This window comes from Cryptomeria japonica, chromosome 11, assembly GCF_030272615.1.
Source record: "Cryptomeria japonica chromosome 11, Sugi_1.0, whole genome shotgun sequence".
Classification (NCBI taxonomy): Eukaryota; Viridiplantae; Streptophyta; class Pinopsida; order Cupressales; family Cupressaceae; genus Cryptomeria; species Cryptomeria japonica.
The window spans coordinates 700,304,735-700,376,823 of NC_081415.1; the positions used below are offsets into that span (position 1 = coordinate 700,304,735).

The 72,089-nt window shown below is 36.5% G+C and overlaps 1 protein-coding gene across 4 annotated transcripts; it reads left to right on the forward strand.

The window, feature by feature from the left end:
- Window positions 1-4,898: 4,898 nt before the first annotated feature.
- On the forward strand, window positions 4,899-54,498 carry LOC131067143 (putative casein kinase II subunit beta-4). Of its 4 annotated transcripts, none has more exons than XM_058002074.2 (7): window positions 4,899-5,175; window positions 18,934-18,986; window positions 19,099-19,431; window positions 43,456-43,677; window positions 53,379-53,488; window positions 53,647-53,812; window positions 54,063-54,498. In XM_058002074.2, exons 3-7 carry the CDS (start codon window positions 19,149-19,151, stop codon window positions 54,206-54,208), a joined length of 927 nt encoding a protein of 308 aa, XP_057858057.1. In that variant the 5' UTR covers window positions 4,899-5,175; window positions 18,934-18,986; window positions 19,099-19,148; the 3' UTR covers window positions 54,209-54,498. The 4 variants fall into 4 exon arrangements, with proteins under 4 accessions (XP_057858057.1, XP_057858059.1, XP_057858056.1 ...); XM_058002076.2 differs by having other exon boundaries at window positions 4,902-5,175; window positions 54,072-54,498; XM_058002075.2 differs by lacking the exon at window positions 4,899-5,175 and adding an exon at window positions 5,247-5,305.
- The last annotated feature ends 17,591 nt before the right edge of the window (window positions 54,499-72,089 follow it).

The following is a 72,089-nucleotide window of genomic DNA, read 5'->3' on the forward strand; positions in this document are numbered from 1 at the left end:
AGTCCTCGCAACTTTTTTCGAAATTTTCAGAGATGAAAGTTATGGTGATTTTAAAGCTAATCTGAAAAAAATGAGTGATTTTACGATCTGTAGATAGGCCAAATTAAAGTTGCAATCTCAAAATTGAACCCTACCAAGATTGTTGAAAAATGCAAAATTTGAATTTTGAAAAAGAGAGGGAAACTGAAATTTTGAATTTTATGATTTTAAAAGGAATACTAAAAGCAATGCAAGCTTTGAAATTTAAAAGTTGACTCAATTTCACACAAAATTCAATTCTGAAAGTGGAAATCAAGGTTGTTGCAATTAAACACTTAATTTCAAAAGTCACAAACTGCAAAAATTTGAATAAAGCACTGAAATTTCGAATGAATGCCAACACACTTTTCATATTTAGGACTGTAAGAAACACAATTTTAACACAAATTTCAATTTCAACAATTTTTGAATGATTATAAGCCTTAATCCAAGCAATCACTAGACCAACTTTGACTTTAATTTGGAAAGTGTTAGAATTAATGAAATCAGCCAAGATTCTGGATTTTAGCAGAAAAATACAGTAAGATCTAGCTCCCGAAATTTCAGAAAAAATGTCGGGGACGATGGCGCTCAGGGTGCACACGGTCCTCACAACTTTTTTCAAAATTTTCAGGGATGGGAGATATTGTGATTTTGTTGCGGAATCCAAAGTTACAGCTGATTTGGAGGTGTTTTGATCAGTGAAATCATCGGTCAAAGGTTGAATCAAGAAGGTTTTAAAAATTAGGGTTTTGACACTAAACCACTTAATTTTCAAAATTCAAGCACAAATATGAATTTTCAATTTGCAATAGAAGGGTAGATCTGAAACAAGCATTAACAATTAAACATGTCACAAGTTCAATTACTAAAAAGAAAATTTAGGGTTTTTTTATGCAATTAACCTCTAAAATTTGCAAAAGATCAAACATGGAAATGTAATTAAGGAAGCAAATTTTTTCAGATCTAACCATGAATAATCAGAATTAGGATGTTCACGTCGGGTTCACCAAAATGTAAAGTGGAAAATCGAACCCTAGATGTTCCCCCACTCCATGGAGAGAGAAAGGAGGTCATTAGGATTGACGGTTTTCACTTAGGAGAGACTTTACATTCAAAATAGGGGTTGAAACCCACAAGATCCAATCTCACACAATGCGAGACTGGATTCTAAATGAGTTTCAAGGGTTAAGACATCAAGGATACCCTCTTTCGTAAAGAATGTAGATAGAAAGATCGAACTAGGAATGTATGTAAAGTAAGAAAGATTCGCTTGTAGACGGAGATAGGGACACGAGATGAAGCTACGGACTTGAAATTAGCAGTAAAATGTCGAGACGATGCTGTCCTGCAAATTTGAGCGAAAGTTGACGGGACGATGGCACCCGGAGTGCACACGGTCCTCCGAAAAATCCACGAAACGAAGGGGGATCTGTTCGTCTCTGCACAAGGATTCCAGATCTTCAATTACAACCGTATACCTGCAACCTACACACAGCAAAGAGAGGATGATTGGGGGGTTAGGGATTAGGGGTTTGCCTTTAGGTCGAACCCCGGTTTTGGAATTAACCAAGAAATGAGAATACTGTAAATGTAAGTGTTTGTAATGTAATCAAGTACTGATACCTTGTTGTAAGAATGTTTGTATTCTTACATGCGAAGGTGTAATGATGTTGTATGTTCTAAGTGATCTCCTCTTCAATGGTTGAATCCTTGTCTTGAATGCAACACCTAGCCTTGAATGGAGACTTAGAATACTCAATTGCTTGAAGGAATGCTTGAATGCTTGAATGCTTGAATGTTTGAATATCGCTTCCGCGTCTTGCTCTTGCTTTCTTCTTTTCCTTTTTTCTTCTCCTTTTCTAGGAGAGGAAAAGTAGTTTATATACTTGTCAATTAGGGTTAGGAGATTGATTTTTTCGACCTTAGGCCGACCCAGGAACATTATTTTCCAAATTGCAAACTCGAAGACCCGATGCCCAACAAGAGACCGGGCCCAAAATAGGGCCAGGGACCAGGGCGCTGGGCGCCATGGTCCTGAGGGACCAGAGCGCTGGGCGCCATGGTCCTGAAGGACCAGGGCGCTGGGTGCCATGGTCCCACCTCCCGGGACAACAGGGTGCAGGGAGGATTAGGCCAAGGTGCAATTTTTGATGTCGCAAGCAGGTTTCGGGGTCTCCATTCAGGGTCAACATTGCGCCGCCATCGTGAAGACCCAAATGCAGTCGAAATTGCAAGTGTCGCAATTTTAGGATGCTATAGGTTTGGACCCTTGTTGATTTCAATACCTCCACTTGTCTCTAATTCTCCTGGTGTCCCAATAGGTGAATCAATATCCATTTGCACACCTAAACCTTCCACTTATGAACCACCTTGAGTATTATTATCCTACTCCCCATCAAGAACTACAACATCCATAAGCTCCTGACCATTAGGCATATTTTCAATAGCTCCATCGAACTGATCTAAGTCATTCAGAGAATCAAACCTATTGAAAACCTCATCCGATTGCCTCTCTTGCACAATTCTCTTTTGACTTCTTCCCCTATTATAAGTTTTAGTTGGAATGAAACCCTCCTTATCTCCCCTCATAGGAGCCTTCCCTTTATCCTTCATAGGAGATGAGATAACCAACCCACTTTTGGAAGCCTCAACTGACTTAAATTACAACACATCCATTATAAATGCCCATATTCATGGCAGATTCGACATCAAAATGGTAGAGTTTCATAATCCAACAGTTGGACTGAATCTCCACGGAATCAGTTAGGGTCTTACTCAAATCAATTTTTACACAAACATGGGCACAAGAAATAACCTTTTTCTCCATAGTTTGTCATGAAGGGCCCACTGGCTTTTCGAGTTGAGCTACAACCAAATTAAAAATCGTTTCGCCAAAATTCCAAAGGGAACCATGGAAGCCTCACCCATACTGGAACCCTCAATGGAAGATCCTCGATAGGATTAAAACTAATATGCCATGGCTTGATGATTAAACCAACCTGGTTATAAAAATAGGGGTCCCCTTCAAACACCCTGTTTCTGTTTGACATGCATGACAAAACCACCATAAAGTAGCTATTGGCAACCAACATCACCTCCATTTCCCCCTTCGGGTTCCATGCATGATGGGCCCATGACTCCAAGAAAGGTAGTGACACACGAATCCCCATAAACTTGCAGATCAGAGCATGATTAGAAAGATAATCAATATCTTTCTCAACAAAATATGACTTAATCACCAAAACAGGATTGTTATCACTCTTTGACAAACAACCATTCACCTTCAAAGGTCTAAAACCCTCGCTTTGGGAAGGAATTTATTCAATACCAAAAACCACTAGCTCTAAAAAAAGGGTTCTTGTGCATGACCAGTGAGGATCGACACCTGATCACATCATCCTTATAATGCATGTTCATCTTTTCCAAAATATCTCCCTGCATAGCCATCCAAGGCCAAAATAAGAATGAAAAGGGAGAACCATGAAAAAATAACAAACCCCAATGACGAACCTCAAGAAGGAGAAAGCACACACCCTCCACACCACGAAACCGCCAAACCCCCACAAAACTAAAGCCAAACTAGAAGCACGACACCTTGTAGCAAACACCCAACACCATATGTGATGTAGGAAAAGCAAAGACGGAAGAAACAAACACAACAAACAAAACAAACAAAGAAGGAAAGGCCACAGGCCCTCGTGGGCTCCTGCACACCACCTCCAAACGCCCCACACGAACCCCCTTCACAGACAAATATAGATGCAAAGAACATGGCTAGGGCACATGTGCCCTAGCCCATACCACCATCTCACCACAGAGCCATCCGATAAAAAAATCCTGTTAATTATCTAATTTTTAAAAACCATCAATGCCAACTTTAAACCAGTGTCTCTTACATGATTCTCAAGTTTGAAAAACAAAGGTGTAATTATGGGAGCAAATTAGTATACAAGCAATATAAGAATGTGCAAACTACCATTGACGAAAACTTGAGGTCACTAGTAACATCATTGTTAATTTGAGACATATCATAAATGACCAAAGCATGTGCATAATGATCAATAAATATTGTCAACGATAGAGGAATCATCAACACTTGTGTTACATACATCACATTTAGAAGTCAAGAAGAATGATTGTCTTATACACCACTGAAGGCATTACAATTGACAAAAGTATTTGTTCTTCCTTTCATTAATTCATGGATTGTTGCAAGTATACAAGGCACTGTGCCTTGTCATCACCAATATTTGAGGGGAAACCAAATATAGTTTTGAAATGACTTTTCCTCTTGTATGAGCTTAATAATTTACATGAAGAGTCTTTTCAATTGTTGTGAAGGTAAAATGCACGTGCCTTATTGAAGTCTCACCAAACTTTGAATTCAACACCTAAAAACCATATTTTGTTTCATAAGTTTTTGATTTAGGTCTTATAATTTATCACATATCTTCTTTTTGTCTAAGAACATTATACATAGACTCTCTTTTTGTTTGATCCACCTAAATTCTATGTTTCATTTGTTCTATTGAAATAGATTACTTTATAGTATATAACAATCTTTTTATATTTGCCGTTCAAGATAGTATTACACATTAAGACTTCCTACAACCCATCTACTACTTTCTTTATAAGAAACTCATTCTTGAAAGTCTCTCTCTATATATAATAATAAACCGATTAATAATTAGAAAAAAGATAAACTATCCTCTTCAAAAACACACACACATCTTACCTAATATTATTGTTAGCCTTAAAAGAAAAAGAAATACAAAAATAATAATAACCTTATCTTTTGGATTGATGATCACGTTTTAACTATAGATGATTTTCATTTAGGACTATTGAAATAGAAATATCAGTGAATCGCACTCATAGTGATCTTGACCGAGCCCAAAGAGACCAAAACCGATCCATCATGATAAATATGTGAAACCCTCTGTGACCATACAAGAAGCATATATGAAGCAAATATTTACATCACCCTGCTGGCTATAATGACAAAATTATCATAATTATATGCTTGACAATTTGTAAAAGCGGTCTTTATCTTTCGATAATTTAAAAGCGGCGTTGGGATGACGGAGGGAAATCAGTAAAACCTCCTCTTTCAACCCCGCCCGCTCTCATATTTCGCAGAGAGAAGTGACAAAGGTACGATTAAATTTTCTTGATTAAAATTACTTTCCAAGCGCTCCACATTTTTAATATCTTTTATTTGTTCTAGATAGATTTCTATTTCATTTTATTCTTCCTGAGCGTTTTGGATCGAAAAATGGCTGCGGTGAGGGTTTTTTTAGTTTCTAGAGTTTTTCTGTTTTCTGTTTTTTTTTGGGTTTTTTGATTCTTTATTTCGAAGGACCGAAACCCTAAAATTTCAGTAGTAATGGAGGCAAAAACCGTGTTATGAAATGTTTCCAGGCGTTGATCTTTGGTGTATGTGGGGCATATAGGCGCATTCTAAAATTTGGAGGCATTAGGGTCGAAAGTAGTTGTTTTGATTGTTGTGTGCTGATTCTTAGAGTTGTATATGCTTCAAGACATGGGAAAGTTTGGAACCTCAGGTTTGAGGCTGTTTTGTAGTATTGTTTGTTTGAGAGTAGAGATGGTAGCTTCGACCTAATCAAAGCATTTGGGGATTTATAAGCTTGTGTTATAGTTGTTCATAAAGGGATGGTCTTGGTCCAGTGGGCCAGGGTCTAGTTGTAAGTGGGAAGCGATTACCATCATGATGAACCGGGTTCGTGCTTTGCTGAATTTGTTTCTCGATAGTTATGCTCCTTGGTTGTTGAGCAGGCCACCATTGGTAGAGGTTGGATGCAAGTATCCTTTTGAAAGGTTCTTTTTCAGCGTTCCCAATGTATTCAATGCTAAAAAACGGGGGTATTGGTGGCTCCTCCAGGTGCGTAACTGCAAAGCCCTGGAAAAATGGATCTGGACTTACTGGAGTAAATGATCTCACCATGGTCTGTATCTGCTGGTAAACAATATTATAACATCTTTGGAAGAATATCTTAATTCATATCCCTTCTTGTCAGTTGTGTTTTTACTAATTGGGCAACTTAGTCATGCTTTGAGTAAGTTATACTTAACAAAGCTTAATTGGTTATTAGTCCAACAGGCCATGTTCCTGGATAGACAGGACTCAGGACGGATTACCATGACGATAATTCAGGTTCACCCCACTGGTCTTCCTTCTCAGCTACTTGTGTGGCTGGGTGATTAAGGGGGCAATCAATGAGATGATTTCATTTGATTTTTGATAGAATATAAACCCTTTGAACTTTAGTTTCTTAGTTGGAGGACTTTCCAAGTTTGTTGGTGTGCTATGGTGGCTTTTGTTCTTAGTTTTTTCTAGTTAACTAAAATTGCATAAAATTGCATGTGGAAGGGATCTGTAGTTCATTGGCAATGAATAATGCTGCCAGAGGCTTTCCAAGTTTGTTGGTGTGCTATGGTGGCTTTAGTTCTTAGTTTTTTCAAGTTGACTAAAATTGCAGAAAATTGCATCTGGAAGGGATCTCTGATTCATTGGCAATAAGTAGTGCTACTAGAGACTTTTTCTGTGGCTGAACTTAAACAAGGTTAGTTATGTTTCTAGCAAGCTGGCTAAAGTATCAGACCAGCATTTTCTTGTATTATCTAAATTATCTCTCAATCAACATTAAGAACTATTTGTAAAGCACCAAACTTAAGGATGTTTGGCTAAAGATGATGCTGTATCATTAGATCCCCTTTCAAACCTATATTACCAGAAATGAGAAACCTGAAATGTAACAGCAACAAGAAATAAAATTTGAACTATCCATCTATCTATCTATCTATATTTTATTTTAAGTATGTAACATAATTTTTTTGTCGATTATTACTTTTAATTTTATTTACTAGTAATATATATATTTGATTGGTGAAACTTGCTTCAGGGAGCCATACCCTTTGTATATTAATATCAAAATTCAATAAACATCTTTTGGGCAACTTGATGTGATAGCAATATCACAAAAGTTTAAGCCAAATACATTGGACTTTTAATAACGCACTAATAATATAACAAATATCAATTATTTATCCTAACCTAATTGTGGACCTGAGCAATAGTCCTACCTTTGCATTGCCGCCTTTGAATTTGAACTTTTAGACACCACAACAAAGGACAAGTTGACCTTTGATGAAGTGGAAATACCTACAACTACCTTTCAAGAACTCAAAGTCATTGTGGCAAGCATTATCAACTTCTCCCATTGCCTTGATATTGAAAGTTACCCATGGGCCAAAGAAATGTGGATTAATTAGAGGCGAGTTCTCATTCTTTGAGTGTAAACCCAACTTGAGCACAACATTATTTACAAAAATTTTCAATCTACAACACCACTAAGATTTGATGATCAAATCAACAATTGCATAGATAACCTCTTTGGACTCCCTTACATCTAATAGAACAACCAAAAACATGGAGGAAATGTCTGTGTTTACTTGGTAGTGGTGGGGAAGTAGAAAGAAATGTATCCACCAACACCAACACCATTTGACCTAAACACCTTCAGACTGAAATTGACACTTCACTCTTGAAAGGAATATGGTGCTTTTTTCGGTTGGAGGCAAATTGTAGTATCCATCTTGTATGAAATGAGACGAAGCTGATTCAATTGGTTTATGACTTTAATTCTTCCATCCGACGATTACGGGTGTGGAATCATTAATGCTTCATCCAACTTGCACGAGCTAGACTGTAATGTTTCTAACAAAAATCAAGTCAAGTGACTCATTTTATCAAGACATGACAAATCATTTATGTCAGGCAAGAGAAAGGGTAGAAGATTGGAGGCATATCTTGCCACGCGGCAAGAGAGTTGGTGAAATGATAGTCCCTTGCCATTTTAACTGTGACGTTTGCCAATTTGTTAGGTACTTGATTTGCTTTTCAAAACACATGGCCAAGCTTGAATTTGTCGAACGTGTCCAATGCCTCCTCACGCTAAAATACGAAGTTGTTGAGTTTTACTTTTCAATTAGTATTTTGGCCTTTTCAAAGGGCATTAGTCGTGATTAGAGAGCCCCCTTCAATTATTTTTACAAATGGGAAGCCCCAACAATATAGCTAGAAATTATGCTTCATTGTTTGTTCCTTTGGTTTATTTGCCACCACGCCAACCAAGACCTATTTATGCTTTCTTATCATGCAACCAACCCTAAATGATCCTTGATTTTTTTTTGATGCATAGTCGAAGTGGAGCTTATGCTATCCCTCATCTGGAGGGACACACCTTGTGTTTGCCCTTGAGTTGGAAGGAAGATGAACCTTAACTACTCTTTGAATAGGGGTAATTGGAAAAAGTATTTAAATTTAGAAAAAAAAATAAAAACTAAACAACACATTAAACGAACTTTTGAAAATTCCCCTGCATTATAAAGAAATAACAGTAATATTTTATAAAAGTGAAAATATAAAAGAAACTTTTGTAAAAATAAAGAGATCGACTTTTAGAAGTAAACAACGATATATCTTTTTTGAATGGTGCAATGTTGGAGGGGAGGGAAAGTTTCACCAAACACCCAGAAGTGGCTTTCAAAAATGGAAACAATATTTAGTCCAATTTAATGGGAAACAACGTGTTCTGTTTTTGGTAATAGAGATTCAAACAAAGGAGAATTGTGATACGTGACATCCTTAAGAAATGGGTTTCAAGTCGATAATTTTTGATGTCTGTAATTTTTCATTGAGATTGTGTTGACAGTCAAAGTAATATGATAATATTCCTAGCCGGTATAGATGAAGTGTGTAATGTCCCCAAATTGGGATTAACTTGTTTGTGCCCAAAATTCAACAATTCCAACAATATAGTTTTTTCTTAACAATATCATACTAAAGTAAATTCATTTAATCATTGATAAACTTAAGAAACAATGGACAAATACATGGATAAGTGAACGAGTATATTATATGGAATGTTAAACATTATGACTAGCTCACTATCCCATAATCAATCATTAGTTTAGTTTGGTACGAAAACTTGAAAGGGCGCCAATAAATTGCCCAGCTCAACTAAGTGAGAGTGCGTAGCATCCAACTATGACAACTCGCACCTCGGTCCACTAGTGGCAGGAATGTCCCACTATGACAATTTCCATCCCTTGGGGTGGTTTGCTTAGTTCGAGGGAGCCTGTAAACTACATCTCCCTAGCTTATTTCCTCCAACTTTACATCTGATTAATTATGTGATATATGATCTATTCATTTGTAGAAACACAACTTAAATATTAATCTAATTTAGAAACAATGTCTATGAATGTATATAGAAAGAATAATGCATAAACACTTAGATCTCATACCAATTTACTTGTAAAATGCATAGTGGCTGTATGCCTAAATGTTATTCGCTTATATCAGATCTCTACTTGATCGATCTCTTGATGACTCCTTGAAATGGCCGATGTGCTGTATATATACTCCTTGGTTTGGATGGAAAGTTATGTCTTTCCCAACGGATACCCTTCTTGCAAAGGTGGTGACTCCTCATTCAATGTTTTCTGCCTTAACTAATTAGTCTGCTGATTATCACACTTGATCATGGGTTAATAACCCATATTAATGTCAGTGTTAAACTATTGTTTGTATTATTATTTTAATATATGGATCGTTGCCCTATTAAGATTAAGATTTCCACTTTATAAATAATAAGATTGCTGCTTAATAAATAATGAGATTGCTTCTTTTTTGGCTGTTGGTCCTTGTCTGATGGGTCTTATAGAAAATTGTGAAGTCTTAGAAGTAAGTCAATTTTCTATGTGTAGGTTTCCTTAATGCACTTAGAGATGGTGCAAATATTGGTGTTATGAAGGGGGCATGACAATCCACCCTTCCTGAGATTGCTTGTCGTCAAGCAATTTTAATTTAGATGACTGAAGATCTCAACTCCTTCCCAAGTAGCATCATCCATAGTTAGATCCTTCCATTTAACTAGGTATTCCTCAATAGTTTTATGTTTATAAATATCTTTTCTTTGATATTAAGGATGGTCTTTGGTTCCAAGATCAACTTGCCTTCATCATCTAGTGGAGGCAACTCTGAACATGGGGCAATATGTTGTCCCAATACCTTTTTGAGGGGAGACACATGGAACACATAGTGAATCCTACTATTCATGGGCAGCTCCAACTCTTAGGTAACTTCTCCTATCTTTCTCAAAATTCTGTATGGTCCATAAAATCTGGGTTTAAGTTTCTTAGCTTTGCTTACTTTGATTGATGATTGTTTATATGGTTGCAATCTTAAAAAGACCAAGTCACCGATTTCAAAGTTTTGTTCGGTTCTTTTTCTATCCGCCTACAACTTTTGTTGGTTTTGTGCTTGACGTAGGTTGTCCTTAGTGTATTCATGATAGTCAGGCGTATGACTCTCTGTTATGTTACTTTGTGTCTGTATAATGCTCGAAAGGGACTCATCCCTATAGACATATGGTGGGTGGTGTTGTAGCAATACTCTCCCAAATGTAGCCATTTAATCCATGCATTTTGTTGCTCGGTGACATGGTTCCTTAAATATTCCTCTAACTATTTATTGACTATCTTTGTTTGTCCATCAGTTGGCAGGTGATAACTTGTGTTGAGGGTTAGTTCTATCTTGACTAGTTTAAATAGTTCTTGCCAAAATAGGCTAAGAAAATGGTTGTCTTGATTGCTTACAATATTTCAAGGTAGACCATGTAGTTTGAAGACTTCTTTAAAGAAAATATCGACCACTTTTTGGGCTCTAAAATTTGTTGATATGGCCATGAAATGTGCATATTTGGTTAGATGATCTACCACCACATAGATACAGTCTTTGCTTTGTACCTGAGGTAGTCCTGTTATGAAGTCCATAGAAATGCTTTCCCACTTCTAATTTGGTGTGGGCAGGGGTTGAAGAATACTTGTCGGGAATGTATGTTCTTCTTTATTCCTTTGACACACCATGCATTCCCTAGTATGTTTTGTACATCTCCTTTGAGACCTTTCCATGAGAATCTTTCCCTGATTTGTTTGTAAGTTTTGTAGTATCCTTGATCTCCTGACAAGGGGTTGTCATGGCAGGTTTTCATAGTTTCCTTTTTTATTTTAAACCTTTGGGTGATATATATTCTACTTTTGTAAAGGATGAGTTCATCAACTATTTGGTATCTTTCATCTTGTATCTTTCCTTCTAATATCTCATTTGAGAGTGCATCCTTAGCATATTTTGTAATTATGGATATTTTCCACTCTGTGGATATTGTTGTCATGGAGCCAAGATGGGGTCTTCGTGAAAGGGTGTCAGCTACAACAATGCTTTTCCCCTTCATGTACTTGATCTCAAAATCATATGCTTGGATCTTGCTTACCCATTTTTGTTGTCTATCATTCAAGTCCTTTTGGTTTAGGAAGAATCTTATACTATTATGATTGGTTTTCATGACAAATCTCCCACAGATTAGGTATTGCCTGAATTTTGCTAGGGCATGCATGATTGCTAACATTTCCTTGTTGTAAATGGAATAGGTTCTCTCTATTTATTTGAGCTTTCTACTTTCAAAGGCTATAGGGTGCTTGTTTTGCATTAACACTGCTCCTATGCCTTCTCCCAAAGCATCACAGTTCAATTCAAAAGGAGAAGAGGATCTAGTATTGCCAATACTGGATTGGAACTCATTACTTCCTTAAGCCTCTCATGGGCTGCTTGTGCTTCTTCATTCTAAAAAATGCCCCTTTCTTGTTTAAGTCGGTCAGTGGGGCAATCAATTTTTAAACTCCTTTGACAAATCTCCAGTAGTAGTTGCAAAGTCCCAAAAAACCTTTAAGGTGTGTAAAAGTTCTTGGTTTAGGCCAACTCCTTATGGCTTCAATCTTTTACTCATCAACATTGACTCCTTGAGCACTAATTTTGTGCCCTAGGTACAAAATTTCTTCCAATTCAAATTCGCACTTGGATAGTTTTGCAAATAGTGAATGCTGCTCGAGTATTCCTAGCACTTCGTCTATGTGTCTTAAGTGCTCCTCCCAAGATAAACTATAAATTAGAATATCATCAAAGAAAACCAAGAGGAATTTCCTTAGTTGTCCCTTGAAGATGTGCTTCATACATGACTGAAAAGTGGCAAGGGTGTCAGTCCAAAAGGTAGGACAAGAAATTCAAAATGACCAAAATGGCATCTAAAGGCTGTTTTGGGTGCATCTTCCTCCCGTAGTCTAATTTGATGGTACCTTGATTGTAGGTCAATTTTTGAGAAGTATATCTGGGGTATCGGTTTTTATGGTCTTTTTATTGAGTGCCTTATAATCAATGCACATTCTCATGGTGCCATCTTTGTTTTTCACAAGTACTACAAAAGAGGCAAAAGGACTAGAGTTAGGTTGGATATGCCCCATATCCTACAACTCTTTTATGGCTTTTTCAATTTCTACTTTATATCTTCGAGGGTGGTGGTAAGGAGTGGTAACAACAGGTTTTGCCCCTTCCTCTAACTCAATGGAATGCTCAAAACGTCTCTTTGGTGGAAGTTCTAGAGGAATGTTACTAAAGGCCTTCTTATGTTTGTTCAATAGTGGTTGAATGTCAACATTAATTGATTTTCCCTTGGTGGAGGATTTGTCTAGGATCAAACGTTGGGTGGCCCATTCTACTTGTCCATGCCTAAAAGTTCTCTCCATTCTTTTGAAGGATACCATTCTTGGTGAGCCATCAGATAGTCCTTTCAAGAGGACTTCTTGTCCCTCGTGTTGAAAGCAAATTTCCAACTTTGGGAAGTCTATGTAGAAATGTCCCAAGGAATGTAACCAATGGGTACCCAAAATTACATTGGTATCCACCATATTTACAATGTAAGATTTGTCTTTGACTGGCTGTTTTCCCAAAGTGATGTTTAGTTGGGGAATTTTCTTCATACGTGGAGTAGTAGATCTAGTAGCCAAGGCTACTTTAGAGTCTTTAAAGTCTCTTGTTTCTAATTTTATTTTTGTAACCAAGTTTTCATCAATAAAATTGTGGGTTGCTCCACTATCTACAAGGGCTGTTACTTTTTGCTCCTTAATGACACCTTGAATTCTAAAAGGATGATGCTTGGATGTCTTTGAGATGGAAGCCAAGGTTCCATATTCCTCTTCCTCTTTATCGCACCTCATTCTATTGCTTGGGTTTTCTTCCCCTTCCTCTCCTATTTCTTCATTGGATATTGCCTCAATATTATGGGTTTGGCTCCTTTACCCACATATGTGACTTGGTTCCCATTTTTCTTTACATTTGAAACACAAATTTTTCTTTTTAAGATCCTTTAGATTACAAATATGTCCACGCCCTCATTCCTCTTTGCATATGTAGCACGATTTCTTCTCCCTACCCCTGTCTTGCTTACAAATATGCCCAGGCCCCCATTTTTCCTTGCAATGGAAGCATAAATTATTTCTTCTTAGTTTATCATGGTCATCTTTAGAAATAAAGGTTCTTTTATGTCCTTCCTTGTTATAGAAAGTTTAATCTTTTGTGTATTTAGAGTATCCCTTTTCCCTTGTTTGGGTAGTATCAAGCTGTGTGGCTTTAAGGATTGCCTCTTGGAGTGTGGTAGGGTCAAAGGCACTTACTAGGCCATAGGTGGTATCTGATAATTCCTCTAAATAGGTAGGTGAGCCTTTTCTTGGATATTCCAAGAACCGTAACAGCTAGTCTTTGGAACTCTCTCACATAATCTTTAGTGCTTCCTTCTTGTCTTATTCTTGTTAATTCTTTGAAATATCTTTCAGGATGTTTTTGGTCAAACCTCTCAATGAGTTTTTTGGTGAAAATATCATAGGTTTTTATGCTTTGATGGTTTTGGGTGACTAAGGCATGGTGCCACCAATCATGGGCGACCCCTTCTAGATGCAATATGGTAAATTTAATGGTGTCTTCTTCTAACACGGGGTTAAGAGATAAGTAGGTATCTATTTTTTGGATCCATGAATGGGCCATGACCTTACCTAATCCATCAAAGTTAGGGATGGTCAGTTTGCCTATTTTGTATTGTAAATTTTGTTTAGTTTGATTTCTCTTCCTTCTATGGGTACTTCTTGTCCCGACCTCGCAATATACTGTGAATGGAATGTTCCTCTTGACTTCAGGGTCAAGCCTTTCATATTTCTTCAGCAAGTTCATTCAAATTAGGATTGGGTGTGTTAATCTCCTCCTCTTCCCTCGACGACCTTTCTCTATAGGTAAGAAGGAAGGCTGAGTTATTCTTGGGGTGGATCCTAATGCAGTTCTATTGTCATTTTCAGATTGGTTATGGGTGAGATTTGACATTTCTCCCATTTCCTTGCTTGGGTCTAAGAGTACTCATGGTCGTGTTTATATCTTGTAGGGTTTGAAGAAGGGTTTGAGAAGGGCTTGAGTTGTTTGTTCATTTTGCTCCATAAAAGCCCTTAATTCACGTTCCATTTGTTTACTCCTTGTGTTGTCTTGGTTAGGGTGGTTGCTTGTTGCAATTTTCTTCTTCTTCCTCACGAGCCCTTAAAGCCCTTTGACTAAGTTGCATCAACTACTTTCCGTCCCTCAGGCTGGTAGAAATGATGCTTTGATACCAATTGTAATGTCCTCAAATTGGGATTAACTTGTTTGTGCTAAAAAACAACAATTCCAACAATATAGTTTATTCTTAACAATACCATACTAAACTAAATTCATTTAATTATTGATAAACTTAAGAAACAATGAACAAATACATGGATTAGTGAACAAGTATATTATATGGAATGTTAAACATTTTTAGTAACTCACTACCCCGTATTCAATCATAGTTTAGTTCGGTAGGAAAACTTGAAAGGGTGCCTGTAAACTGCCTAGCCCAATTAAGCCCGAGAGAGTGTAATATCCAACTATGACAACTTGTCCCTTGGCAATTTCTATGTTTGATTGCTTCCATACATTCCACAAGGTGTTCATAACCATAGCACTCAAGGCCTTTCACACCTTCACAAGTCATTTTAAGACGTGTGTGAGATGCAAATCATGTTTTGACAACCTAACATGGCATAAAAAATACACGTCATACCAACTATAAAAAATAAAAAGTAAAACTAAAATAAAATTTAAGTTACCTTCAACAACTCTAGCTTGGAGAAGGTCTTGAATGTGGCTTGTGACATGTGATGATTAGTCACAAACATTTGAATCTCCTCGCCCTCCATGCAAACTTGTTGGATCCAATCAATTTGTGTGCCAAACTTTTGCATGATTAAGTTGAGTGAGTGGACTGCATATGGTGTTCAAAAAATGTGACTATACGTAGCCTCCATTGTAGACTCAACTGCCCTACTATTTTTAGCATTGTCTGTTATGACTTGGACAACATTTTGAGGCCCTACCATGTAAGTGGATTCTATGAGGATATTGCAATGAAACTTGCATCTTTCACTTGCCCTTCACAATCCACTGCTTTAAAAAACATTGCCTCTTTAGGGGACACTGCTATAGAATTGATCAATGGCCTATTTTTGCAATCTTTCCATCCATTAGAAATGATAAACACTTGTTTTTGGCCATGTATCTTTGATGACTCTCAATTGTGGCTCTATGGAAGTTCTCTCCCTTGCCAATAAGGTGGTAAGCACCTTTTCATACCCAAGACAAACATAATCAGGTGTATTGCAAAGGGTACGCACCATCTCCTAAAAAGAAGGTGATCTAACAATGTTGAAAGGAAGCCCATTCCATAAATGCAAATGAGCAATGCTTTGATCTGCAACCTTGCTACTTTCATTTTTGAAGGCGCTATCCAATGTGCCTCTTTTTTGTGTAACTGCAGCATCTTCTGGTTCAGATTGTGGTAGCATTGCCATGAAAGGATGTGGGCTAGGCAATCTTGTGGAGCCACTAAGAGGCCTCTTCAAGGTTGCCTTGTCAAGAGGATGATCAGTCTTTGGTTTGTTGCTTCTCTTGTCGGCTTCCTCTTGTTCTCTAATATATTGCAAGATTATAGCTTTTGCATCCCTTTGTTATCTGGCCTCTTACAAGCTTTTTATTTGATGTCGAGGGATGGCGTAAAAGTGACCTTTCACTCGATAGTATGAGCTGGTATACTTTGTGCCACAATGGTTACACCTCCAAAGAAAACTCCCCCAACAAGACATTTGTTTGATCAATATTGTATAATGCCAAAGTGGCGAATCGTCATCAATTTTAAAAGGGCTTGCTTCAGTTTGGGCTTGGGCAACTCAACTAGAGCCAGAGCTTCCACGTGCAGCCATTATGTATGAATAATGAACCTAAAATGGAAAACTCAAAACATTATTGAAAAAAATTCGGCATTATAACCCCCTATTATGCACACAAAGTGTAGAAACGTATTTAAAAATTAAAAAAAAACTTTAAAAATATTGAAAAATTCTTGAAAACTTGAAAAAAATGAGGATTCACTCACCTTTGATGGCTAAATCTGCCTTCTCCAACGATTCCTAAGCCTTTGATGCGTGTCTCACATCTCTGTTGCCTTCACCTTCAAAGAAAAATGCAATTGTTGCAAGTTTGGGCAGAATGAGCTGTTGCTGTGTTGTCATTGATGTCTACATGCTTTGGTTGTCATTAGTGATTGGTTGGTATAATTGTTGATTGAGTTTCCTGTGCAGTTGTGCTATGAGATTTGTTCCGCATTTCTTCTATATTGTACATCTATTCTTGCAGTTTGGATATGTTGTTAAGCAATGTTTAGAGATGCAAGATTCGGGATTTGGTGCTCCGGATTGCAATGCTAAGGAAGTTGCGTTCACTAGTGTGTGACGATGGTTGACAGTGTTTCCATGTGAAATGCATGCTCTCAATTCTCTGCTTTATGGTTTCTGGTGTTGCGGTTTTGGAGATAAGTTGATAATGTCCTTAGCTTCATTCTATTCAGTTGGCACAAGTTCTTGGATTTCAGAGTCATGGTTTCAAAGTTTGATGGTGTTTACTCCAGGTTTGGCTGACCTTGGGTGTTTACACTTAACATTGTTGCTCCAATGATTTTGGATCGTTGTATAACGTGTGTGATGTTTATTTTGGTCTCAGTTAAGATGTGTTGTGGTTCACTTTACATTCTTTTCCACCGCAAGAATGTTTAGTGCCGACCTAGTTTGAATTGTGTTCGGTTAAGATGCTTAGCCGAGCTTGGGAGATTTTGCATTTGAGGAAGATATAAATAAAAAGGATAATTTGTTGATGAGTGTGGAAATGAGAGTGTGTAGTGGAAAGGAAGTGAGTTGTGGCATATGTGTATGCGATGAAGGTGTATGAAAGAGGATCTATCTCCTTGATTGTTTGAGTTGGCGATAAGTGTTGTTTGAGTTGGTGAAAAGTGTTGAGCAGCGTGGACTTTCATGTGTTAGCTACCGGAAGCAGTGAGCTGAAGGTATCTATAGATCTTACCGTTGCAAAGGTGTATCAGTGGTGGATTCTTCCTCTTTTATTTTTCTTCATCTGGGTAGTGAGCCCCCCGATAGTGAGCCTTTCTTTCTTCCTTCCGGGTAGTGAGCCCTTTGGCAATGAGCCTTTCTTTATAAAAATCACCTTAACCGGTGTCACCCTAACAGGTGTTCATATATTGAGAATAGCATTCTCCGTGGTTTTTCCCTTAATAGGGTTTTCAATGTCAAATTTGGTGTTTCATTGTGTATGATGTGTTTTGCTTTTCAAACATTCAATAGCCACCACCTTCAAAACAAGCCTGGAAGAAAAAAATAGTAAAAAATGCAAGTATGGAGCAATGAAATCGTGAATGAGCAAATAGAAGGTGAAAATGGGGTCAAATGGGTGAAATTAGGGTTTTGTTGACCTTTTGGGCATTAAAAAAATGTTTTTTAAAAAAAAACGTGGTGGGGCTGTTTTTTGGCACCCACGCAGCTGGGTACATCCAGGTTCGGCCCGGGTTCTTTGTGGGTTCAGCTAAGCCAGACCCACAGAGACCCTGAGTGCCGAGGATGCACTTGTGACAAACCCAGCTATGAACCCGAGCCGCACTCGGCTCAGAATCTGGCCTCCAAGCAAAGAACTCGGTATTGTAGTGTGTGTGTGTGTGTGTGTGTGTGTGTGTGAGTATGCCTCCTTGAAATGGCCGATGTGCTGTATATATACCCCTCTGTTTGGATGGAAAAATGTCTTTCCCAATGGATACCCTTCTTGCAAAGGTGGTGACTCCTCATACAATGTCTTCTGCCTTAACTAATTAATCTGCTGACTATTGCACCTGATCGTTGGTTATAACCCGTGTACTAATGTCAGTATTAATTTATTGTCTGTATTATTATTTTAATATATGGATTGCTGCTTTATTAAGATTAAGGTCTCCACTTTATAAATAATAGGACTGCTTCTTAATAAATAATGAGATTGCTTCTTCTTTTGCTGTTGGTCTTGGTCTGATTGGTCTTACAGAAAATTGTGAAGTCTAGAAGTAAGACAATTTTCTATGCCTAGGTTTCCTTAATGCACTTAGAGATGGTGCGAATATTGGAGTTATGGAGGGGGCATGACAAAGTGTCTTTAAGCCTTTCTTCCTACTGTGCTTATTCTGAATTATAAGTTTTTATTGTTTAAATTAAAATTATAACTGGCGACTTTGTTTGGATTCTATCACAAGTAAGTGCCCATTTAGCATCTTTTGGGTGATGGCTTTGTATTTTTCTAATTCAGAGTAATCTCCATGGTATCTTCACTTTGTGTCTCCTCAATCTAGAGCCTTGCTTCTTTCATATCTAGCTTTTAGTGAATCTTTAGGATATGTAGATAATAAATTGTTTCAGTTTTAATGTCTCGGTGGTTGAGCTTGCATTTATTACATTTCTTCATTTCTGATGTATAAGGCATGATGTAGAACTTTATTTTCACTTCTATAATATCCATTTCAGGAGAAGACTTCTGTTGAGAAAATCTTGCTTTATCTTGTCTTTGATTTACAGGTCTATCATTGTTTCAGCTATTTTGTTGGAGTGTAGAACCACAACACTTTCAGGTCAGTCTCACCAGCTATCACATTTAGAACATTAAAGAGTGTCAACTGGAATGATGTGGTTTTACTCTTAAAGCCATATGCTTCTGATATTTGTGGGAGCGTTTGCAAGCAGCTGGTGAGTTCAGAGGGACTGCAGCTTCTCTGCAAACAAATTAAGAGGACATGTACAGGGATCGGAGTAAAGGAACGGAAGGGAGATCTGGGGTATCAAAATCTGAACTGGGAAGTCTACGGGATTCCACAGATAGGAAGAGGATCAATGATGCTCTGGATAAGCACCTTGAAAAATCATCTCTGTTAACTAACAAAGGAAGTAGTGGTAAGGATAAAGACTTGTCATCATTCCCATCAACATCTGCAGGTAGGAACCCAAGCACAGGGAACTCATGGGATGCAAGGGAGCCACGCAACAATGCGTTTGACAAGACAAAATACCCTGATGAAGGTCAGTGAATATCCCATACTTACAGAACCATGGTGATTTATATGAATACTAATTTAATATTAGCTGACATGGTTATCAATTTGATAATAGAAAATGTATTTTACTTGAAATTGATATTATTAATTTACAGTATCACTTTTAATACTGCAAGGTTACTTCTATTTTTTTTTCTTTCCAAATTTCAATTCTGTTGGCAGTCCTGGTTTATGAACTACAATCAAAATGAATCTTTAAAAAAAAGTCTCAATCAGTGATAAGGTCATATAGATCTGTAATAAACTAGGGAAGAGTTACAAGTTTGATCACAGTTTGGTTGGTAGATTTTACAAAGTTTTCAAATACTAACACTTTGTGCAGAGCTGATAAATAATTAGGATGTTGTATTACACATTTAGTGGTTGAGGTGATCATCAATATATTTGTGGTTACCAGAGTCAAGATGGTTAGCCATTCATCCAGCAGTTATCAGGCATTAGGCACCGAATTGCATGCTGAAGATTGTGAATGCCTCTTGTGGACGTGATCATGTGTCAACATCTACAGTGTCATGTTCCTGATTTTTAAAGTGCCAATTAATTAAATTGATTTTTATTTAGTGGTTAAAATTAAATAAAATATCCTATGATGACTTAATATTAATTAATTTAATTAAATAAACAATAAAATATTATAATTTCACTTTATTAAATAAAGATTTGCCGACATTGTTGATTTTAGTGATCAGAATTAATTAAACTCAGAAAGTAAATGAAATGAACATACAGATAGCACAAAGGACACCAAAAATACCTTGGGAAAACCTCCCTCTTGGAGAAAAACCCAGCATCAAAGATCCAGATAACCTTTCTATTCATGAGCAAATTACAAGCATCATTTAGATCAGATTACTTATCTGATTTAGTCATCCAACCAGGGCAAAATTCATCCAAGACAAATTGCTGTAGTACAGGTCCAAATTCGATGATTGTGTTATCTGAGTTTCAGTCTTGCAAGGAATAGAGATCGCTGTCTCAGATGACTGGAAGTCGCTCAGCACAATGGTTATAAGTTCTCCAAGCTTTCGCTGTGCTAGAAGACCACTTCGCTCAGCTAGAAGACCAGATGACAAATTCGCTGTAGGAAGTCGCTGAAATGCTTGAAGAAGAATTCGCTTGAGAATGGATTTATGCTTGTGATTGGTATGAATCTTCAAGTCGGCTACTTATTTTAAATTACATTTTTTTTACAATTTAGCTTTTAGTGCTCAATTTAGGGCCTACCTTTATTTTACAAGTTACAATATTGTCCAATTTGGGCCCAGCCCAATAACACATGTAATCGCTCAAGTTATTACAATATATATTTAAATTTTAATTGCCACTAGGCAACATTAAAATTTAATCAAGTATAATCCGAACTGGCTATTTATTTTCAACGCTCCCTCTTAGCTAGGGAGGATTATCATATTGTAATAACACATCATGGATCTTTTTCATTGTATCGCAGAGGGTGGAGGAGGTCTTTCACCTTGACCTTCTCCTGAGAAGGATTCAATGTCACCTTGCATTGCCTGCAGAGGGTGGAAGATGCAACTTAGTGCATCACTGGGACTGATACTCCCTCTCAGCCAAAGCTGTGTTCTCAACAACTCCAAGTCTCTCTTTGAAGTATTCAAACTTCACATGAGCTAGAGGCTTGGTGAGAATATCTGCAATCTGCTCATCAGTGCTGACATATTTCAGCTGAGTGGCACCTCTCTGTACCATATCACGAATATAGTGATAATGAGTTTCCACATGTTTTGACCTGTCATGAAACACGAGATTAGCAGACATCTTAATATAACTTTGATTGTCACAATGAATGACAGTGGGTTCCCAAGGTTATCCGAACAACCCAACAAGAAGCTTGCAAAGCCACACTGCTTCTCTTGACGCCACACTTAACGCAATGTACTTAGCTTCTTCAGCATTTAATGCAACCGAGGATTGTTTCCTGCTGGCCCAGGAGATAACAACATAACCCAAACTGAAACAAATTCCTGAAGTGCTCTTCCTATCGGTTACACTTCCTGCCCAATCAGAATCAGAGTAGCCTTCTAAGGTGATGACAGTGTTGATTGGATACCTCATGGGTGCGAATTCTATTTTGTGACGGGATTATAGTGGCTTCTACCCTTGGAGAAATCCACTCATTCCTATAGCATGGTTAGGTGGAACATGATTGCATATTGAATGATAGACTGATGCCCGACCCACATTCCTATAGTTGGTTTGTGGCCTAGTCTGGAAGTGTGTTTAGTGGCTGATCTCTGTGTATTAATGTCAGCGATTTTCAAAGCTGTACATTAATAATTCTTCATTGAATGTAATCCGAGCTTCAAGTTAATTAGCTTTAATCTTATTTCCACTCATAGAGGTCAGATCCTATTTTGTTTAATGCATTTCTCTGTGGATAGGTCTAGAGTCCAGGGGAGATAAACAGAGTGAGATAGAGAGCGTGAGAGAATGCTTATAGGAGCCTGCTGATCACTGAAATTTGACTAGTTCTGAAAATTTATTAGATCTTCGAAAACCTAGAATTTGCAATTTAACTCTTGGAGATCTCAAACCACTCTCAAACATCTTGCCAATATATACATGAAGTTTAGCTTAAAGTATTAGGAAGAACACATATTGAAATGTGACTTAAAATTAAAAGTTATATTTCATGTATATATTCTTGATGGGAGATTGAGTCCAACTTGAAGACAAAGATGGAGAGTTAGAAACATTTTTACTTCACCACCAATGAAAATTGTGTTTTTTTAACTACAAGCACAAAAAACTAAATTATATGAATTTAACTATCAAAGGCAAATAAATTTAACGTAACGTAGGTTTCAGAATGGTAATGTGACTATAGGTGTCAATGTTAAGTTGGAGGATATCGTAAGATAATTTAGCAAGGGGAGAAATTTCATCCGCAGTTAAAGTTGTGAGCAAATGGGATACAAGGGGAGTCCAACAATGTTTAGAACCCGAAGACTCAAAAATAACATGTGTAGGAAATATAATTTGGAAATAAATTTGATGCTGCTAAATAGTAAATAATGAAATCACATTTAGTGTTGCATGTAGCATGCACAAGGATGAACCTCTGCCAAGAAAGCGGCAAAGAGAATTTGGAACCAAATTTGAAGCTGCTAAATAATGAAATCACATTTAGTCTAGCCACAAGAAGGGTTGCATGTAGCATGCATGAGGATGAACCTCTCCCAAGAAGAATAATTATAGACTTAGTGTTCTGAAGGTGGAAAAGCATATTATGCTTGTTAATGTGGGTGTATCCACACAATCTCAACTGAATTAATTGATAAGAACAACATCCTATCAAATGATGAAACTATGGAGTTCCTACCAAGACACAAATTAAGAGATGATGGATCTTTTGTGATGCTGATAATTGTAACATATATTGATAGTGTGCCCTTGCATGGTTTCCATGATATGTTCCATATATGGAATACTTTGGCATTATAATAATTATGTACTCTGTGATAGATTGGAAGGTGTTTATCCCTTAATGAGGTATGGTTGGAGCCTAATGTTGATGCTAGCACAAGTTGGAATAGATACAAAAGTTATGATATAATTCAGCCTCTTATTCATGTTGTATGAATGAATGCTTTGAAGAATAACAATGATGTTGGTTAAACTAAAAGCATCAGGTAAATAGCGCTACGGAACAAGAAAAGGATATATCTAAGAGGATAAGGCACAATTAACTTAAGAGGCATGCTAGTGGGCTAGATGCCAACATAACAACAATATGAACATGTCTATATGCCATATCTTATAAGGAAGACTTTAGCATTATGTCAATCATGTAATCTGCTATAGAGAGGAAATTGTTTATCCTTTAATGTGTTGTGGTTGAAGCCTAATGCTGATGCTATCACAACCTGGATTGGAAACAAAATTCATGAATATAAATTAAGCCTCTCATTCATGTTGCTTGGGATGAAATAGATAGATATATGAACTATGAAGAATAACGTTGATGCTAGGGAGAACTACAAACATCAGGCAAATTTTGCTATAAAGGAAGAAGCAAAGGATATCTAAGAGGATAAGGTACAATTAAGCTAAAAGACATCCCATTGGGTTAGAGGCTACTATAACAGGGATAAAGGGCAACATAATGATAACACTAATATTTTGAAGCCAGAAAAAGACATCACATCAAGTTACCAGAATTGAAAACTGGATGAAATGGATACTGTTGTGACGTTCTCACACATCGCCCCATTGCAAACGGGGACCCCCACTTTTTGCTTTCTAGGATTAGTTGTTTTAGCTTAGCTGTTAGTAGTTGTAGGGTCTTTTGCTATTAGCCTTTCGTTTGAAGAGGTGTACTTTCTTAGGTGGCTAGGCAATGGTAGACTCATTTCTCCCTCCTTAGATTGGAAAGAGGTCGAGTGATGTGAATTTGAGTGTAGTAGGTAAGGAAGGTCAGTTTCAAGTTGAAAAGGCAAAATTTGACTAAGTACATGAAGTTTTCCTTTGCTCATTCACATGAATTCACACGTCCTCCTTTGCTCCCTTCTAGGAGCGAGTATGTCTTCCTTTGCTCATCCTTTGGAGCGAAATTCTCTCTCTAAGGCCTTTCCTAAGGCTAATTTGATATATCCACACACTAGGAAGGCAAAATCATGAGGTTTGAACTAATGAAGCAAAGTCAGGCGAAAGGATTGAACAAAGAGTCGTCCCTAAGGTCATGTACCTTTCTCATAGATTAGAGCAAATTTTTTAACAAGGACATGTACCTTGCTCCCAAATTGGAGCGAATTTCTCCTAGGACCCCGCTCTTTGCCTCCCATTTAGAGTGAATTTCTTCCTTGAGCCTTCTTAAAGGTCAAAATTTGACATGTGGTTTATAGACTTAAGATATGATTCAATGAAGTGTAAGAAAGTTGAGGGATTGAGTAAAACATTTTGCTATGAAACCCCGTACCATGCTAAGGACATGAAACCCCGTACCTTGATAAGGACATGTACCCCCGTACCTTGCTAAGGACATGTACCTTACTCATTAATTGGAGTGAATTTTCATCAAAGGACATGTACCTCACTCACAAATTAGAGCGAACTCCTTAAAGCCATGTACCTTGCATCATATTTGGAGTGAAGTTTGTCAAAATCATGTACCTTGTCCAAAGTTGAGAGCGAAATTTGTTAAAATCATGTACCTTGCTCTGGGACTGAAGCGAATTTATCTTGGATCCGTCCCTTGCATCATATTTGGAGCGAATCTTATCTAGGGTCATGTACCTTACGTTATATTTGGGCGAATTTTCCACCAAACCTATCCCTTGCTCTTAAATTGGAGCGAATCTCTTTAGAATTGTGTACCTTGCTCCATGTTTGGAGCAAATTTTGCTCATGACTGTACCTTGCACCTAAATCAGAGTGAATTTCACCTAAGTTATGTCCTTTGCCCTCCATTTGGAGCGAATTCCACTATTAAGGACAGCTTAGACATCAAAACAATCATTTGGACATCACTTCAAAACATTTTCTTCTCCAAAAGTGAATTCAATCAGTACAAGGGTGAGTTCAGCCACTAAAGAATCAGATCCAGTAATCAAGAAGGGTGAATTGTATCAGAACAACAAATTCACAATGGAAGGAGTGAATTCATCAAAAGGACAACAAATTTGCTCAAGCAAAGGATTGACCTCCCCTTAACCTGCACCTATCAGATCTGCAAATCGCATAAAATCAGAGATTAGGTCAAATTAAGAGGTTGTATAAGCTGTATATCATATGTGTTTGATGCTCATTTATTTGTTTTGCAGCAGGAAAGGAAAGAAATCAGAGAGACCAGGTTGGAGGAGGATCGAAGCAAGTATCTCAAGGAGAGAATTTCAACATTAAGGTCAAGATACAAGAAAAACACCTTCAAAGAACTTCATCAACAAACATCAAAGAAGAAAAGATCTCAAGGTGTTCGAAGGCTCTCACCACATCATGGTAGCATGAGGATATCACAGACTGTAAAGAAAGATCATTCAACTACCTCAAGGTCGTGGTACATAAAGAAAGATAACCCAAATGATGGAAGAATGTTTGACAATCTTGAATCCCTTTCTGGAATCCAAGAATCAAGGTCAGAATATTGAAGAGCTACATTCAGCTAGGTACACCCTTCATCAAGTATATCAAGAACAAGGAAGGATCAATGAAAGTCATCGCAAGGCTTGCATGAAACATGATTGAGGGAGCAGATAGTTTCAGAAGAGTTAATCGAACTCTGCTTCTCGTCATCATTAAACTGAGCAAATTGGATAATGTTGAGTATCAAGAGATATTGCTCAACACTCTTTCAAGATGAAGAATTTGATCAAGTTTACAAGTGCAGGATTGAGGTGGCATCCCAGTCGCTACTCCAACAATCAGAGAGGTCCACATCAGTGCGTCTTGATTCAATGAACCAAGCTCACCCATGGATGCACAAACTCCAATGTACCTACCCTCGATATCTATTGGTCCGCATTCACTGAAAGTAATTTTCTCATTGGCTAAGGAGAGTTTGTTGTAACAAACCCTAATTAGGGTTTCATTATAAAATCTTGGCCATTGATGGAAATTCAATCCTAGCTGTTCATTGTAAATGAGCTCTTTATATAAAGCTCATAATCTTCATTTGTAAAGGTTAATGGAAGAGGATAGACGATAGGAAGTTAATAGAAGAATAGATAGATTAGAAGTTAGAAGTTAGATTAGAATAGGAGGAGGAGGAGTTGCTGTCAAGACTTGTAAATGAGATACTCTTTTTATTGAAGTTATGGTGAGATGTGTTATTTCAACAAGTCACATGGTGTCTACTTCTTATTTGTTTCCATGTTGATTAGATTGAATGGAAGAATTTGTTGAATGCATTTGTGTGGAATCCGTTTAGTCAATACCACTAGCCTCTTGCTGATTGTAAGTGTGCCTTGCGTGGTTAATTGGAATGATATGAGCCTAACTTCAAATTGTTATGCGTCCGTTGTCTATGCATCAACTTGGATGATAATCAATGTTTGATGGTAATAATTTGAATATCTTCGAATTATCCTTAGAAGATTGCACTGAGCTTGTGTCAAATTGTTTAGGTTGATGGTGAGACCTTGCGCAGTAGGATTCCATCTAGTCATTCACTCATCTTCTTACATTCGAGGCTTTAGGAGTAGCGTAGATTTCTCAAACCCCATCTCTTTTGCTCTTTTTTATCTTCCAACTGAGTAGATAGGACCTAAGTTCCAGCAAATCAAGCATTTAGGCATTCAAACGTAAGTCCCCTTGTGATTCCAACATAATCACATCAACCATCTGTGCTTATCCACACGTCATGACTTGACATACAAGAACCTTGGAGTTGTCTCAAGTGATCCTTAAGCGAATCTTCAGCATTTGGGTAACCTTGTTCAAGAGAGGATAAGATACTTTTGGGTATTTTATTCTGTGTTCGCATGTGCATAAAAAGCACATCAACAGATACCAGTAAAAAATGCTTGTAGCTTTGATAATTAAATAGGCACCAAACACATTGCAGTAACTGTTTTGGTGACATGAGTTCAGAGTCTTAGATCTGTGCTGTGTAATTATTAGCTTGGAATTGATTAAGGGGCCAATGAAGTTCTGCGTCAAAAGTTTTTCTGCTCTACCTTGGATGCTTTGCATTCTCTGATTTTGTTGTCTTCTAACAAGCTTTTGAAGCATTTGACTTCTACTCTGAATGACTAATCTGGACAAGTGTTCATTTGTTTGCAGTGACTGAAATGAATCCCCGTAACTTAGAAACGAGTTTAATAACCTTACATTTTCATTTACTCCCAGAATATTCTTATGGAGTGATGAGCCTGGCTATATGCCATATATATGCTCCATATCATTGAAACCAATTAATATTATTGTTGATGTTGATTTCATATTGAGAGCACCGAAGATCAATTTTAGTGGTCTATTTACTTCCTAGTGTCATTTTTCTTTTCATTATCTTGCATTTATTCCTCAAAAGGTGATACTGTTTATTATAGATTTGAACTGCTGTTACAGCACTTTTATCCAGGAACTTAAAGGAGAGAAATATAGTTAGAAGGCAGGCAATTATGATGGGTTTTTTCCTCTCTTAGATCGAAGTCTGGGGGTTTAACCATTTGTCTGTTTTACTATTCTACATTCCTGTATTTAGAAGCACAAAATTTATAGGAAATCACCAAGTGGTTTTATACAACAATGGACCCAAAACTGTGGGCTGAAAACTACCCATGAAACCAAATGCTGCGTTACATGTAAAAACAAAATCAAGGAGCGAGACCTTCTTAAGCTTAAGGGACAAACAAGAAAAGTTGCTCCTCTTGAGAGAAAAGACAAAACCAACACTTCAAATTGGATGATCTTAAGCATGCTTTTCTCTTAACCCATCTTGGAAAATGTGGCTCCATGTCCCAGTTGGAAAAGGTGAAGCATTCTGCAAAGCATACAACAAATTTCTAACAAATATCCCCTTCGTTGTTTACCTTGCATAAGTGGTCAATCAAACATAGATCAGTTGCTAAGGGCAACTATTCTTGCAAAATGTTCCCACTGAGAAGAGTGAAGTGTTATGCAAAGCATACAACACATTCATAAAAAATCTCTCCCGAGTTGTATACCTTGCATAAATGGCTGCTCAAACTTAGACCAGCAGCTAAGGGTAGCTATTCTTGCACCAAGAAAATTTCTTACTACTCACTGGCTTCATTAACAAGTTATCAATATTTTCCATGGTATCAACTTTTTGTATGATACCTTCATTTATTCACCATTTATGTAACAAAGTGATAATTGCATATCAATGTGCTTTGTGAGAGCATGATGAGTGGAAATCTTTGAGAAACAGATTGCACTGTGGCTGTCATAACAAATCCTTAGTCTTTTTTTAGAGGCCAACATTTTAACACACAACCTTTGAAATCATATTTGCTTCCTTGTGTGATTGAATGGTTGCCATGTTGTAATGTCCCCTTTTGGGATATACCTGATTTTTGCGCAAAAATAACAATTCCAGTAATATAATTTTTTTATATAGAATATTCTTTCACTAAATCACACAATAGCAATTGAATTTAGAAAAATAATCAATTAACATCAAACAAAATGATAATGAAGATTCCTATAGTAAACATGCACATTATAGCTTATTCCTAATAACAAACCATATTAGAAACTTGAGGGGAAGCACAATAGGGCGCTGGGAGACTATCCTCCACAACTAAGCCCAAGAGAGCCGAACAACCAACCAAGTCAATCCGACCCCTTGCCCCACAAGTAATCCAACTCAATGGGTAGTCTTCTTAATTGAGGGGATCCGTACTTCTGCATCTTTCTATTATGATTCCTTGCCAATTCTTAATATGATTGCCTTATGAAAATCAAATTACTAATCATAAGATTCTTAATTAATTGGTAATTTAATTAAATTAATAAATCTGTCCTTTACTAAATTCACAAACTAACAAACATTGGATTCAATATATAGAATACCAATTACTGCAGAAATATAATATTTTGCTATATCTTACTGTTTTATAGTTTCAGATTATTACTGCTTAATAATCCCAATTTCTCACTGTCTTTTAGTCCAGATCATATCTCAATTCCTTTTCTAAATTCAATTTAGATCTTATTTGTCTCATTTTCTGATTATAGATCAGATGCTTATTTCCGTTCATTTGATATTTTCACTTGATCCTTCATGGATGCCTTCTACAAATGTAACTTTCTTCCTTTTATACCCTCCATAATGTTAAGGGTCATACCTTTTTTTGTCTTGAAAGGATACACCTATTTGCAATTGCTGCCCTTTTAAAGAGTCACGGCCCTTCCTCTTAGCTGCTGAATTTAACCTTAGTTGTATTTTAATTAAATATCTTTCATTGTAGGAAATTGCTGGTAACTGATTACTGGGTCGGCCCTTTTCATGAGGAACTGCTAATATCCTTGGTCGGCCTTTATTATGGGGCAATATTCTTAGTTGGCCCTTTGCTAGAAATTAATCTATTTTATCCTGGTCGGCCCTTTATTAATTACCTTGTCTGGGCTTATTTATAAGGTCTTCTATTTGTATTTGTAAGGGCAGTGATAATTCATAAATCCTTGACTTCTTTTAGATTGGTGGGGGCATGACACATGTACTCAGCTTTTGTTGTTGACAAGGCAACAATTGCTTGTCTCCTGTTTATCCAACTAACTGGTCCATACAAGGTAAACATATAACTGCTTGTGAATTTTCCATTGTAGGTTTTCCTCCGTAGAAAATTGCATAATTTAAGGTGCATGCAAATGTTTGAAATCCCTCTTAACTGCAGTCCAGTACTCCTTTCCTGTGTTAACATGTATCTTCTCAAAAACTGCATTGCATGGGCAATGTTTTCTCTAGCATACACCATGAGATACATTAAGCTTCCAACAACACTATTAGAAAATTAACATTTTTGCATTCTAAACTTCTGGAATCTGCAATACAGAACCAATGTATTTCCTCTAATACAACCAAAACTACTGATCCCTTATAATTTCCATTTGTAAAGTGAAATTCGCAGCACCAAGATTCTTAATATCCAATTGAGATAAATGTTAGGATTTAATGGCTTTAACCATTTCCTTATTTTCATCAATAAGGAACATGTAATCAACATATAATAGTGTGATAACAAACTCATCACCAATTTCTCTGAACTACAGACAGTGATCAGCTTTGTCTTGTACAGAACAAAATTGCACACCCTTGGTGACTATTTCAGATCATAAATAGATTTTTTTTTAAGCTTGCAAACCAAGTTGTCCTTTCTCTTAATTACAAAATTTGAGCTATGCTATGAAAATTTCTTTGTTAAAATCTTCATGTAAGAAAGTTCTCATTACATCAACCTTGATCTACTTCAACATGAAAATAAGTAGCCAAAATCAAAACAAATCTTATAGAATTTAGCTTAGCATCTATGGTCTTCTTTTAGGACTTATTGCCCTTTAATTAAGTGCTTCCCTAATATGTCTAGGATCATCATCAGTAGGATATAAAGCAAAAGTAGCACAAATTAGGTGAGTTATACCTTTTTCGTTGATTTCTTTTTCGAGTCAATCACCTCATGACCAAGGTATGCACCTCTTTTCAATTCACCTTCTCTTGGTTCATCTTTAGATGCAGTTTTTTCATCTTTCGTTTCAAGTTGTACCTTTTTTGGTTATTCATTTCTTGGTTGTTTTTGTTTTGGACTTGTTTGATGATCAGATTATTATTGTAGGTAGTCCTCTTTGTTTTTGCGGTTTAAAGCTTTGTTCCTTGAAGGGGTGGAGTCCCCATCGCCAAGCCCAAATTATGGCCTTTGAAACCACACACATGTTCATGTTGCATGCCATTTTCACAATTCTATCACTTAAGGGCAAAATTATGTACATAGGCACATTTTTGTTTATAAAAATATATTTTTTTTCTATTTTTTTTTGGGCAGCCCTTGGGTCCCCATGGGTTTGGCCCAAGTTTGCACAGGGTTGCACAGGAGGGACCTTGGGTGAAACCGGGGGCCAAACTGGAGCGGATCTCAAACCTGTAGTAGAGACACATGGGTATGGCAGGTAAAAGTGAAGGACTTGGCAACACAGATTACTATAGTTGATGATGATACATTTTCTTTGTCTTATCTGGGTTATGTAAGCATCACAACAAAAGACTCTAAGATGTCAAAGAGAGGGTATCTTACCAGTTCACACCTCTTTTGTGGTTTTATAAACTAGGACTGATGCAGATGATTAGTTGATCAAGTAGAAAGAAATGCTCATCATATTTGCCTTGAATTTCTGCTTTAGTCTTGCACCATTCAGCATACTACTAATGATCTTGGTCCTCATTTAATTTGCACTCTCGTTTGTTATGGAGTACATGGATTTGTTGTTTGTCTTGCAATTCCACGTTGCTTAGAAAACTTCCCAAACTCACATGAGCAAAATTCTTCTAGTGTTGTTTGTCCTTTAACACATTTATTTCTTCTTTGCTTGGTTTTCAGCAAGATCCTTAAATTCTTTGAATTTGCTGAAAACCTTAGATTTTTTTTTGAGGAAGTACACCTATGTTTTCTTGGAAAAATCATCTTTAAAAGAAACCTAGTATGGATTTTTTCTTAGTGATGGAAATAGGTCCAAAGATATCACTATGTATTTATGTGAAATTCCCTTTACATTTTGTAGCAATAATGGGAAACTTAACCCGATTTTATTTATCATAAACATGATATCCTAGAAATCAAAATCTAAGGAGCGATCAGAAATTCCTTGAATCATACTCTTTGTTCTCAAAGCTCGAAGGTCTTTCTCTCCAATATGTCCTATTCTCTCATGCCATGACACTGTCTTCTCCGTAGGCAACTTATGCTTTCTAGCTTTGGGAACCATGGAACTATTGCATCTAGTGTTTATATTGCTCGCATCGAACTTCAATAGAGCCCTAGAATGAACTTCTTTGCTAACACCAGTGCTTCTCTAATCACCTTGCAATACACACCTGCATCATTCATCTTTATAGATATCAGATTTCTTGCTGATCTTGAAATATGCAAAACTCTAGGGGTGATTTAACCCTCCCATCTTTAAACATAACTTTGATATTCAAAATACCACTCTTTGTTCAAAATCATATAAAAAGAAGCATCTAAATCAATTTGCCATGTATCATGGCAGGAATGTGTACTTAAATGCCAAGTAAACATTTTTTACTTCTTCAATAAGGGATTTAGTAATCGTGGAAGAGGCATTGTCAGTCTTCTTAAACCTACATGGCTTTTTAAAATCTCTATATCTACTATAATGCCAACATTTTTTCTGAAACATTCTAGGAGATTTAGATTTACCTTTAGATTTTGATTGTTAATCTCCTAAAATGTTCTTACCTTTATCTTGGGAATAACCTATTACAAACATGGCATCCTTTGTATAACACCTTTAAATGATTTCTACCTTATTTCTTCTGATAACAAGGTTGCAAATACCTCCACAAGTTTTGACTTAGTTGAGGTACTACTGATGTCCATAACAAGATTATCCCATGAATCATACAAAGACCATAACAAAATAATACATTTGTCTTCGCCAATAATTGTAACATCAACAAAGACTAATTTGCTTTCCATAGTATTGAATGCATTTGTATGCTTATTCATAGAATTGCCATCTCTCATTTTAAGGAAATACAACTTCTTCTGAAGAAAATTGTTAACTAGAGACATTGTTTCATATAAAGACCCTATCTTAACCCATAGTTCCATCTTAACACAAAGATTCACTGATCTCCATGCACAAGAAGATCATCTATGAATCTCTATCGAATATTCAAACTACATATTTGAGGGCTTTTGTCTTAACATAAAGATCCACTAATCTCTATTGAATATTCATGATTACTTGTACATACTTGTAAGCACCATCTGTAGAGTTCCCACTGAAGAAAATGGTTATCATTGGGCCAAAATACCTTCCCTTTTATAGATCTGGCTAAAACCAAGCTTTGATACCAAGCGAAAGAAAATAGTTACTATTCTTGAATGTGGTGGAGTGGGGTTCACTAGTCTAAACATGCAAACTAGGAATCAAACCTATTCACATCAACACACATCTTAAAGAATAATCAATAGGCCCAACTTGAAACCCTTGGGAGAGTCAGGTACTATGGATTGATTGTTATTCTTTTGTGATTTGGTATGATTCGATAAAATAAAATGAGAGAATGCAAGAACTAGGTATAAAGATGTAAATTTGACAATAATCGACATGAACAGTAAGCTACATAACATATATGCAAATTCCAAAGACATATTTGGAAATGGGACTCAAAGAAGAATCTATGTTTACAAGTTGAGTCCAAAAGTGTTGGACACTATAGCTATGCACCATTATCCTGAAGGCAATGAAACATAGGGATGCGTTCTCCCCAAAATCTCGTGTTTTTGGTACAAGGATGTCTCCGGAATGCGGGGACAAGGTGGGGATGTCTCGATGCCGTCCCTCCATCGCTGTTGGGACTCTGGATACGTCTCGGAGATGTCGGGGATGCCGAGATGTTGTGGGGACGCCCATGTGTCCCTCTAACATCCTAGGGACTCCTAGAAGTCTCTTGTCGCTGCCTCTTGACCCCACTGGGGCTTTGACCCTTTGATAATGTTGATGATGCAAGGCTCTTTGGATAGGACCCAAAAGTTTTGATGCATTAACATGACATGACAAGGCAAGATCAATCATGAAAACCCACATGCTTGATTTTGTTGTAACTTGCTGCTCCATGATACCAGATTTGAAGAAATTCGCTCATAATACTTGCTCTTGGAGTTGATTAGAATGTAGGTGGATGGATGAAAATGATTTAGGAAAGATGCTCTTATATAGGGTTCCCAAGGTATTTCATAAATTAGGCTAACCTCCAATGGTCATATTCAAATATGAGGATTTGATAACAACTGGTGGGAACTGCCAAACCAACAAGTTTAAATTTGGGCCCATTCTAGGGGGGACTATGGCACCTAGTGCCCTAGTCTACCTAAAAAGGGGTGAAACAAAGGTAGGTATGCATTTTAACATTCAGAGCAGCACACAGAGATAAATATTTGTATTCACTCAACATTTGAGAGAATACATTTATAGGACTGGGTCTTTCCTGAATTTTCTCAAAAAGCAACTCATAACAAACACAACAATATGAGCACTAAACATAGATTTCCAACATTCCCCCCTTAGTGCGAACATGGTAAAAACTCAAACTTTGAACTGCAGTAAGCCCAACTCTTCTGGCTCATGATCTTGATTCAAAACAAAAGGTGCCTCCGATTACCCTTTCATTTTCACACAGGTTTACCACAAACTTGGACATGAACAGGAACCCACTCATCTGTTCACCTCACATGGTTTTCTGGATTACCACTAACCTTTTCAAGATCCATGAACTACATCACACCAGTGGTTTTGTTCATTACAATATTTTACACTAGCGGGTTACATAAGGAAATAACCCACACATAGCAATTGTTGATGATCGTGCCACTTGATCTCCAACAACAGAGGAAGTTTTCACTGCAGCTGGATGGAATATTGATGTTAAATTCCCCCCATTATATGAAATTTCCAATTATTAGAAACGTAAAAAAATTGAAGCACATGTTATTAATTTTGTAACGTCGGTCGTACTATTTCATGCTTCCGATATATATATATTAATTTGATTACATATACTAATATGTTAACGTAAACTAATGATAAATAAAACCAAAGTTAACTTATCGCGTTTGACCAACGGTTACACCGTTCATGGTATCGGGTGGTAAAGTGATTCTCAAACAAGTCGCACTCCTTTCGATCGGGTAAGTAAACATGACTAGTTTATATACTGTGGTGAGAGGTATGTAGGGAAGAGATGTGTCTTCCTACGTGGGAAGACATCTCTTCACTACGTAACCCCTTATCCACTTATATAGCATGCTTAGATTGAGGAGGATGTACACACCGAAATTGACAAGTGTGGTGCATCTTTAAAACACGCTATAGCAGATAAAATACAACTTTCAGATCATATCTCCATCTCTTCTATTTTGATCACAGAATTTTGAAAGAACTTAACATGGTATCAGAGCGAAGTTAAGGAAGATCATATTAAAATTCTGTAACGATCTCATAAACTTTCACCAAGCTCTTACTAAGATCACATTCCCATAATCCTAATGGCAACTGGAGTTAGGTTTGAAGATAGATTAGATGGAGCATCAAATTTTGTATCTTGGAAATTTAGGATCATGCTTGTTTTGAAAGAAAATAAAATTGACTCCCATGTCAAAAGTGAAATTCCTGAACCCTCTGATGATACAGAGAAAATTCAGTGGAGCAAGGATAGTGAGAAGGCCCTTAAGATAATTGTGGATTCTGTAAGAGACCACATTGTACCAGTTATTTCTAAATATGAGACGACCTTTCAGATGTCGCCCCAAGGAAGAACTCGGGCCTCACACAATTTTCTCATAGGTCATGCGTATTCAACAACATAGCTCACGACCCAATATTTTCTCTTTGCTTTGATACCATTTTAACATTCAGAGCAGCACACAAGGATAAATATTTGTATTCACTCAAAGCATTTGAGACAATACATTTATAGGATTGGGCCTTTCTTGAATTTTCTCGATACAGTTCTCCCAACGAGTTGTTAAAACCAGTGTTCCACGAGGACGCGTCCCCCCCTTTTTGGGCACGCCCCCCCGTCAGAAAAGTCTCGGGGACGGGGGGACGGGGACACGACGCGACGCGACGTCCCCCGCCCTCCCGCCACGGCCACCCAAACGCCGTCGGGACGTGGAGACGCCTCGTGGAGACGTTTGGGCGTCTCCCCGTCTCTCTCAAGATGCCCAGCCATCTCTCGAGATGCCCAGGCATCTCTCGAGGGACAGGGAGACGCCCAGGCATCTCTCGCGCTCCCACGTCTAAACAAACCAAAAAGGCAATTTTTAAAAAAACATGTGCCTTTTGGGGGGGTTAAGAGGTAACCCTAATTGGACGTGGGCCCCACCCTACCCCCCAAAACAACACAAAAGCATGTTTCTTTTAGATTTAACTCTCATTTTGGAAAACTGATTTTTTATCCAGCAAGCTGAAGAGGAGGAAAAACTTGAAGAAGACTGATTGAAGGGGTGAGAAAAGTTGATTGCAAGCGTGATAGGAGCTAGAAGAAGCAAGAAGAAGAGGAAGAAGAAGATTCTTCTACATTTTGGAGAGATTTTTCAAGCACAAGGTAGGGTTTTTCAACTTTTTCTTGTTCTTTTTTTGTTTTATTTTCTGATTTTCATTGTTCTATGTCATTTTTGGATTTTTTTTCCCTATTCATCTCAAGACTCAAAATGAGATTTGATGTTGAATCTTGAGGGCATCATTTTGTCCTCAAGATTCAACATCAAATTTCATTTTGAGATGAATAGGAAAAAAATTTAAAAATATATTGTTAAACTAGGCTGATTTTATTTTTATTTTTATTTTGTGAAATGCAGTGTCAATTTCACAATGAGCTCCCAAGGCATGAGTGAAGATGACATGGAAATCCATTCTCATAGTGAGAATGATTCAGAATATGAACCTGAAAATAAGGGGGGTGACCATGGGGCTGATCCTGGAGCCCAATCTAGTTCTATGGCAAGTGCACCAGCTAGTACAGGTTGCCCTTCAGAGTTGTTGGCACCATATGCTAGGGGTTATTTTGATCCTAAGTCTCCTCTAAAACAGTTTGCTTCACGAGTATCAGTATAAGGCACATCACATTCAAGTGGGGGAACAAGGAAGTGGAAGTGCAATATTTGTGACACAGAATGGTTCGGTAGCATTAGTAGGGTGAATGCACACTTTCTGTTTTGGAGAAGAAAAGGCGTGAAACATTGTAAGTTTTTGGAGGAAGTAAAAAATATACAGTACATAATTGAGTTTAACAGGCTTTGGGGGGGTCCAGATGACACAAATATTTCAATGCCTACTACTTTGTCTGCTAGGGCAGCACTTCAGGGCAACCAAAATGTGCCACGTACTTCTCATGCTTCGCAAACGGGAGGAATGATGTTTGGATCTCCATCCACTTCCACTTCTATTGCCGCCAGAGGTGGGAAACGTAGGTTGTAGACACTATAGAGCAACCCCATTGCCGATATGTTTAATGTGCAACTGAGAGATGAGATAGATGAATCCATTGGCAAGTTCTTCTTTGCCAATGGCATTCCATTTCATGTTACACGGTCTCCTTATTATAGGAAGATGATGGCTATGGTGGCCAAGGGAGGACCATCTTATGTGCCCCCAGGGGAGACGAAAATGAGGACCTCGATTTTGCATAAATGCTATTCCAAGATCAATATTTTGATGGAGAAGATGAAGGCATGTTGGGTGGCATTGGGGTGCAGCATAGTTATGGATGGGTGGACGGACATTAGCCATCGTCCACTCATCAACGTCATGGTCACATGTGCAGAGGGCCCATACTTCCTTAGAGCAGTTGATTGTACAGGGCATTGTAAAGATGCTGATTTCCAGTTTCAGGTCCTCAGGGAGGCTATTGAGGAGGTTGGACCACAAAATGTGGTCCAAGTAGTGACAGATGCAACCCATGTGTGTAGAGCAGTAGGGAGACTCATTGAGGCAGCCTATAGACACATTTGGTGGACCCCATGTTGTGTGCATGCCATGAACAATGCACTCAAGGACATGGGGAAGATAGACTGGATTGGAGGAGTGGTCACCGATGCGAGATGTGTAGATGTTTATCTGCAACCACCACACTTCACATGCACTCTTCAGGACATTCGCGAAGAATGAGTTCTTGAAACCAGTTGAGACTAGATATGCATCCTATTTCATTCTCTTGGAGAGAATGATTGAGTTGCAAGAGGCATTGCAACTCATGGTTATGACTAATGAGTGGAATAGGTGGGCTGGGGCCAAGACAGAGCAGGGGAGAAGGGTGAAGGAGATAGTGAAGAGTGATGTGTTTTGGACTGATGCGAAATACATTGTCTCTATCATTTCTCTAGTATTCCAAGTGATCAGATATGGGGATGGGGATGCACCTAACCTTGGAGAGGTGTATGAGTGCATTGACTCTATGCTTGACTAGATGAGGGCTGCTGTGCGAGTGAAGGACCCCTCTTTAGCATTCTACAATGAGCAAATCTAGCCTATCATTCAACGTAGATGGGACAAGTTGAACACTCCTTTGCATATGGCTGCCTTTGTCTTGAATCCTTAGTGGTACAAGGCTAGACTGGGTAGACGGACACCGATTCAGGATAATGAGGTGAAGGCGGGTTTCTTTAGGTGCATAGAGAAGATGTTTGATTCCAGAGATGCCGGCACAATGCGCACTAAGTGGGGAAGATTTGCCACTCTTAGAGGTTATTCAGATGCGGCAAAGATGGATATAGACAACATGGCACAGGAGGACCCACTTTTATGGTGGAATTGTCATGGCCTGAAATCTTTGACCACCACTCTAGCCATCCGTCTGCTATCCCAGGTTTCCAGTTCTTCAACTGTTGAGAGGAACTGGTCTACATATAGCTTCATCCACCCTCTTAAGAGGAACAAACTTACCTCTAAGAGAGCCGAGAAGGTTGTGGCTATACACAGTGCTTTGCGTCTCATGGACCGCAAGACACTTGTGTACAAGGAGAGTCCAGCGACACGATGGGATGTAGAGCCAGAGGAGCCTTCACAGGTTGATGAGGATGATCCTACCACTTCAGAAGCAGGGCTAGTTGGTGTGAGCTTGAGGGACCTTGATCTTCAGGAGTCCAGCAGTTCCAGTGAGGAGGAGTTCGTAGATGATTAGAGGCCTCCATTAGCTACATTTTGAGTTTTGTCATTTTGTATTTGACTCTAGTCTCTTTTGTAATGCTATTGCTACACGTATTTGTATTTGGCTACTCATTGTAATGATGAATCATGTAATCATCTTTATTATTATAGACTTTGCAATGGCATCAGATATTCGTATTTTCGTTTTCCTTTTTCAATATTCGTATGATAGAAATGAGAAATCTCCAATTTGACAATTTCATTTGTCAAATTTTATTTACTTTTAGCAATTAGTATTACTAATCTAAGTAATCTTGGTATTTCCTATAGTTTCATTTGAAATCTAATTCTTATACTATTATACATCTTTTCAAAACTAGTTTTTCAAGTACTATATGTATATGTATAAGTATATGAGCACCACCACCTCGCCACCCCCCCCTGCCGCCGTCCCCCCGCCGTCCCCAAATTTAGACCCTTGGTCCCCCCGTCCCGGAGACGCATCCCGGCGTCCCGACGTTCCCCTGTCCCCAACGCCCGTGGAACACTGGTTAAACTCATAACAAACACAACAATATGAGCACTAAACATAGATTTCCAATAGTGGAGTGCACCGAGTTAAGGTACAAAATCTGGTCACCAAATTAGCATATGATAACTATTTGGCAGTAAAAAGGCTAGAAATAGGTTTCAAAAAAGCTGTGAGGGGATACACTAAGGCAAGGGCCCAAAAAGGAGTGTAAAATTGTAAGGGGTTACAATTTATGACTCTACAAATCTATGCTAACAAAATCTGAAAGGCAATAGAAAGTGAACAATAGCATACTCAAATATGATAAATTGATTTATCTTGGAAGACCCTTTGGGAAATAACTTAACAAAACACCACCACTCATTATACTAATAAATAATGTTCACAATATAGTAAGCTTTCTCGTCTTAATCTTTAGGAACCAACATGTGCTCTCTAACTAATCTGTTGTGTGTTTTACAATTCCGTGCACTTGTATTTATAAGCACAATATCTAGGAAATGGCTTTTAAAAACCTTGGGCTAAAAAGAAAAGTAAAGACAACATCAAGGAGGTACACTCCCTTAAGCTAAAAGACAAAACAAGAAATTACACCTTTTATTTAAAGGACAAACAAGAAGTTTCATCCTCAGGAGAAAAGACAAACCGAAAGGAGTGTAAAATTGTAAGGGGTTACAATTTATGAGACTACAAATCTATGCTAACAAAATCTGAAAGGCAATAGAAAGTGAACAATAGCATACTCAAATATGATAAATTGATTTATCTTGGAAGACCCTTTGGGAAATAACTCAACAAAACACCACCACTCATTATACTAACAAATAATGTTCACAATATAGTAAGCTTTCTCTTGTCTTAATCTTTAGGAACCAACATGTGCTCTCTAACTAATCTGTTGTGTGTTTTACAATTCCGTGCGCTTGTATTTATAAGCACAATATCTAGGAAATGGCTTTTAAAAACCTTGGGCTAAAAAGAAAAGTAAAGACAACATCAAGGAGGTACACTCCCTTAAGCTAAAAGACAAAACAAGAAATTACACCTTTTATTTAAAGGACAAACAAGAAGTTTCATCCTTAGGAGAAAAGACAAACCGACCCTTACAATCGTAGGATCCTCATAAAGAAGAAAACCATGTCTTTCTTGCTTCCCACCTTGGAAATTGTGCCTCCATGCCCCAACTAGAAGAGGTGAATTGTTATGCAAAGGATAGAACAAATTCCTAACACAACTAATATTAAAAAAACATTAATATGGGAGATAAACCCAAAACCATAAATTCTAATTGTTTTAGTCAGATACAAATAAAATTATAGAAGTGCCCCTCAATTGGAAATGGTGATTGGAAATCTTGGGCTGGAGGCTTGGGCTATAGACTAGCATTGTTATACACTATTAACTAGTGTTTTTGGGGATGAGGAGACACGGAAATGTACATTTTTGGGGACGATTTTGTGTTCCATATTTTGGGGATGGTGGGTGATAACTAATAAACAATTATATGAAAATTAATATTTGAACTATAAAAAAAACTAGTAGTACTTTATCATTTATGTACACAAAATGAGTAAAAGAAGATAAAATTTATACAAAGTTTGACAGCTTGACAATCAGTTGGCTCATTAAACCATAGAAGCAATAGTCTACAAAAAATCGTGATTATACTCGATTAATCCTGAATCCTAGAGCTAGTCGATTTATTCCCCGAAAAAATCCTGGTTCATGAAAAAGTCGTTGACCAATCGTTGACCTAATTTTCAATGATTTTTTGCATTTAAATCACTTTAAAATCATGTTAACACCCCCAAAAATGGCAAAAAAAGTGAAAAAAATCATTGTAAAAACTTGCAAAACCCTAGAAAAACTCCTGAAATTACTGAATTGCTTAGAAATAGAGTTGATCCGAGATGAAATCAGAGTGAATGTGGAATCAATGTTTAAACCATAGAAGCAATAGTCTACAAAAGATCGTGATTATACTCGATTAATCCTGAATCCTAGAGCTAGTCGATTTAAAATCCCGATTCATGAAAAAGTCTGACCAATCTTTCACCCAATTTTCAATGATTTTTTGCATTTAAATCACTTTAAAATCATGTTAAAACCCTCAAAAATGGCAAAAAAAAGTGAAAAAAATCATTGTAAAAACTTGCAAAACCCTAGAAAAACTCGTGAAATTACTGATTTGCTTAGAAATAGAGTTGATCCAAGACGAAATCAGAGTGAATGTGGAATCAACGTTTAAAAAGTTGGTTATTCTGTCCATTTTCAGGGGGTTCATCATTCCCCACACTTCACATGTTCAAACCCACGAGCTCAACGACCCAACAAAGGTAGAAAGCCCGCGAGTTCAATGGCCCAGCAGGGGTTTGAACCTTGGTGGCTGCCTCACCAATGGAGTTTTTCTACCACAACAGTAAATGGCTGAAGACATATTTAATATATATAGATATAGACATATGATTTATAATTTATAATTGATATAGTTAATTTTTGCTCAAACAAAGACATACAATTCATTATGTGGGTTATATATCTAAAGCGCTCCACGAAATAAATCTGAATGACAACAAACAAGCTTATATAGTTGTAATAAAAGAGCCTCCAACGCACAATCATTAAAATTTGTCTCTACCTAAAATAGTAGTTGCAAGCTAGGTATTGCCAAAACCAGTGGCTTACCTCAATCACAATGAAATTCTTGGATCACTTCAAAATTGCTTCCACTTTTACTATTTGTCTGTTAACTTTTGATCTCAGTTACTTCATAGACTTAGTTAATATTTGATCTCAGACTTAGACAACTATTTGATGTATTCGGTGACTGCCCTCTTAAAAAGTTAACTGAATATTTGCCTATGTAATCAGTAATATGTATATAAACAGCAAAAAATTATTTTCTACAATTCATGGGTTAAACTCTATTTTATTTGCTCTTTATATCTCTATGCTATGGAAATGCCCTTAAGTTATTAAAAAAAATAGTTTTTCTCTTTTTCTACAATTTTTTATGCTTTTTTTTAAATCCGTTTTTTCCCTGATTTTTTCAAAAAATCTTTTGCTTTTGGTTTGCTGATTTTTTCTACTATGAAATTTAAACAATGACAAGCATTTGTAGCATAATATTTGTTATCTTACATTATTTATCAAGTTCAAGATATTAAGTACAAAGTAACACACAAAATATGATGACCAATGTTAGTCATTGTCTGATGCAAATGTTGTGGTACACTCATTGCTGAAATTGCAATAGTCATCTAGCTTCTGCTGTTGGACCTTGACCAACTTGGTATGTGCAACATGATTCTCATCAATTTGTGTTGGTTGCTCAGGCTCTACATCTCACTGTCCTTTTTGATTTCTATTGTGTTCAATTGTTTTGCAATCCAAGAGACACAAGACATTGTGTACAGACACATGATTCTTTGCTTTCCTAGGGGCAAGCCTTTTCTTTTTTATGGAGGTGATGTTGTATGTATATCAGTTCTTCAAAGCAACAATGAAACTACAAACATTTAATGGGATGCAAATGGCCGGTGTGTCTATCAATGGTGGAACTGGAGACACTTACAATTGCATCCAAATTATTGAGTTCTCTTTGATAAAGCTTCCTTATTTATTTTTACTTAACTCATGTAACCCCCGAGTTAGGCAAATCTGGTCCACTTGTGTTGGATAAATGTGGCTTCCTGCATATTTTTAATGGGCTTCATATCATCTACGGGCAGATGTCTTCCAAGGTTTTGTACATATCATTTTGGGTACATTGCTTAGGCGGGTCATGTGCAAACGAATTTGCAGCTTCTCTCACTTTGTTCAATGATAGGCTGAATATGCTCATTGTAAAATTGCAGTTATCTTCTGAAAACATCTGATATCTAAAATGAATATATACACATTATCTTCTATCAATGTGGTTTTTCTTGACATTATATATTTAAGTCTTCTCATCTCGAGCTAATTTAAGTGAAGATCCTAACTTATATATTGTATAATTGTAATCAGACAATAACTTTGGCATTACTGGTTTGTATTTAATATTTCAGTTTAAATTATTGCATTTCTTTTGTGTTTTTGATTTGTGATTTAATATGGACATGTTTCCCTATTCTAATTGCTCCTTGTTTTGGGGTGGCAATGTTCCAGAGGAGGATTCAGAGACCGACACAGAGGAGTCAGATGTCAGTGGTTCTGATGGTGAAGACACGTCCTGGATCTCATGGTTCTGCAATTTAAGAGGCAATGAGTTCATTTGTGAAGTTGATGATGAGTACATTCAGGATAACTTCAACCTTAGTGGACTTAGTAGTCAAGTCCCTTACTATGAACATGCCCTCGACTTGATTTTGGATGTAGAATCTGCAAATGGTTAGTATATTTATGATATTTGTTTTAGAGGACTTCCTTTTGCATTACAAACATCAGAGTTTATTGTTTAACACTTATTTAATTTTTATATTAGCATTTTAGCATCTGCCAGTAATTTTGTTATATGTTATGTATTCATGAAAAAAACTGCTCCCTATTTTATTGGTTGGTTTTTTTGCTTTAGGCTTCTTTTGGTGTTTTTCTATGTTTCATGGAGTTTTGGAACAAGGGAATGCGTGGATGAGATTTGGGGATGGGGTTCTATAAACCAAAGTTTGGGAATTGTAATGTCCCTCTTTTAAAACATTTCTTACTTTTGCCTAAGTCAATATATCTAATTCTAAAAGGATAATTAGATTTATGTTTAAAAATATAACTTAACTAAAAAGATGTTATTCCAATTTATTGTTTCTTAGTCCCTCCCTTATCTCATTGAATGTACTCTCTTTTATATCTTATTATTGAGGGAGTCACAACCTTTCACGTACAACTACTACCCTTTGAAGGAGTCAACCTTTCTTATTCAATCGCTGCCCTTTGATAACTTATAGTTTAATTTAAATTTAATTCTTCTTTATTGCCTATCGCTAGAATGAAACCAGCGTCAATTTTTCCTTAAGTATTTATCTCTATAGACTTACATGATATTGGCGCCACTACAAGCAATTTCCTTTTTGTTAATTTAGGTGGATTATCATTGTCTAATGCTGGGGAAGCAATCTCTGACACTAGCAGCTTTTGTCTTTTTGTGAAGTGCGATTCATATTGTAATTCCCAATCGTAAAGCTGCTGCTTTCAAACATTAGAGAATGGGATTTATTGCTGCTGAGTCATCTAAACCATCCAAAAGGTAGTGCAAGGATTGAAACGTTGCCTCCTTGAATGCATTGATTATGATGCAGATGGGAATTGCTGGGTGTAGGAGTGTTGAATGGTATTTTGTCTGAAAACAGGTCATTACAGGAATAGTGAGGCTTTGGCAGCTAGCAGTGTTATTATAATGCATGCACACACACACACACACATGTAATCTCAATATATGTATTTTGGTGGACTAATTGCAGGTTCTACCGGGGCCTGCTCCCTTAGAGAGAACTATTACAAAAGACTTATTAATGGACACAAAATACTACTAATGCTATAACAATCAAACTGGAAAGCTTCAACAAAACATTACAGTAGTGAAAAAACTACCCAGCGCAAAACATGCTTTCTGACCTCTTTTTCTTTTGTGTTCTAAGAATCATCTGAGAAGAGGCTTTCTTATGCAAAATTGATGCTCTATGGGAGACTTTTGTCCAATCCCCTTTCTCTGGGAATATGCTGCTAGGTTCTATATCCCCAGGGGAACTCCTACTCTAGATAATCCAAAAAAGACAGCCATTGAGGTAGACACTAGGAGAGCAGGACACTGTAAAATTCTCACATGATAGCAATAGTTCACAACTTTGACAGAAATTAAAACCTTCTTTTGATCTGCCAAAGGCTTAAAAGCTCCAGTTCCTTAGATGCAGGTTTAAGGGGAGAAGAGTTCACATGCAAAGCTGGGCTTTGAGCAGATGATGGGTAGCCACCCAGAGGCAGCTTTTCTAAGGAATCTGTACCTTTGGTCAAAGGAGACTCTTGCATGGGGCTTTCAACATTCAAATGAAAATTGAAATGATTAAGCATTCTGTTACTGGGATGCCAATCTAGGGGTTTTCTTTGCTTCTCCAGGACACCAACATAACAAATGTACAGGACAAAAGCAAATTTTTTACATTTGAAAGCCAACTTTGTATAATCAAGCTGCTGCTTCCAAAGGTCGCTATCTACTTTAGACCAAATTTCAGCGAGAAGGCCCTTTGACACATCCAACTTTACCAAAATTTGTGCAAAGGTAGGATGAGGAAGATACAATTTTTTGGAAGAGATGGCAATAAATTTACCTTGAGAGTTACCAAAAATCTCCAAACAAGAAGGAAACGAAAAAAGACAGTGGAAAAATCCTTACCCAGACTGGTAAAACTGCCAAGCTTTCTGTGAGAGTATTAAAACCTGGGAACCGTGGCTTTAAATAGAGAAGCTCTACCCCAGATCTTCAACCCCTCTGCAAGAATAAACTCTGTCAGCCTTGATATCACATGCAATGATAATAAAGCTCTAACCGCAGAGAGAAATAACTACAGCTTTAGAGATTTTTTGGTCATTCACTCATGTACTTCCAGAAGACTGGGTCAAAGATTATAAGATCTGCACATCAAGTCAAACTCAGCATGGTGATTGATTTCCTCTGCTACATCGATCTACAATTCCAACAATGGAATTTTCTCTGAAACTTCAACTGGCTGTCTTATAGCTCTTAACCCATTGATGGCATTTAAATGAAAAGGTCTCTTAGAGTTGTGAGAACCCTTCAGTCTCACACAATCAATCTTCTTCCAGAGGCTGCTGCAGCCTTCAAATCTCCTTCTACAACAGATGCACATTATTTTTTAGAAGAGGAAATAGTAATACAAATATCAGAAGACATAACAACTAGAGTTCTGTGACTCGCCATGACTCGCCAAAACTCGTCGAGTCATGGGCCGAGTAACCCTTGGTGAGTCCTGGGTGGCTCGGACCCGGACTCGCCGAGTTTTGGCCAAGTCATGGCGAGTCACATGACTCGGTGACTTGGCTCGGACCCGGCGAGTCCTGAGTCCATGACTCAACCGGCGGAAAATGCTGAAAAAGTAAAATAAAAACACGTTAAATAATGGTTTTGCTTTTTTTTCATTTATATTTGATTCTAAGTTGTAAAAGGCATCTCATTTCATTCTATTGAAAAAATAGGAGGAGAGTTGTGAGGAAAAAGAAGAGAGCATGGTAGGGCAACCAGCAAGGAGGAGTAAAATTACATTGGGGCAGTGTAATACTTGCATTGGTGCATCAAAAGCTTGTTAGAGAGGATTGGAATATGTTTGAGCGGTATTGGAGTATGTTTGAGCACATACACTCCAAGAGGCGCATAGACTGTCTATGGAGAGGTTGAATGATCTAGTCTTTGTTCATTACAACCTCCGTCTTAGACAAAAATAGGTTATGGACCATGACAGCACCCCGATCACGCTAGAGGAGGTCAATCCAAAATCGGAGTGGATCAGTGAGGCTACAGATGCTATCTTTAGTGATGAGGACTTAGATTGGATCGACCAGGTAGATAGAGAGGCTGAGGTTGTAGCCATGGCAGAGGGGGACGTTAGAGCGCGAGCAGAGTTAGAGCCAGAGCTAGAGCCAGACATAGCTGATGTTGGTGAGGGTAGAATGGAGTCACGGGCAGAGAGTATGGCTGCTGACGCATCCAGGACCTACCTTAGATGCCTTCGTAGGAAGGACCCAGGCTCCTTTGAGCCATAGACTTGTAGTTGTTTTACTTTTGATATATGTGTGGAACTGGAACATTTGAATTTTGATGTCATGGATTTCATATTCCATGAGTTTTGTAATATTTTTACATTTGACACTATTTATATATCTATGGTTATTGGTTGCTATTTCTTTCAGCTACAATTTGCGTTTATACTAATGTGATCGATGTATACTTGTGTATGTGATCAAATTAGCTTCTATTTGATGATGTTATTGTGTATTTAAGGTTTGTTTAATAAAGGGTGCATGAAACAAGTTTTAAATCCTTAAAAATCACTAAATTTCTTGGGTTTTTCACTTTGCTGAGTCCTGCCGAGTCCTAGCCGATCTGAGTCCCGAGTCCCGAGTCCCGAGTCGAGTCACCCTTGCCGAGTCCGTGCCGAGTCCGAGTCCCGTTTCTATGATAACAACTGCCTTTCTCGAAATTCCGACAGCCGTGGAGGATAAAAATGCCTGAGGTAGCAGACCCATCCAACTTATTTTGAGTGGCCAGAGAAGCAGCCCTGCATTTCCCATTCAGCAGAGATTTAGAAAGCTGTTTTCTTGGCTTGACAAGAGCATCATCATCAAGAGCAGCAGCTGCTGATCAACCCCATCATCCACTCCATCCTTTAGTGGACAGTCTGGTGGTGCATCATCATTTTAGAATCTTTTTGTTTGTTTTCTTCTTTGTTTTTGAAATTACTTCCAGCAGTCAGCAGAAACTGACAAACATTTATGAAAACTTGCTAACATCCACCATCACTCCACCCTCACTCCTTCCTCTTACTCTTTACCAAGCCTTAGGTATCTGTGATGTATGGAATAAGAATTATTTGATCACTAGCTTCTTAAGGTCAAGATAATGAGTGGATCTGAGTTAGAAAAACAATAACAGCTGTTTTAGTTGTCTATTTTGCCTCCAATACCATTTAAATATTTCTTTTTTCTTCTGAAGTCAACAACTTGTACGTGCCATCATGTTGTCTGTCTGTTCATGCAATGTCCCCCTTTTTATGATTTTTGTTATTTTCTGATTTTTTCTAAAACTTACACGACTGGGACATCAACTATAAATTTGTAATACAAATGCTTATTGCAACTGCCAAGTTGGAAACTTCACCAAAACCTTATATAGCTTTAAATCACATTCAGATCTGATTAGAAATCAACAATATTGATTTTATTTAATTGTCAGACAAGGAAACATTGTGACAATACTGATATGCAAGCTGGAAATGAATTTTCAGAATGTTACGCTTCCTAATCAACTCCCAAGTGAACAATAACGGATGTTGTGCAATATGACTACTGATAAAGCATTCCGAATGATTTAGTAATCCTCTCAAAGCCAGGTACAGCTCTGTTAATTTCTGATACAACCTTTTGTTAACTGGGACAGCACCTTATATGACTGATGTAACCTTCTAGAATGCTGGAACAGCATCTTATATGAACGATGTAATGCTGAGGATGATTGTTGGTGGCTGAAAATGATGTAAACCAGTAGCAGTATAACTGTTTTTAGGGCTGGGATTAACTGATTTTACTCCTTCAAAGGTAGTGCACAACTAGGGTTGACTGGAAATGTCATAAACAATTCAGATCCAGCAATTTTTGATGCACAATAACTCTCAAAGCCTTAGAAACCAATGTAGAAACTATCAAAAATGATGGGAAACACTGTGGCGGCAACATGTAACCTCCAAATGATGAAATCTTCTACAAATCACTGTAGATACACTGTAGCAGGAACATATAACCCTCCAAATGATGAAATCTTTAGCAATTCACTGTAGCAACATTGTAGCCGCAACATGCAAACTTGAAAAATGTTTAAGTTCTCAAATGAATTAGCATATTTGCTATCCCTGGTTGGAATCACATAACATGGGAACAAGGGTTTTTGTCCTCTAGAGTTCAAACATGCCAAGGGTTTTCGTCCTTGAATGCCCTAGATTAAACAGTTGCTCAAATATGAAAGTAATATGCAAATGATAGCTTGAATGGTCCCCAAATGAAGATATGCACCTCCTTGATATACATTTTCATATTGGGCCCCTGGGTCCTAAATTTCCCTCCAAGTATTTAAAAATGCTTTTAAAAGTTTATTTTATTTTATTTTATTTTTTAAATTTCTATTTTACTTTACTTTAATATTAGTGTTTAGCAATGCTATTTATTTTTAATTATAATAATATTATTAAGTTGCTCTTAAACTTAGAGGTTCTTGGGACCAACTTAAATATTATTAGTAATTATCTTAATTAAAAAAAGGGACATGACAGTTCAAAGCTTTGACACAAGGCAAAATTGTTATCATGACATATAGAATCTCTGTTCAGCACTCAATGTCCTCCCTGCAGGCAGTGGTGAGGGGTAGTGAGGGAATGTTTTGCCCCCAACCTTGAAATGACACTTCTTTTGGGTGGAGGATGAGTCCATATTGATCACCGAGTGTTTTTCAGGTTGATAAAAATTCCAATATTTTTAATTTTTTTTTCTTGTAAAATACTGGTAGCTAGAGATGCATGTAGTGTACTTACTATATGCCATTCTTTGACAGAGATGCATGAAACGTCTACATTGTCATGATTTAACTATGGGAAGGCAATGCATGGCCGTTGTTTTGTCAAAGCATATTGTGGAAAGTAATTTTTATTCTTGTTAAATGTAAGATAGAGATGGATGCAATGGCCAGCACCGCTTTCCCATAGGCTGGGTTATGAAAAGTTCTTAGGTTTTTATTTATATAAATTTATAATATATTTATTTTAATATAAATATTGATTATATAATTTATATTTTATAAATAAAACATTTATAAAATCATATGTAATTATTATTGGTTAAGCTATTTTATTATTATATTTAGTTGGGAGCTCTATTATAGCACTCACCATTTAAATTCAAAGTTCGTTACAATGATAAAGATGAGATATTAACTTGTAATTCTCTTTGCAGTTAGCTAGTGCTGTGTACCCCTTGAACTTAGGAGCCATCTCCATACCCTCCTCTTCTCCTTTGATTGCTTCATCCAAGAAAAATCATCTTTATAAGATTATGATCAATACCTTAGAAGTCCTTAATTTTATCTAAAAGTTCATCCTCCTTTACCAAGGAGACTACTGATGACATCAAAACATCCATCTACTGCAGATCCAGTGAGGGCACATTCAACTCCCAAGATGCTTTCCTGTCTTTACATATTTTTTTCTTTGAGCATAAGCCTGTTGGCAGTTCCAACATGTGAGTGCTTGCTTCTCATGATCCGACATCTGCTTCCATAAGAAATCACCTACTTTCATTAATATCTCTGTCAGTGACCCAAATATATGTCCGTATCAACAAAATATGGGCATAAGAAGTTGGAGATCTCAAATGGTCTCAAAAGATGTGCAAACAAATCTACCCAATGAGTTGCCTGTAGCCTCCAAAGAAGAGATGAGCCAGAAGTGAAGGGCAGATTTGGTAATCTAATCCAGACTGGTAAAATCTTTAAATTTTCACCAAGGGGTTTAAAGCTCAGATACTAGGATTTTATACAAAGAGCAGTATTCTCCCATGACCTTGGCCCCTTTGCCAGTCTATTCTAATTAAGAAATATTGAGAGAAAGAATATGTAACTACAGATTCTTTAAGAAAATGCCAACTATTTGAGACCCATTTATGCAAATTTGGTAAACAAGGCCAAAAAGAAGAGAACCTGCAGATCAGTAGCATTTCTGCATAGTAATCTGCATCTCCCTTCATTCCTTTGCCCAACTGCTGCAGTGGGACCTTCTCAGCCTGTTTAACCAGGCGGCTAGCACCGATACTTCTTTTATGTTGCTCCACACTATTTTTCCTTCACTTCTCACAACTGGCGCTATGACATAACTCCATTAGTGACTGCCTTCAAAAAAATTACACCTCTTTCTTGGTGTAGCAAGTGCTAGGAAGGAACTAAAGCATCATAGACAGCAAGGTGCCTATCAAGAAAACCAGCTAAAGCATTTGTAGAAGGCCCTGTAGGCAGGTCCTTTCCAAAAATATCCCTGTTGAAAACTGTATCTTCGCTACCTTGAGTACAACTGCAGTGTGCCCAATTGTGTCTCCAAGGCATATTTATAAGATGCTAATTAAAAAAACCATTCTGAAGCAAAAGCATCTGTAGAAGGTCCTGTAGGTGGGTTCCTTCCAAAAATATCCCCATTGAAAACTGTATCTTCAGTTCCTTGAATACAGTTGCAGTATGTCCTGTTGTGCCTTGTATGTGTGTGTGTGTGTATTATGGACGTACCAGCTGCAATGAACCTGGGGGAAAATATTCCCATGCCAGCTTGCTCTGAAATGTACAGATCCTGTACCCAAACTGGCAACTTACATCACGGTAGAAATTTTTATTGTAAATACTATCCAGAGGTATCGATGTGTTATCCTCTTGATTAGTATTATTTTTCCTTTAATTCATGTCCTTGCTGTGTTTGGATTTATTTACAATATAACTTCATTCAGGATTTACCATCTTGATCCACCCAATCAACTGCAAAGGTTTCAGAAAGCTTAAGTGATATAATCTAAGTTGCGGGTTCTGGTATTGGTATGGGGCTGGGTAGACTGGTACAACAATTTTTTTTCTTGGTGCAGTATGGCTGGGTACAGGTGTGTGTGTGCCTGTAATTATAAAATCGGTGATTCTCATGCTCATAATTGCCAACAAACAAAATATTTAAATCTCATAATTTGCAAAAAAGGAAAAACTCATAAATTCATAATTCAGTGACTTGTGAAATCTCAATAGACAATGAAAATTACAATCAATATTCAATAATCTTCATGTATCTCTTCATTAGGAGCATCAAAGTCAACATCTGGTTCAATTTCATTTGAACCACAATGAGTTACAATGCCACTTCCACTAGCCATCTCATATGTAGAAGCTGTTGTATCCAAAGGGATTTTTTACAAGTTGTGTGACAATAACATTCAACACACTCAATGGGGTTGAGTGGCAGTGTCCTCTTGGGGGTATGGGGTGTATTTATCACTTGAGGGTGAAATTAGTTAGTTGACTTTTTTTAAAAATGATTTTTTCCCTTTGTATGGCCCTTGTGTCACCTTGGGTTCCTCTTGTTTCAGTCTGGGTTCACCCAAGGTTCTACCTAGGAACCTGGTTGGGACCTTGGGCAAATTCGGGCTGCTCCCGTCGCCGGACTAGTACCTGGGTCAGTTTGGTATGGGATTGGATCCCAAGGGGTTGTAACCAGCAAAATTAAAAAGGATATGATTGCTAAAAAAGTGATGAATGAGCCAAAGCTCCTTGAATTAGTTAATATTTAATATGAGTAAACTTATTTCTTGTGAGTTGAACTTGAGCCGCCCAATCAATGAATCCTGTTGACGGTCATACTAGTGTTTGATCTAATCCTTTTTCTTTGGTTTTACATTCCAAGAAAAACACACTGATAGGCTGTGCCATATATCAACTCCTCCTCTTGGTTTTAGATGCCAGGACTGAACAGTATATATTAATCAAAAATATGAGTGGGGTTTATACCTGGATTCATCCCCATGTTTCTCATGTCATTGGAGTCTGGGACATCTCACTGTACCGGTTGATAACATGAAATTTATCAACCTCACCAGGAAACTGTGGCCCTGTTGGCTTGACAATAATAATGGGAATCATCATCCAAATTATTTATAAGAAAACAAATGAGGCAGAAGCAGATATGATGGTTTATCATCAAATTGTTTCTTGCAATTCTGTGAGGTCTCAAATAACTATAGGGAAATATTTTAAGTAATAATGTAAACTGAGATCTGCTATATTTAATATGAGCAGTTGGTTATTTGACAAATAAATCAAGGCACTATGTTATCTGCTGGGCAGATGAGCAAAGATGTTCATAAAATTTAAGTTGATAACTATTGACAAGTCGTCAGTTCATGTAATAGAATTACTGCTCAGTAACAGGAAGCAATCTACTTACCAAAAGGGGCTTTAAAATGAAAAAAACTTGATAGGCCATCATTTAGGGTTGAAAGTTCAAGTAATTTTCTTTTGTTAATTTCAACATATTTGATATGAAAGGGTTGTAGAAATGCTTTGCAATATTCTGCACATTCTGAAATGGAATCTAATATAGTTTTCAGAAGGATTGCTATAATTTAAATTTGGTGCATAATAAAGAACTGAAATTTGTAGCCTAGGACCTATCCATGCTATAGCGAGGACACCAAGTAGCAGTTGTGGCAATGTGAAACTGGTTGAATGAACTCCCAAGATGATTTAAATGAAATACAGTATGTAGTCTTCCTCGTTCAAACTGTAATTATTTCATTTGCAGAGGATATCTTAACTGAGGACCAGAATGAGCTTGTGGAATCGGCTGCAGAGATGCTGTATGGTTTGATTCATGTTCGTTATATCCTAACAAGTAAAGGAATGGGTGCAATGGTAAGTACTATGAAAGTACATTTTTGTGATTTTATAGATCATACCCATAATGCTAATCCTCATGTACAATGGTAAGTGCTATGAAAGTACATTTTTGTGATTTTATGGATCATACCCATAATGCTAATCCTCATGTTTATCTCATGGTGGTGATACAGCTAGAAAAGTACAAGAGTACAGATTTTGGAAGGTGCCCCCGAGTTCACTGCTCAGGTCAACCATGCCTCCCAGTTGGTCAATCAGATATTCCTCGTACAAGTACAGTTAAAATATACTGCCCCAAGTGTGAAGATGTATATTACCCAAGGTCCAAGTATCAAGGCAGTATCCTTTTAATAAATAATGTTCTTACTGATTATTTGTTTTTATTTGCTAGATTGTTCTCTTGGGGTTCTTGTAGTTTCATATACAATGTGCATGCATAGTTTTTATATTTCTTGTATCATTGTTACATTGTGTGCTAGAATCCGTAGGATATTCATATAGTCAAGGTCTCTAGGTTTCTGTCTGAACATATCTGCTCTGCATGTGTTTGCATCTTATTTAACTTGTTTTCTCCTTAAGATGCTTAAATTCAATGTAGATATCGATGGAGCATATTTTGGCACAACTTTTCCACACTTATTTTTGATGACATACCCGTACATCAAGCCAACAAAGCCTGTGCAGGGTTATGTCCCTAAGATATTTGGATTTAAAATCCACAAGAGTTCACGATAAACCCAGATTTATTAATATCAAATGGTGTAAACACGTGCAGTATTAGATCACAATGTGGTTAACATTTTTTTTGTTTCATTAGTCATTACATCTTATTTAAGACTATTGTATTTATGTGTTTCTTTATCATTGTGGCCATTATGAATTTTAAGAAGGGTATGGAGAATGCCCTCTCGAGTTGTTATTTGAGACTGTGAATAGCTGCGCTTGTCTTTTTTGACTGACTAGTCATTTAACTAATAACCTCATTTATTCTGAATCTGAGAAAAATGTCATTTATTTGCTTTTAATATTAGGTTACTCCATGCATATGTACTAATCATGCTTGAAAAGTATCATTTTCTTTGTGCTCCTACGAGAAAAATTCTTTCAACATGAATATCTTGGTTCTATCTAGTTTTCTTTTCATAGTGTTATTTTATTGTTTGTAAACCCACTTTTCCAGATGAACCTGATAGTCCTGTGGGTAGAGGATTCTGAAGTTATACTAATGCATAATAATTTTCATCGGATAAAATGGGATAGAGAGGGTTTGCTAAGTTACAGTTATTATGAAAGTAACTAAGCAATCACCCTAGAGAAACACAGATATGGATGATTCGATCAGTTTATGGATAGTTTGAAGTCTTGTAAAAATAAAAAAATGGATGAAAAACATCCTATGAAGTATTGCATGAAAGTTTTTCCTCTCATGACTTATCGCCTTGGAACTGATGTGATATGCAGATTGAATCATCCTTGCAGGGTGGAAGGCATTCAATGCGAGCATCAAGGTTGGTTTTTTGTATTCAAACACATTACACAGTAGTCTTACACGTAATGCCAGCACTGGAAATTTCTTCATACATAATTTTGAAGCTTAGCTAATAGGTAATTTTGTATGTTTCAAGTTTGGCTGATGCTTTTGGAGTTAAAATATATTATTAATGTAACAATGCTGCTTTTGTTTTTAATAATGTTAATTTGTAGTGCATTACTAATCCTAAATGAATATAATTACAGATTGCCTACTAACTTTTGAAATTACTGTTCTATGTGCTGGGATGATAGATTCAGCATCTCTTCATTTTAGATTGTAACGGTTACATGTTTTTTTCTTTGAAAGAGTTCTCTTCATAATACAATGAATAACGAGTTACATTGCACTTGGTTGTGCTGTTGTGGAATATCAATATTCTTAATCATTTCATCATGGCCTACTAATAACTTTCTTATATTGATAATGATCACAATGGAACCCACAAAGCAAAACACAAACACCTTTGTTTTTAAGGATGTCAATGACTCGAACCCTTTTACATGAAAGAATTCACAACTATCTCCATTCATTGTGGCATCCCCTGAAAAGGTATCTTACCAGCGAAGAAGGTTGTAAGGGTCATTTGCTTCAACAAGATTTACCCCTTGTAAATTGTAATTTCTTTTGGTTCTATTTTTGTTCGCTATTTGTGAATTCATCAAACATTAATATTATTTTCATGAATTCTCCATGTTGGGGGATGTTTTGGGTGATAAAAAGTTTGGAAAATTGTGTCAAAATGGAAATCGCCCACCTTGTGGACTTAACATGCACGCTTGTGTGGTTGACATTTGTTCAAAAGCGTGCACTGTATGCTTTTACCAAAGGTGCTGGCAAAAAAAGTTTATTAAAGCAAATAAAGGTACTTCGGTTACTTATGGACAATCATCATGAATTTAAAATAAAAAACAAAAGATAAATTTAAAAAAACGAAGCATAAACAGGGAATGTAACACATTACCGGCTTGTTTGCAAAATCGTATGCTAGAAACTCACTTTCGCCACTTGTAAAGGTTTTTTCCAATGTTGATTTATGTCCAATCTGTTCTTGTTAGAAATTAAAAGATTGATTGAGGCAATGTTGCAAATTAAAGTTGTGGTTTGAGAAATGTCAATTTTTTTAATTGTTTTTGAAGCTAGATATTTTGTATTGGTTCAAGGTTTGAAGGAAAACGTAGTTTATCAAAGGTAAGATTAGGGTATTATAATGTATTGGGGAATGCTTTCACCACAAAATCTCCATTATGTGTTTTAGAAATACCTTAAATCTTTTTTGATTAAGTGCCATTTTATTGCCCATCTTCCTAATTTTTCCTTTGTTAAGAGAAATCGCTAATGTCTTTCAAGTTCATTAAGATGAAGTGCCTATATCAAGGTACTCCACCTTTGCCTCTACACAAATAGGCTAGTTTTTAATAAAACAAATGCATATTTACAAAATAAATGGAAGAAAGTGAATATATCACATACACAAGTCATTGAGATTTGTGACAAGTAGTTGTATTCTTTTAGTGCCACCTAGAGATGTGAGGCATCCGATTATATTAGGATTTTCAACCAAGAAACAATGTATATATAGAGTTTTTATCAATAAGTACTAGCAAAGTGAGAGTTGAAGTGAGTATATCTCCTCTTTTTGAAACCTTAAATACAAATTGATTTTGAAGATTGTTTAAAATGGGACAACAACTTGCAATTGTATTTAAAGTAAATTGTAGGAAATTATTTCATAAATGGGGGAGAAGAATCCCTAGAACGTTAAGAAGGGAGAAATTCAAAGATGTCTTAGGGAAGCCAAGTAGTTAATTGAAGAATGTGTACACATTTTTCTCCAATTTCCAGCTTAGCAAGGTGATTGGTGATAGAGTGATTTTCTTGGATTGTCAATGCTAGTTTTTTATTGCCCATGAGTTTCTTTGGTCCAAGGCATAAGTTAAGAGGAATATTGTATAATAAAATTGGCAACTATACTTGTAAGTTGAATGACCACCAAATGTGTAGAGAATAAATTATCAACCATCAATATTAAGTTCTTTCCAGTGATATACTATGACATAAGAGGATTTGTAGAATAAGGAAAGTGGGGCACATGTCTCTCATTATTAAGATTTTGGCCAAAAATTGCAAACAATTTAGGGACAAGAAAGGTGTTTTCTTAGAGCAACATTGGAATATATCAATGATTTCAATTAAATAACAATTTCTTTAAGAATGTAGGAGATGGATGTGATATTAGATGGTTAGAAGAAGACAATTTTTTATTGGGGTAGGTATATGATTCTTGGGAAGGAGGAGCTACTACCACTAGGGGAGGTAGATGATTCTAGGGAAGGAGGAACTACCACTAGGGGATCCTCCATAGTCCAAATAGTCGTCCTCCATGGCCCATACTTGGGTTTTTCCATTAGTTTTCTTGATTATAATTGTGCTCTCATTCTTTTGCTAGTTAATTATGTTTATGGCTTCTTGTTTCTAAAGTTTTGATTTTGTCAACCCTTAGTGTTCTTTTTCATTCGTTGTTCATGGGTTTTTTTGTAGGTCTAGTTTGTTTAAGAGATGTTGAGTGTATTTTTCCTAGGGAGGTGGTGTAGGAGTATTGTTATGTCATCTATAGGTATATGTTGAAGGACTTTCTATGGTATTCATATGTCCTTTTGGGAGTTGGACATCTTGATTCAATCTTTTAACGTAAGGAAGATTTTCAAGGATCTTAGGGTAATTTATATTAGTCATACTATACAATACCTAGATTTGGATCCTTGCATTCTTCAATTTACCAAACATTTCTAAACCATAGATAGAAGAAAATAACCCTAAGTAGTCTAAAGATCCATATTTTACTTCTTTACAACTTATATCCTTGGCATGGAGAGTTACGTTTGGATAATATTAAAAGCAATGGCATTTATCATTTGATTGGGATAAGGAGGATAGTTAGCAAGTATATTTGTATTGCATGTCTTCTATAACAAAGGGTTAGGTAAGACATGTTTATTATTTTCGGGACACATGGCCCAATGTAAAGTTAAATTGTGTCAAAATTTACATTTCCATGGTTCCTTGTGTGGTCTAAATCAGATTTTGGAAATATGGGTAGTAATTTTGTTTGAAATTATTTGTTACGTCCATGTTCTGAGGTAAATTCAATATCTTTAATTGTAGGTTTGACAAATTGTTTTAAAGTAGAATGAAACACCATATTTTCAACAAACTTGGCTTTGAAGTAGATATTTTTGTATACATTCTCAACATTTAAGGAGGGAGCCTTATAAGTAGATACAATGCCTATAATAGTTATTTTTTTTATCTTGATGTCTAGAGTTTTGCTTGTTATCTCATCTTTAGTAGGAATTATAGAGGCTACTTAAAAGAAGCCTTCAATCGATGCTTGATTCATGATATCAATGCCATTGTTAAGATTGCGAGCCTTTTAGAATCTACCATTTCAGATTGTAGATACGTGTAGAGACTACAAGGGGATGCGTTAGGGAATTAAGGGATCACTCAATGAATAACTAACAACTTATAAATATGTAAAGCGATAGATAAAATATCAACTCGATATCTAAGGAGATTCTTGCAAAGTCAAAACTCTGATAGTTTTACATTTTAAATCATAAAGGTCTAACCTTCTTACTTTGGTAGAGTTTTCAAAACAAAGCTCTGATACCTTAAATAGTTAAGGTCACATAGCTAGGTAGATGTAGAGAAAACATTGGTGGAGGTTGGAGGTCGAATAGGTATGACTTTTGATTTTAGTTAGAACAAAATTATAGTGCTTAAATTACAATGATAAGCCTGTTACATATTTTTTTTGATTCTCTAGATCACACTTTAGCATAAGAGAAGAGCATGCGACTTGTTTAGGAACACTCAAGCTTTATGTATTTGTCTTCATTGATTACATCCTGCCATACTGATGCATTTGTGGTATAAACTGCTTTCACAACTTTAGTTTTACAGGAACATTTTAAAGCAATATGTCTTGGTTTGTTACACATGTAACATGTAATATATTTTGATTGAGGTTTAAGGGTCTTGTGCTTGTGCATAAAATATACTTTTAAGTATAGTTGTGGTGTTTGTTGAAGGCTTTTTGGTTGAGATAGCTTATGTTGCTTATATCTTTAATGCCTTTTTTTTGTTGTTGCTTGTTAGCTGGTTTGATAAATAGATTGCAACCATATGTCTTATTTTAAGAAAAGAGCTTCATATCTTGTAAATTTTTGTATATATTCATGATTATAAATTTCTAAAATCCTTTCCTTGGCAAATCCAATAAGATTTGTAAAAAAGCATGGGAGTTAAGCTTAACCAAATAATTTCTCACCTAGTACATTACAAAAGGAAGTCCCATAAGATATTTTGTTTTGATAAAAATATTGTTGCCAGCCTTAGTACTATATGCTAGTCTTTTTGAAATAAATAGAATAAGCTTCAAAATCAATTAAATTATAGTTTCATTTTATATACAACTTTTATATTTGTCTCTGACAGACAATTCTTTAACAAGTAGTTTTTATCAAACTTTCTATTGGGTTTGATACATGTCTATTTTTGTTTCTCAAATCTTTGGCATGCCATTGTTCTATTGCAATTCTCCATAAGTATTGAACTACTAGATTAACAACATATTCTCCAGTTGTATTGCTCATATTTTGAATGGTATTGGAAGTGTTAGACTAGGCTCTAATGTGGTTTGCAAGTCCCATTTTTTAAATAAATAAACCCATCATCAAAAGATTTAGGTCCATCAAAGAATGGACCAAAGATTAGCAAGATCACATGAGATTAAAACCACCACCGCTCCCAAATAACTAAGTTGATGGAAGCGCGAAAATAGTATTCTTTCTATCGTATATGATGAAATGAGGTTGTCTTACAAGACTCTTAGTCTCAACTGGTCACCTCTGTAATATTTAAAGAAGGCGTTTTACTTCTTAAAAAACTCATTAAAGATGAGGGTGCAGACACAAGATTATGTCTCATTGTCATTTGAGCTTGGTGTTTAGGACCTACACGATTCTAGTCGGTCATGCATTATAGGTACCTCCTAACTAATACGACTTTTTGATGAGGAAGTGTATCTGATTTTTGTGAATTGACGGATGCATGCAGAACACTGCACCACCTTGAACAAAAGTTTTCTATAATTGTAAGGCATGTTTAACACGCTGTCATTGTTCGCAAACCTACCCGACTTGTTATATCATTACTCATGTTCTGGTTGACTTGACTAGGTAGACTCAACCACTATGACATGCTGCACTGCATTTTATCAACTGTTCAGAGACGGTTACACAAGAATCATTTGAAGGTAGTATACCTCTCAACCAACTTATGGTTTCATCTTCAATATATTTCTTATTGCATGGATAGGTCTTCTTGAGAGTTACTACTCTCATTTGATTCATATTACTGTTTCACGTTATTAGTTATGAATACAAGTGGGTGCTCCTTGGCACCATGCATATGCACATGATGTGCATCCTTGCACATCCATGCATACATGCATGTGTCATTCCCACAACAAAGAACTTTCACATGATAACTTATTCTTCATGAACTATAAATTGACGAACATCGCTAGGGTAAATTGTACCCAAGACATTACATTGCTTTAACAGTCGATTATGACTCGTTGAATACAATTAGTTTGGGTCGATCGACCTCTCGAATTCAATAGTAAAGATTTGCTTTTGTAGGACAATGATTATCTGTTTACCCCATATCTCAGTTCAAACACAAGCTTCTATTTAAGGATGACAAACAAGTAAAGAAATGCCGTTCTTGGCTATTTATAGTTCGGTATGATATAAAAAGTATATCAATGCAAAATTTTAAATACAAGCTTGAAATTATGGTACAGTTCGATTGCCACTGTTAATTGCAGTCTAAAGGTTTATAACAATATATAATATGCTTGGTGAAACAGAGACTACGTCTCTTGGATTCATACTATGGTTATTAAGTTAGATCGATTCCAAGAAAGAATAGATATACTTATGTATGTACAAGATTCTCTTTTGTAATAGACAAGCTCCTCTAGCTAACAGTCTATATGATTGGCTATAAATGTTTCAATACATGTGATTAAATGCAAATAGTATTTTTTCAAAAGAATGATGAATATCTACTGCCATGATTTCATATGGAAGCTCGATAGAGCATATAAGAAGATAATGAATCATGCCTGCAATTAGCTCAACAATGCTATGGTTGATATGACTATCCTCCTCGGCCAAGAGTCGTTCTTACACGGCTAGCTATCGAGCCCCGTGCTGTACTACTATTAGCTTTAACACTATTTCCTTGTCCTCCAACGTTTATCCAGACATTATAATGAATGTTTTTACCAACGTCCGCTATACTATATGATTGGACTTCAAAATCGATTGATTGATAGCTCAATCATGAAACAATTATATCCAATGCCACTGTTTCTTGGCATTCATTGAATCTTGCAAACCACAATTACCATCCTTTTCGATCAACTCCATTATCTCAAGTATTGGATGCTGTGGCTAGTAATGCCCAAGCTGGAGAATATGCTCGACAATAAAAGAAGCATGATATGGAGACTTCGGCTTAAAAGCCGTTACAACAATGCAAGGATTCAAATTCGAAAAATAGATATACACACACATGCACATGCATATGCATACGTATATATACACACACAATGCACACGCATATGCATACACATATATACACACACACACATATGAAAGTATATTTATGATGATTAATAAAATTGGTCCAATATTAAGTTACTCCCATGCTCAAGTTCAGTTCAAGTTTACACACACACACACACACACACACACACACACACACACACACATATTGAGACCTTGTTTAACCCAGTATTATATATAGACTCAACCCTACGATTATAGGGCAATATAACAAAACCTTAAAAGGTTACTTATCTCGAGGATCTTGGCAATGATAGCAACTTTGACATTTTCCCATGTCTGCATTCCTCTCCTTGATGATGCTCTCCCTCCTTTCTCAAAGGATGGTAGAATCTCTTGCATCCACTTAGACAAACAACGATAGTTACACATAACCTTTTACCATAAATGGTATCCATATAGTCAAAGTATTCATTGCTCAAATTAATATCTTTCATTCCATAAAATTCATCTAATAGATATTCTTAATAACTTCAATTAACATCATCATATTTATAATTATCCAATTAAGCAAAAATGAAAAATGTTCATGAAAGAGGGATATAACAAAAATTGTATACATTCTTTCGATTGAAAGACAACTTCTAGTGAAGAAGTAATTATAGAACAATGTTTTCATTTTTTTCTTTTTTCTCTTTCTATTCTAACCAATCTAGATTTGTCTGCATTAATCTTTGTCTCATTATAATCTTTTCTAATCATTTGCACATGGTTACTATGTTTGGTAGAAATTGTAAATTTTCATCATGTTTATCATTAATTTTTTTCTACCTTAATTCTTACAAATACAAAATTTCTACATTAGTCAACATTTATTTTTCTGGAAATCACTAACAAATTGAGCCAAATAATTTGTGTGCTTATAATGTTTGGGTCGACTCTTTTTCTTCAACCTATGATGGTTGGAATGCATATTTAAAGTGACTTACTAAACCATCTGATCAAAGATGCCATCCTCAATCTTGTTAGTGGTATGGGTGAGATTAATGTTGACATTGCAAAGGTTGTTGGTAAGGCTTACAAATTTTTTATTCTTGAATGAGTTATTGTTGTAAAAGAATTCCTAACTTAAATGAACCGTTGTCGTAAAATTATTCTTAACAATGTTATGTTAGAGCAAATAGAAAATGAAGAACACAAGCTAAAAAATGTTGGAATCTTCTTTGTATGTTTGAGTAGAGATTTTCTTCCTTTTTGCAATTTCTTTGATGATCAAATAATGTTTGTTTGGGAGAAATATTACACTTACAAGCATTTGTAGAGTAATCAAAAAGTTTTTTTCATTTGCTTTAAGATTAATAGTGTGAAAAAGGTTTAGTAGTTTTTAGAATGTTGGTAAATTCATTTTCAGGCTTGTTTGGTTGGATGAGGTTATTTTAGACTCCTCTCTTAGGTGGATTGAATTATAATATACCCCACATCCCTTTCCTCACATTGCTTCCTCATTGAGGATACTAAATTCTTGCTTCCTAGATAAATGCTAGGATTTTTATCTTATTGGATCATTCGAAGAATGGATCGATTCTATTGAATTTCCATTGCATGATAAATTCGTCTGTTGTAAATAAATGGATTGAGTGCTCTTGGCTCTTGCTTTTTTGTGTATGAATAATGGACATGTTGGAATCAATTGGCTTAATTTGAAAGTTGAAAAAAGCCTAGCCATAGAAGGAGAAATATTAACAAAGGGGCTTGTTCTAGTGAGGGTAAGATTAAAAATTCTATAGCCATTGTTCCATTTTCCAGTTCTTGATAACTCTAATGAACTATATAACGTTGGATATGAAGCAATAAGAGTTGTTCCCTTTTTTCTTGATTATGTTTACATTTCAAAGTGATAACTCATCCATTCTAGGTGGTAGAATTAGGTTGATTGATGAATCTTGAAAAAGTAAAATGGCTTTGAGTCATTTGATTGTATTTAAACAAAGTACCCCTAGTGCGAGAGAACAACTCTTCTAAAGGGTTTTTTTCATCTAGGAGACTAGATATATTTAGGATCTTTTTGATGATGATGGACCAAGGTTTATGACACATGATGAGAAAGAAAATGATTCCTTTATACTTGCCTATGTGTATGATGGGATATTAAGAGGGGCTAAACTTTGAGTTACCTTTGAAAACCAATATAGAGGAAGGGTTTCTACCCTTGTGAGCTCCATCCTCCTATGTTTATGAAGATAATTAGTTGGAATATGATGGTTTTAGATGCTTAACCATCTACTTTTCTCTAATGTCAAGCCAACTTAGCTTGTTACACTATTTATTAAACCTTTAGCAAATGTCATGTCTTACAAACCACCATTATCAAGTATCAATTGCGAGGATTATTTTATATTGTAGATATTTGTAGCTCAATTATTATTAATATCAATTGTGAGGTCCATTTTATATTGGAAGGCTCTTAGTAAAATCTCACCTCCAAATCTCATAAAAAATGGGTAAAACTTGTAATATAGAGTTAGAAAAAAACTTGCAAAAACAAGGGTTATATGAGGGGCATGGACTCACCAAGTGTGCTAGAAATGTGTATAGAAAAATTTGAAACAAAAATGAGTATTAAAATCCTAAGATTAAAATCCCTTTCCACATCTACAACTCAATCTAAGAAAATAAATTTTAAAACATGAATACAATAAACTTTTAAATTCTTACCCCCACATGGATTTGTTGTTGATGAAGGATGGAATGTGTTTGCTCACAATTACAACATGACATTGTCTCAAAAGGTTTATGGAAGGGTAGATTTATAGGTTTTCAATTGAGAGAATCAAGGACAAAGATTGTTGGAGAGGTTTAATGGGTAGGATTATGTTAGGAATTTAAGTATTCTTTCATGATCTTTAGGTGTAAAGTTGGGATATAAATAATTTTTATTTAAATCATGTCACATGGGAAGGGGGGAACTAATAAATAAAAGTGATATTTATTTATTTATGACTTTAGGAAAATAGACAATAATTATTTGATTAATAGAAAAATGAAAGTGGTAGGTGTTGCCAAAAAGACTTATTCTCTTCTGGTAGGCACAAAGGAATGATGAATTATTAAGATCTACTAATCAAGAAATTGTCCATAACATACAAATTCACTGCCTTAAAACTTCGTCATACTAAAGGATGTGATCATCAAGGCTCTTCACAAATTGATATTCACAATTATTTTAGGATAATCGATGGACAACTGAGGGGGTCGGGAGGTGAATCAGTTGTCAACAAATTATATTCCTAGATACTGGTAAGCAATAAAACTTAAGAATGAAACAAATAATTAACACAATGCAACCATACCATATAACACCATGATATGTACGTGGAAAACCCGGTAAAGGGAAAAACCATGGTGGGAAGCCTACCCACAGTCAAATGATACTTCTACAGAAAGTATGTGATATAATAAGGGGCCTGCACATGCAGGAAGGCACACTGCCTAGAGCGTACTGCTCATTACAAAGGAGTCTCACTGACTACAGAGAGGTTATACCACCTCAATATAATTGGACAACAATCCAAAAGAATGAACTGCCAGAGATAGCATCTATCATGCCTGATTACAATCTCAGTTAAGCTTAATACCAGAGGCCCAATTTGATCACCTATGATCGACCAAATCTCCTTCACATATGATATTTCATTTCATGACCACGACCATATAATCTACAATGAGATCTTACATCAATTTATACAAACCCTAAGGTCTAAACCAATTAGGTCGGCCACCTTAAAAATATTACAATAAGATCATTACATACATCCATATTACAATGATATGCCATGTCGGCTTTAGACCAAAACAACATTAACCAATCCATAAAACATCGCGGTAACATGTAGAGAACACGTTAACATGATACCGGTCCATAACCTAGATAGGTACTAGACCTAATCTGGGTCCACCACGCCAAAGCGATGTCTCCAATCAATCGAGGCACGATCAATGATCACCTTCTGCATCCTGAATTCCATCTAGAAGCCGCACCAACACCACTTATGCATTTTGCCAAAGATTCTCAGTAAAAGCTCTGTTGGTAAAACCATAAACCTTTACCGGCAACACTAGTTCTTCTACCGGTAACTAAAACCTATTTGCCGGTAATCAACCATAACAGCTAGTGTTGACATCAATGACAAAACATCAATGCAACACATAATCAATTCCTCAATATTGCCTACAATCTCTCCCTTTGGCATTGATGTCAACACTAGATGTGAACAAGAAAACATCTAAGTGCTAAGAAGTGCCAAACATTTCTCATAGAAGATATAACAATGAAAAGCTGAAAATCCTAGCAAACAATAAACATTATTTTTCACATATAACTCTCCCCCTTTGACATCAATGCCAAGGATATGACATAGATATCAAAATCCCGTGAATCTCAAAGCTGACTACTACCCCTGAGTAGTAGCACCACTACATCAACCCAGAGCAAAGGATAAAGCTGATGATGCATACCAGACTGATGGTCTGCTCCATCAATTAAATTTTTGCCGGAAGGGTAGATACCCCTAACCTTTCTCTCAAATACTCAAATGATTCCTTAGACAACGGTTTAGTGAATATATCTGCAATCTGTTCTTTAGTGTTCACATAAACCAATATGACTTCCTTTTTTTCCACCTTGTCCTTCAGAAAGTTATATTTTATTGAAATGTGCTTAGTCTTAGAGTGAAATACCAGATTCTTAGACATGTCAATAAGTGTAGAGTTATCACAGTAGATAACTACCTGTTCACTATAATTTACCTTGATATCCTTCAACATTTACTTCATCCACAAGACTTGAGTGCAATTAGTTGCTGCTGCAACATATTCAGCTTCTGTAGTAGATAAAGAAATGCATGACTAGTTTTTGCTGATCCATGAAACCAATTTCTTTCCAAGAAAGAAAGCTCCACCATAAGTGCTCTTCATGTCATCAGTATCTCCTGCCCAATTTGAATCTGTATATGCACATAAAGTGAAGTTATCATCTCTAGAATACCATAAGCCATATTATGTTGTTCCTTGCAAATACCGAAATATCCTCTTTACTGCACATTCATGTTTTTCTTTAGGATTACTTTGATATACTTTTCTTTAGGAGTACTTACTGGTTTGGAATTATCCATACCAAACTTCTTTAACAATTCCCTTAGATACTTAGTTTGATAGATAAAAATGCCTTTGTCAGTTTGAGTAATCTGCAAAGCTAAGAAAAATCTCATCTCACCAATCATGGACATTTCAAATTCATTCTTCATATTATTAGAGAATTCCATGCATAATTTATCTTCACCTCCAAAAATGATATCATCAACAAATACTTCAATAATCGGAATATCATCATCAGTGATCTTGTACTATAAATTACTATCAGCACTGCCTTTAGTAAAACCAAGCTTCAAAAGATATTTATTCAACCTTGCATACCAAGCTCTAGGAGCTTGTTTCAATCCATATAATGCTTTCCTTAACTTGTAAACCATACCTTTGTCATCTGTCAGTGAAAATCTATCAGGATGCTCAATGTATACTCTTCCTCAAGTTCACCATTCAAAAATGCACATTTAACATCCATTTGATAGACCTTATAGTTCTTATATACTGCATAGGCAAGAAATAGTCTAACAGTTTCATTTCTAGCTACAGGTGCAAATGTCTCACCATAATCAATTCGTTCCATTTGAGAATATCCTTTACAAACCAATCTAGCCTTGTTTTTTACAACTTGACCATCCTCATTTAGTTTATTTCTAAAAACCCATTTAGTTCCAATGACATTTTTATTACCAGTGTTCAAGTGAAAGATATTACCTCCAGTCTGAGTACCGGTTGTAATCTCCAAACCAATTTTGTTAATGATTTTGCATTTTCTATCTTTGAACTGAAGTTGGAATCCCTTGTCCACCAATTGACCAACACTTAAAAGATTATGCTTTAAACCTTCTACATAATAGACATTATTAGTATTATGCTTGCCATCCAGAGAAATAATACCTTTATCTTTGATCATACATGCTTTGTCATCTCCAAATCTGACTTGACCGCCATTATATTCTTGTAGGGACAAAATTTTTCTTTTATCTCGAGTCATATGATGTGAGAATCCACTATCAATTACCCATTCATCCTTGTGTTCAAATTTTGCTGCCAGGGCCTTTTCTTCATTCTTGATAGCCGGTTCTGGTTCATCTTCCTTAAAGGCATTGAACACCCATTCCTTTCCATTGCCGGATCCACTAGCAGAGTCTGTTGGTGGTTCATCCTCAGAGTCATCACTTACTCCTTCCTCATCCGTTATGTAGCATTGTTTGCTTTTCTTGAATCTATATATGTTCTGATTAGGCTTAAATGATTTCTTAACTCTTTCTTCAAATCTTGCATTCCTTCCAGGACATCTAGATGCAAAATGACCAATCTTATTACATACAAAACATTTAAAAGGTGCTTTTCCTTCATACTTACTTCCTGCCGGTCCTTTAGGTACTCTTCTAGCAAATAAGGCTTCAAGTTGCTCAAATTCTTCATCCTCTTTCCTCATATCTTCCAATTCTTTTGCATATAAGGCTTTCCAATCACTTTTGCCGGTAGATGATGATGCATGAAAAACAAGTTCAGATTTTGTAGTTCCAGAGGGTCCAAATTCTTCAAGCTCAAAAGTAGATAATTTTCCATTCAGAATGTCTCTATTAACTGAAGTGTTTGCCATTGTTCTCAATTCATTAATTGCAGTCGCCTTCATCTTGTCAGCCGGTGGAAGGGCTCTCAAGACTTTAGAAACTATTTCATCTTCACTCAAAGATCCTCCACAACATTGAATTCTCAAGACAATCTCATTTACTCTTTCCATAAATGTAGCAATTCTTTCATTATCTTCCATCTTCAAGTTCTCATATCTTACCTGGTAACCATCAAGTTTAGCAATTTTGATAGTAGGGTCACCTTCGTTCACAGTTTGCAATTTATCCCACATAACCTTTGTAGATGATTTATTAGTCAATCCCATTATTTGCTGATCAGTGAGTGGACACAAGAGGGCTTCTCTTGCTCTGCAATCATTTTCAATATTCTTGTCCAAGTTTGTAGGAGAAGGATTGCCAGATGCTAGATCATAAGGTGTATATCCTTTCTCAGTGATCTCCCAAATATCCTTTCCAAGACATCTAAGACGAGTCTCCATTCGGATTTTTCATATCCCATAATTTGTTCCATCAAGTTTAGGGATTTCTCTTCTGAAAAATAGTTGCCGATGGATTTGAAGTATTAGTTGCCATAGGATCTACCTCAAGTGGTTAAGCTTCTGCAAAAGAGGACCAAAGCTCTGATACCAATTGTTAGGATAACCGGTGGGCAACTTAGAGGGGGGGGGGAGGTGAATCAGTTGTCAACAGATTATATTAATCAAATCACTTTATAACCTTTAACCGGAGCACATAAACATTGAATACCAGAATAGCAGAGTCATATACTGGTAAGAAATAAAATTTAAGAATGAAACAAAGAATTAACACAATGCAACCATACCACATAACACTATGATTTGTACATGGAAAATCCGGTAAAGGGAAAAACTATGGTGGGAAGCCTACCCATAGTCAGATGATACTTCTGTAGAAAGTATGTGATGCAATAAGGGGCCTGCACATGTAGGAAGGCACACTGCCTAGAGCATACTGCTCATTACAAATGAGTCTCACTGACTACAGAGAGGTTATAACCACCTCAATATAATTGGACAACAATCCAGAAGAATGAATTGCCAGAGATAGCATCTACCATGCTTGATTACAATCCCGATTAAGCTTAATACAGGAGGCCTCTGACCTCTTACTTAAACCCAATTCGATCACCTATGATCAAACAAATGTCCTTCGCATATGATATTTCATTTCACAACCACGACCATATGATCTACAATAAGATCTTACATCAATTTATACAAACCCTAAGGCCTAAACCAATTAGGTCGGCCACCTAAAATATATTACAATAAGATCATTACATACATCCATATTACAATGATATGCCATGTCGACTTTAGACCAAAACAACATTAACCAATCAATAAAACATCCTGGTAACGTGTAGAGAACACGTTAACATGATACCGGTCCATAACCTAGATAGGTACTAGACCTAATTTAGGTCCACCATGCCAAAGCGATGTCTCCAATCAGTCGAGGCACGATCAAGGATCACCTTCTACATCCTGAATTCCATCTAGAAGCCGCACCAACACCACTTATGCATTATGTCAAAGATTCTCAGTAAAAGCTCTGCCGGTAAAACCTTAAACCCTTACCGGTAACACTAGTTCTTCTACCGGTAAGCAACCATAACAACTAGTGTTGACATCAATGACAAAACATCAATGAAACACATAATCAATTCGTTTATATTGCCAATAATGCATCCCACATATACATCTACATCACTTTCGATCAATCGACACTCAAATTCGTACATTGGCACATATATTTATATCAACATGTTCACCAAACCTCTCAACTAGGTTGGCCACAAATAGAATAAACATAATTTACACAAAGTTGGCCACTAAGAGCAATTGCGCTAATGTGGTCTACTTCAGGAGATAAAGGGGACCCAAATATATCATAACATGTCATCCTAAGTCGATTCCAATGAACCACACACAACAACACATCCTCCAAAGTCGACATCAAATGAAATAGTAAAGCACATTAACCAATCAAACCAAAAAATATTATCAATTATAAGTTACTTAATGAGGATCTTCATGCACCACGGTAAGATCCATAACATCACTTTAACCTCTAATGCATATTTGGACTAAAAGAATATGATCCAAAAAAGATGAAGCAACTGAGTTGGCTCGAGACCAACACAACTAATAATATCAAACAATAGAACAACATAATTTTAGTTGCAAAGCAAACCAACATCTGAATACTGAACTAGAACACTACACAAACAATATGAACATGTTTTTTAAGATACAACACTTGAACCAACACTGTAGAGCATTCTCTGGACCAGTATTGACAAACAACCTCATTGTCAGCAAATTGCAATAACCAAATTTAGCACCTAAACTATTGAGGACATGAAAACATAATAGTGCAACATCCATAGAAAATAGACATTAAATCTAGAGTCGCAAGCCGTCATCTTGAAAATCGGAGGAATGCAGAGCATAAGACTTTAAATACTCTTTCCTGCATATTTTAGCTTCCACCACTGTCATCTTCCAGAAACATCACATTGTTAATATCACCAACAAACATCATAAGAACATCTAATCATTCATTTTCAAACCATATACTTATCAAAAAACAATCCACACATATTAGGTCAACATCAATGACAACACTAAACACATATTGGTAACAATATTTTCCTTTGTCATTGATGGAAACACTTGCAATACCAATTAGAAACTAACTTTCAAACTGTAACTCTCTCCCCCTTTTACATCAAGGACAAAGGGCACAAGAATTCAAAACACAACTTTCGAAATAATTCTCCCCATTCGGGTTACATTTCTAATACCTGCAACATTTCCCTTGTCAGGGATATCTTTCTTCTACAACATTTTCCTACAATAAGAAAACCACAATCTTCATTGCTTCCCCTTAGAGCAACTACCACATCATTCCAAGAGACAAAGGACAAACATTGGATCTCCCCCTAGAACGGTGTACCACTTCTATGCATCTATTTTGAAGTAGGAGGGCAATAACCCCTAACTTTTGTAGAGATACTCAAAAGTATCCTTTGATAGTGCCTTGGTGAAAATATTTGCAATCTGATGCTTTGCAGACATATATTCCATTCTGAGTTGGTTTTCTGCAACCTTCTCCCTTAAGAAATGATATCAAATAGAAATGTGTTTAGTCTTTGAAAGCATCGCCATATTATTTGAAATGTTAATGACACTTGTATTAAAACACATAATATGAATTGACTCATCATACATCACCTTGATATCTTAGAGAGTTTGTTTCATCTACATTACTTGAGTGCAACAAGATGCTATTGCAATATATTTTATTTTTGTTGTAGATAATGATACTGAATCCCACTTCTTGCTCAATGAAGAGACCAATCTATCTCCTAAGAAAAATGCGCCACCACTTGTACTTCTTTTGTATTCATTACATCCGACCCAATCGACATCCGTGTAGGATTTCAAAGAGAAATCATCATCCTTCTTTTACCACAAACCAAAATTTAGATTCCTTTTCAAATATCTAAATTTCCTTTCATTGCTTTATCATGAGACTGCTTTGGATTAGCATGCATAATATTCGGCCTTGAAGAAGCCAAATACAAAAATCCACCAATCATGAACTATAAAATTTTTCATCTACTTTTGGAGATTCATCATCTTTGCTAAAACGGCAACTAGTAACTATGGGGG

Bases quoted from the DNA above. Each gene is read 5' to 3' on its own strand.
- LOC131067143 (XM_058002074.2), top strand. From the start codon at position 19,149: ATGTACAGGGATCGGAGTAAAGGAACGGAAGGGAGATCTGGGGTATCA. The intron at 19,432-43,455 runs GTCAGTGAATAT...GCAATGTTCCAG, and splicing joins GACAAAATACCCTGATGAAG to AGGAGGATTCAGAGACCGAC. The intron at 53,489-53,646 runs GTAAGTACTATG...GTGGTGATACAG, and splicing joins GTAAAGGAATGGGTGCAATG to CTAGAAAAGTACAAGAGTAC.